This window comes from Mangifera indica, chromosome 5 (assembly GCF_011075055.1).
Source record: "Mangifera indica cultivar Alphonso chromosome 5, CATAS_Mindica_2.1, whole genome shotgun sequence".
Classification (NCBI taxonomy): Eukaryota; Viridiplantae; Streptophyta; class Magnoliopsida; order Sapindales; family Anacardiaceae; genus Mangifera; species Mangifera indica.
The window spans coordinates 9,407,397-9,479,485 of NC_058141.1; the positions used below are offsets into that span (position 1 = coordinate 9,407,397).

The 72,089-nt window shown below is 31.9% G+C and overlaps 6 protein-coding genes and 1 long non-coding RNA gene across 14 annotated transcripts; 3 read left to right on the forward strand and 4 right to left on the reverse strand.

Moving 5' to 3' along the window:
• The first annotated feature begins 3,230 nt into the window (after positions 1-3,230).
• On the forward strand, positions 3,231-5,041 carry LOC123216115 (high affinity nitrate transporter 2.5-like). The gene is made up of 2 exons (XM_044636480.1): positions 3,231-4,484; positions 4,561-5,041. The coding sequence occupies exons 1-2, from the start codon at positions 3,340-3,342 to the stop codon at positions 4,913-4,915; spliced, it is 1,500 nt and encodes a 499-aa protein (XP_044492415.1). The 5' UTR covers positions 3,231-3,339; the 3' UTR covers positions 4,916-5,041.
• A 3,259-nt stretch (positions 5,042-8,300) lies between these two features.
• On the forward strand, positions 8,301-9,995 carry LOC123217738 (high affinity nitrate transporter 2.5-like). Its single transcript, XM_044638858.1, has 2 exons — positions 8,301-9,445; positions 9,543-9,995. The coding sequence occupies exons 1-2, from the start codon at positions 8,301-8,303 to the stop codon at positions 9,877-9,879; spliced, it is 1,482 nt and encodes a 493-aa protein (XP_044494793.1). The 3' UTR covers positions 9,880-9,995.
• A 5,806-nt stretch (positions 9,996-15,801) lies between these two features.
• On the reverse strand, positions 15,802-18,044 carry LOC123215278 (polygalacturonase At1g48100-like). The gene is made up of 6 exons (XM_044635306.1): positions 17,778-18,044; positions 17,573-17,701; positions 17,238-17,405; positions 16,823-17,030; positions 16,406-16,487; positions 15,802-16,315 (listed from the first exon to the last, which is right to left on the reverse strand). The coding sequence occupies exons 1-6, from the start codon at positions 18,042-18,044 to the stop codon at positions 15,802-15,804; spliced, it is 1,368 nt and encodes a 455-aa protein (XP_044491241.1).
• A 6,681-nt stretch (positions 18,045-24,725) lies between these two features.
• LOC123217665 (cysteine-rich receptor-like protein kinase 2) lies at positions 24,726-30,619 on the forward strand. 3 transcript variants are annotated; one of them, XM_044638756.1, is made up of 8 exons: positions 24,726-24,917; positions 26,829-28,213; positions 28,332-28,445; positions 28,678-28,817; positions 28,922-29,132; positions 29,333-29,567; positions 29,653-29,803; positions 29,903-30,619. In XM_044638756.1, the coding sequence occupies exons 2-8, from the start codon at positions 27,451-27,453 to the stop codon at positions 30,242-30,244; spliced, it is 1,956 nt and encodes a 651-aa protein (XP_044494691.1). In that variant the 5' UTR covers positions 24,726-24,917; positions 26,829-27,450; the 3' UTR covers positions 30,245-30,619. The 3 variants fall into 3 exon arrangements, with proteins under 3 accessions (XP_044494691.1, XP_044494693.1, XP_044494692.1); XM_044638758.1 differs by having other exon boundaries at positions 26,862-28,213; XM_044638757.1 differs by having other exon boundaries at positions 27,393-28,213.
• Positions 30,620-35,170: 4,551 nt separating this feature from the next.
• On the reverse strand, positions 35,171-37,142 carry LOC123215985. Of its 6 annotated transcripts, none has more exons than XM_044636318.1 (4): positions 36,889-37,142; positions 36,452-36,500; positions 36,312-36,356; positions 35,171-35,356 (listed from the first exon to the last, which is right to left on the reverse strand). In XM_044636318.1, exons 1-4 carry the CDS (start codon positions 36,977-36,979, stop codon positions 35,230-35,232), a joined length of 312 nt encoding a protein of 103 aa, XP_044492253.1. In that variant the 5' UTR covers positions 36,980-37,142; the 3' UTR covers positions 35,171-35,229. The 6 variants fall into 6 exon arrangements, 3 of the variants coding, with proteins under 3 accessions (XP_044492253.1, XP_044492251.1, XP_044492252.1); XM_044636316.1 differs by having other exon boundaries at positions 36,456-36,500; positions 36,816-37,142; XR_006502178.1 differs by adding an exon at positions 35,869-35,958 and having other exon boundaries at positions 36,452-37,142.
• Positions 37,143-48,407: 11,265 nt separating this feature from the next.
• Positions 48,408-54,770, reverse strand: LOC123216337 (homeotic protein knotted-1-like). Its single transcript, XM_044636769.1, has 5 exons — positions 54,643-54,770; positions 54,407-54,501; positions 54,106-54,209; positions 48,673-48,888; positions 48,408-48,578 (listed from the first exon to the last, which is right to left on the reverse strand). The coding sequence occupies exons 1-5, from the start codon at positions 54,768-54,770 to the stop codon at positions 48,408-48,410; spliced, it is 714 nt and encodes a 237-aa protein (XP_044492704.1).
• A 7,801-nt stretch (positions 54,771-62,571) lies between these two features.
• On the reverse strand, positions 62,572-68,968 carry LOC123215605. Its single transcript, XR_006502121.1, has 4 exons — positions 68,531-68,968; positions 67,231-67,293; positions 63,203-63,263; positions 62,572-62,769 (listed from the first exon to the last, which is right to left on the reverse strand). It is a non-coding gene; the product is annotated as an uncharacterized LOC123215605 (long non-coding RNA).
• Positions 68,969-72,089: the final 3,121 nt, after the last annotated feature.

The window sequence follows — 72,089 nt, forward strand, 5'->3', positions numbered from 1 at the left end:
CTATAAAGTGATTAAACAATTTTGAATTAAAGATAAAATAATAATTAATAACATAGTATCACATGACTTTTAGGTTAGTTTGGATGGTAAAACAAAAAGTCTCGATTTAAAATATCAAAGTTCATTTGATTAGCTTAAACTAGAAGATGCAGTTAGATAGAATTACCATATTATAAAAAAATATATATATAGTATCACATTACTATTGTACTTGAATTAAGACTCATTATGAGCACTCATATAGTTACTTTCATTCAAATGATGAATCTAATGACAAAAAATTCCCTATTGGGTGGAGCATCCTTGTTAGGGATTAAGTTCAAAAAAATTGGGGTGAGATGATTTTTTATCAACGCATTGATTTTGGGTTAAGTAGAGGATTAGAAGTTGGTTCTAAAATCTTTAGCACAGCCCAGCCCAGCCCAGCCCAGCCCAAAATCTCTGCAAAATTTAAATATTAAATAAATATAATATAATATTTAATTAGGGATTAATGTTAATAATTTTGGTAGGGATTAATGTTAGTAATTGGCATCCTATAAATCCCATCAAAAGAGTTGGGAGATGGCAAGACCTGGGAAGATTATTACTGCTTTTGAGAAGACAGAAAGGTTGATGCTGCTTTAAAAACAAATTTACTGTGGCAGTTCCTTACGAAAATCAAGGCACAAATTTTGCTTATATCAGTTACTTCCAAGCCGATTGAACATGGCAATTGGAACCCCTTCCAAGCTATAACTCTAAATTGTTGCTCAAGAATTCCTTGGCCTAGCTAATTATAATTTAGGGATATTAAAATAGATGCTCCCTGTCATGGTAATAAATAAAAATGTCATCTTTTTTAGGATTTAAGTGAAAAAATCCGTATTTTCAAAAATTTAAATAAAAAAATCTCAATTTTTTTTTAGCACCAAATATATTTTTCAGCACTTTTATATAAACTTTCATCCTTATATATTTTTCACCTTATTCAAAATTTTAGTTTCACTCAATATCTAATATTATTAGTGGGTTCTTTTAAAAAGAACAAATTTGTGTTTTTGTGTTTAAATAAAAAAAATTGATTCGTGATAACAAGATATTTATACGAATCTTAACCTAAAAATTAATTTATCTATTAAATCAAACATATATATTTTATAAAATGAAATTAAATTAAATACATAAATTTATATGCGCAAAGCAAGAATGTCCAACATGATTTAGGTTAAGGTCTTTGAATTTATGCTATTGATTATATTGGTTAATTTTATAGTGCTTTGAATGAATTTGTTGAATAAGAAAGATTTGATTGTTGTTAGTTTGAATATATTATTTTCAGATAATTAATTCAATTTCTAGAAATTAAATTTGTGATAAACAATAAATTTCATGAGATACTATTCACATACCTCAAAGTGAATAATGCATCACAAAAAAATCATTGTTTCATGTAAAGTGAACAATGATTTTTAGTGATGCACTGTTTACCACGAGTGAACCATCTTATAAAATCATATAAAAAAAAGGGTATTTTGGTCTTTTTATGTAATTAGAGCATTTTTGCTTTATATGAAAAATTTTAGATATTTTTGTTTAGTTTTGAGTTTATATATATATATATATATATATATATATATATATATATATATATATCAACTAAAACAAAGGATTTTTACGTCATGTGAGAATTGATTTTTGAACGTTTGCATTTATTAATTTAACATTCATTCAACACTTCATTTTAATAATTAATTATGGTTTAATTACCTTTGCTTATTTTTCAAACTGATGACACCGACCAAATTATTCTATTATTCTTGGCCAAGTTTTCAAATTCTCCTCCAGATAAGATTCCAAACTCGGTAATTATCAATTTTCCACCCAGGTTTGACCCAAATATTTTTCTACCTCTTAATAGTATAAATAATATTTTTAACATAAAATCAAATTTCAATAACAAAAAAAAATTTTGATACAGTTTTTAAAAAATTAAATTACCATATTATCCTTTATTATTTTATCTTTTAAAATTATTATATCAACTAAAATTAACGTAAATTTAAAAAACTATTTAGATGAAAAATTTAATTAATACCATGTTCTTTCTCTTTCTTTTTACTCTTATATCTTTTTCATGGGTGTTTATCACACACTAGCTACAATTCTCACTTTTGATAACTCAAACTCCAATGTTGATTCAATTTTCATACACCTTCTTAGTGCCAATCTTGTCATCTATGACTTATTTATGTGTCATTCTCGTCGTTTCTAGCTTAATCTAATATGATCTCTTTATTTCAACTCATTTTTTATTGATTAAACCTTCAACAACGCATCCCATACATGAATCTCTCTCTTTCTAACTGACATTGTACCTAATTTTTGACAACTCATTCTATCGATCTCAACATTTCTCACTCTATTTGACATCAATTTCTTCTCTAATTACTTCATCGTACTCTACACTCAAAACCCATTGCCCATGGACATCACTCTTAAGATATCACTCCATGACATGGTTTGATCTCTTTTTAGTCTCTTTTATACCCCACTTCTTTATTGTATGACTTTATAGTTTTCGACAATCTTTCTATTGTGGTAAGACAAATAATGGTGAGTTTCTAGTTAAGTGATAATTGAGATTTAAACATTAAATTGAAATTTATAAACTTATAAAAAAACTAAATTATTATATTTAAAATGTTAAAATGTGATATGTAAAATATTTTTTTTAATTTGGATGATAATATTATTATATTATTCATTAGTTTTTCAAAACTAAGTTTGATTTTGGGCCAAACATTGGGTGGGAATACGTAATTTACTCATCTAAATTTGACTTTTCCCTTATATTGGCCCAGCTATTAGCGTATAACTATGGTTAGTGTGCAGGAAAAAGGCTCACGTTATTCACGAATATTAATTAATACTTTGGATTGAATTGACAATTTTATTTTATGGCCGGGAGGAGAGACTGTGACAATAAACAATATCTGAATACTTTGGATCCTTATACTTCTGTGGTGGTGTTGCAGGGAGATTTTATTTTGTTTTTATTTTGAAATTTAGAAAATTCAACATTCAACAGGATTAGGACATAAGTGGCTCCCACCAAGTGAAAGCAGCTCCCTCAGCGTTGGAATTGCTTCACAATTCATCCACTCTGAAAGTCAATTCCAAATGCCACTTGTTAATTGATATCTCAATCTCACCACTAGACACTAAAAATAAAAACAAAATATTCGAAGTCAACTACTGTGACCTGGGAGTTCGGAAATGTAAAGCCTTCACAAGAAGTCCGATTTTTCATTGACGCTTCAACATTATTGATTCTGAACTTGGTACTTTTCCACAAACATGGAGGTGGAAAGCGCTACAGTAGAATCTCAGGCTCCAAAATTTTCTCTTCCGGTGGATTCCGAGCACAAGGCCACTGAATTCCGGCTATTCTCAGTAGCTGCACCCCACATGCGGGCGTTTCATTTGTCATGGACATCTTTCTTTTGTTGTTTCGTCTCTTCTTTTGCAGCTGCACCACTTCTTCCTATCATCCGAGACAATCTCAACCTCACAGCCACTGACATTGGCAACGCTGGGATTGCATCCGTCTCTGGTGCGGTCTTTGCCCGTCTTGCCATGGGAACTGCTTGCGATTTATTCGGACCCCGTCTTGCCTCCGCTTCACTTATCCTCCTCACTGCTCCTGCAGTTTATTTAACGTCTATTGCCTCTTCAGCCCTCTCCTTCCTGCTTGTACGTTTCTTCACGGGCTTCTCTCTAGCCACTTTTGTGTCAACTCAATTCTGGATGAGCTCCATGTTTTCCACTCGCGTAGTCGGCACCGCAAACGGCGTTTCAGGGGGGTGGGGCAACCTCGGAGGTGGAGCAACACAACTAATTATGCCGCTAGTGTGTGCTCTTATAGTCGACATTGGAGCAGTCCAATTTACAGCCTGGCGGATTGCTTTTTTCATACCTGCCCTGTTTCAAATGCTCTCCGCATTTGCTGTTCTCACCCTTGGCCAGGATTTGCCGGACGGGAACTTCAAGAAGTTACAGAAGTCCGGAGATAAAGAGACAGACAAATTCTCAAAGGTCTTTTATCGTGGGATTACGAATTACAGAGGGTGGATCTTGGCGCTGACTTACGGGTATTGCTTCGGAGTAGAGCTGACAATAGACAACATAATTGCGGAGTATTTTTATGACAGGTTCAACTTGAAACTCCACACTGCGGGAATTGTTGCGGCTAGTTCTGGATTGGCGAATTTGTTTTCACGACCTGCAGGAGGTATAATCTCGGATGCAGTGGCGAAGCGATTTGGGATGAGGGGGAGGCTGTGGGTTTTGTGGGTGGTGCAGACATTGGGTGGAGTGTTCTGTATTATTCTCGGACGGGTGAATTCTTTAAGTGCATCCATTGTTGTGCTGATTGTCTTCTCTGTGTTTGTCCAAACTGCTTGCGGACTTACATTCGGAGTGGTTCCATTCGTCTCCCGGAGGTAAATATGATTTTAACAAAAGCTCGCCATTGTTACTGTTTGCTGCCTTCTTTTAAGGTCATGTGTTGTTTTTCAGGTCATTGGGTGTAATCTCGGGTATGACAGGAGGGGGTGGGAATGTGGGGGCAGTTATTACTCAACTAATTTTCTTCAGAGGATCCAAATATTCAAAACAAGCAGGGATAACTTTGATGGGTATTATGATAATATGCTGCACCCTTCCTATTATGCTAATCTACTTCCCCCAGTGGGGTGGCATGTTCTGTGGTCCTTCTCAAAAGATTTCCTCCGAAGAAGATTACTATTTGTCTGAATGGAATTCACAAGAGAAGGAGAAGGGTTTGCATCAGGGAAGCTTAAAATTTGCTGAAAATTGCAGAACAGAAAGAGGAAGAGGATTCAACTCAGCAACTGCAATTTCTGACAAATAAAATTATTCTACCTGCAGCCTCTACTTAACTAGATTTATAAGTGTTTGTAATAAGTTAATTATGCTGTTAAGTGCTACTTGTAAAATTCAATGGATTCCCTTCAATTCCAGCACCCAGTTAAGAGAATGTCGGTGTGGCACCAATTTTAAGGGCAGTCATAGAGAACTTCAATAGGACAAAATTCGCATTGATTATTCTCGGAATTATCAAATTGGTTCTATAATCTCGTTGAATATTCCACCTAATTATTTAATTATTGACTAAAGCTCCGCTCCATATGAATTCATAGAATCCCAATGAGCTGCACTCCCATTTTGGAGACAAATAGCAAAGTTATACTTGACAGAGCAAGAATTTCACTGGGCACCAACCAAATGTAGCAGTGAACAATAAAAAAATTGAATGTGGACATTCATAAAACACATAAGAGCTTCTAATTATTTGATTGGAATAATGCATGAACACATTTTGAGTTAGTCACCATTTGTATCATGTTTCAGGTCAGTGGGGCTGATGAGGTGGCATCAATTCATTTCTGAATCAGTAATTTAATTAAAAATCCATATGATCATAATAATCAATTAAAGGTATAGAAAAGAAATCTTTGATTGCTGGTGTAAACCTTTTTAAAAAAAAGTTACCGCAAAATTTGGGTATTGAAGATTTGTGAGCTGATTATTAGCAAAATATTCATGATAAGTTGGGTGAGAGATGATGTAATTTAGTTGAGTAATTTTTTTTTTAGTTGTATAGGTAGATGAGGGTAATGTTATTCAATTGAGTAATATTCTTTTAGCCGTATAGGTAGATGAGTGTAAGGAGTGAAAAAAGTGGGGAAGGGAGCTTGAGTGTTTTGTAGAATACCCCTTTTTTGGGATATTCTCTGTAATTTTTTTTCTTCTTGACATTCAATGAAATTCACTTTGATTGCCCTTAGAGTGGATGTAGGCTATCATACTGATAACTGAACCACTATAAATATGGGTCACCTTTTTCAATTGTATCAATGTATCCTTATTTCTTGCTCGTCTTGTTGCTCTGCTTCAGTTTACTCAAGTTTCAATTTCATCAGAGGTAGTATCTGGGATGACAGCAGGGGGGCAGGAACATTGGTGCTGATATGACACAAATAATATTCTTAAAAGAATCAAAACACTCTAAAAGAAGCAGGAGTAATTGTAATGGGTGTAATGATAATATGCTGCACTCTTCCATTAGTTGATGTTATGCTTCCCACAATGGGGTGGAATATTCTGTGGTGCATCAGAAATTAAGATTTCTGCAGAATAAGACTATTATTTGTCTGAATGGAATTCACAAGAACAGGAGAAAGGTTTACATCAATCAAGCTTGAACTTAGTCAATAATAGCACAAGTAAAAGGGAACCATGACACCTTCTGAGAATTCACCTATTGATGTCTAAGCTATCTATATCTGTTCAAAATGCTCCAATTTCAAAGTTAACAGTTTCTCTCTGCTAGTTTTAATGTAAGTCCCAGTCCCAGTGTGGCATTGTGTTTACTAATGCATAAATATTTTCTCTAAAATCATAATGATTGGTTCTCTACCTAAATTTTGATGTTATGACATTTTGGGTTTGCTCAGCAGATTATATCATTTTGAGGTTATTTGAGTATTGTTGAGTTCTTGTAAATGTTTAGTTATTTTGCATATGATAGAAAGTTTAAAAAATCATACATAAAAAATAAATTCATATCATTTTATATGTATTACAAATATACAAATATTATACTTTTTCAGTCATCTTTCATATCTAAATTCTAGAAATCATCGAATATATTTTTTAATAACTCAATTCTGTAGCTTAAAATTTATTGTCACTTAATCTTTCATGCACATAATACTTTCAATCATATTTGGGTGTAAATATGTTTTCTGTCATCTATTGTGATTGAGTTTCCTAATCATAATATTGATTTTCTTTATTGTTAAAATAATAGAAAATGATTAAATTCATTTAAATAAAGATTTATTTTGATATAAATTTGAGAAAAAGAACTATAATATTTACCAAATACTAAAATGAAACGAAAGCAAAGTAATCTGAAAATTTGGAAGTGGGCTTTTGAAATGAGTGTTGATTGAGTGACCGAGAGAGACGAAACCCCGAGATCGACATTGAGAGAGTTGAAGGTTGAATAACGTGAAAAGTTTGTGAATTTGGGAGGTATTGTAGGAATGTTAGAAAAATAAATAAATAAATTAACTAGAACCATAAAAGAAGAAAAGTTTTCTTTTTTTAATTTTTTATTTCCTGAGTCCTGTTATGTTCACCCGTAGACCTTACTCATAAGCTTTTGGCATGACTCGCCCTGCTCATAGACCCTAACACAACCTGTAGAATTGTGGCTTGTGTCATTTTTGTCCGAACATGATCCTTCTAGCTATAATTTATATACATCGGTGGTGTCACAGGGACATTTTATTTTTCATATTGCTTTATAAAGAAAATTAGACGACATTCAGCAGGATACGGACATAAATGGCTCCCACCAAGTTAAACTAATAAAAGCAGTTCCCTCTGTTTTGGAATTGTTTCCCAAAGGAAGCACTCTGAAAGTCAAGTCCAAATAGCCATTGTTAGTTATCATCTCCTCACCACTAGACACTAAAAACCAAATCTTCGGAGTCAACTATTCCTCTCATCCCCAAATCCTTTCAATATTTCCATATAAAGCTACAAAATAACTGTGAGGCTGGAGCCCTCTTGGAAACTCATAATATGATGCGTTTTCATATTTCGAAAATGTTTTCATTTTTTTAACTTTTCAAAACTTATACAAAATATTTCAGGAGCGTTTGAAAGTTTTTAAAAAATTTTGAAGATGTTTCTTTTAAAAGAAAACTCATAAAATCTATTAAATATATATCTTTTATATTTTCAAATCTGAAGTATTTCTAAATCTTACACTGAATTAATCTCCTCTCTACTATTAGATGTATTATTTATTTTCTCTTTAACATGTTATATAGATTGATGTGTATTATTTTATTCTTCTTAAATATTTACACATACCTACGTAAAAATAATTTATAATAGGTTTTATGATTCTATTTTATAATATTCTTTTTTTTTAATTATTTTTTATCATTTATTTTTATATTATACAAATTTATGTATTTTTGTTATAACAATTTGATATTTATGAAAAAAAACTTTATATTTTTCATATTTATAAGTTTTCTTACGTTCCGTTTCATATAAATACACTTCTACATTTACACGTTTTCATTTCCGTGCCACATATAAGCCCTGAAAAAGACCTGGGAGTTATGAAATCTCAAGCCTTCACAAGAAAAATTCCAATTTTTTCATTAATGCTTGAATATTATTCAGTCTGAACTCAGTACTTTTTCTCAAACATGGATATAGAAAGCACTGCAGTAGAATCTCAGGCTCCAAAATTTTCTCTTCCGGTGGATTCCGAGCACAAGGCCACTAAATTCCGGCTATTCTCAGTGGCAGCATCCCACATGCGGGCATTTCATTTGTCATGGATATCTTACTTTTGTTGTTTCGTCTCTTCTTTTGCAGCTGCACCACTCCTTCCTGTTATACGAGACAATCTCAACCTCACCGCCACTGACATTGGCAACGCCAGGATTGCATCCGTCTCCGGTGCAGTCCTTGCCCGTTTTTCCTTTGGAACTGTTTGCGATTTATTTGGACCCCGTCTTGCCTCCGCTTCACTTCTTCTCCTCACTGCACCTGCTGTTTATTTCACTTCTACTGCCTCTTCATCCATCTCCTTCCTCCTTGTACGTTTCTTCACAGGCTTCTCTCTAGCCACTTTTGTGTCAACTCAATTCTGGATGAGCTCCATGTTTTCTGCTCCTGTAGTCGGCACAGCAAATGCCGTTTCAGCCGGGTGGGGCAACTTCGGAGGAGGAGCGACACAACTAATTATGCCACTAATGTTTTCTCTCTTAGTCAACATTGGTGCAGTCCGATTTACAGCCTGGCGGATTGCTTTTTTCATACCCGCCCTGTTTCAAATGCTCTCCGCATTTGCTGTTCTCACCCTTGGCCAGGATTTGCCGGACGGGAACTTCAAGAAGTTACAGATATCCGGAGATAAAGAGAAAGACAAATTCTTAAAGGTCTTTTATCGTGGGATTACTAATTACAGAGGGTGGATCTTGGCGTTGACTTACGGTTATTGTTTCGGAGTGGAGCTCACAATAGACAACACAATTGCTGAGTATTTTTATGATAGGTTCAATCTGAACCTCCACACTGCCGGAATAATTGCGGCGAGTTCTGGATTGGCGAATTTGTTTTCACGACCTGCAGGAGGAATTATCTCGGATGCAGTGGCGAAGCGATTTGGGATGAGAGGGAGGCTGTGGGCTTTGTGGGTGGGGCAGACATTGGGAGGAGTATTTTGTATTATTCTCGGACGAGTGAATTCTTTAAGTGCATCTATTTTTGTGTTGATTGTCTTCTCTGTGTTTGTCCAAGCTTCATGTGGACTTACATTCGGAGTGGTTCCTTTCGTCTCCCGAAGGTATGAATATTTCTACGTTCTCTTAATTATATTTTACGAAAAGCTCGCCATTGTTACTGTTTGCTGCCTTCTTGTAAGGTGATGAGTTGTTTTTCAGGTCATTGGGTGTAACCTCGGGCATGATAGGAGGGGGTGGAAATGTGGGGGCAGTTCTCACTCAACTAATATTCTTCAGAGGATCCAAATATTCAACAGAAACAGGGATAACTTTGATGGGTATTATGATAATATGCTGCACTCTTCCTATTACGTTAATTTACTTCCCCCAGTGGGGTGGAATGTTGCGTGGTCCTTCTCAAAAAAATTCCTCCGAAGAAGACTACTATTTGTCTGAATGGGATTCACAAGAGAGAGAGAAGGGTTTGCATCAGCGAAGCTTGAAATTTGCTGAAAATTGCAGAACTGAAAGAGGAAGAGGAAGAGGATTCAATTAAGCCAGTGCAATTTCTGATAAAGCTCAACCTGCAGCCACTACATAGCGAGATTTATCTGTTTGTAATAAGTTAATGATGCTATTAAGTGATTCTTGTAGAATTCAATTGATTCTCTTCCATTCCAGCGCCGAGTTAAGACAATGTCAGTGTTGCATCAATTTAAAGGGCAATAAGAAAGAGAGAAGCATGAATTGAACATATTTAAGACTTGAATGGTAATTGCAACTTAGATATTCGAAATTAGTATAAAATTCGCATTGAGTATTCTCCGAATTATCAAAATAATTGTATAATCTGGTTGAATATTCCCACCTAATTATTTTAATTATTGACTAAAGCTCCCTTTCTGTATGAATTCACAGAATCACGATGAGCTGCACTGCCATTTTGGAGACAAATGGCAGATAAAGTTATGCTCAACGGAGCAAGAATTTCAATGGGCACTATAGACGAACGAAGATTACATTACTATTACTGCAAGTGCTGCTGGGGAATGTGACTCCTCTTCTTAACCACGCATTTATTGATGGATCACCAACGCAATATAGCAGTTTAAAAAAAAAAAAAAAGAAAGAGATTATGGACATTCATAAAACGCATAAAGCTTATGATTATTCGATGGAAAGTTAGTGCGGGATGACAGGACGGGGCGGGAACGCTGGTGCGGTTGTGACACAAATAATATTTCTCAAAGTGTTCTATTATGCGTATAATTTTATACACAAACAGTGATATATCATTATGTAATTAGATGATTAAAAACTAAAGATAAATCAATATCCAATTATATGATAACATATTATTATTTATATATAAAATTGTATATAAAAATTGTATACATAGTTTTATTGATTCTCAAAGATCAAAACGCTCAAAAGAAGCGGGAATAGTTCTGATGGGTGTGATGATAAGAATAAGATGCTGCACTCTTCCACTAGTAGATGTTATGCTTCCCACAATGGGGTGGAATGTTCTGTGGTGCATCTGAAATTAAGATTTTTACAGAAGAAGACTATTATTTGTCTGAATGGAATTCAAAAGAGCAGGAGAAAGGTTTACATCAATCAACCTTGAAATTAGTTAATAATAGCACAAGTGAAGGGGGAAGAGCAACTCTTCAACCATGGCAACTTATGAGAATTCACCTACTAATGTCTAAGCTATTTATAGCTGCCAAAAATGCTCAAATTTGTTGTGTATATAATAAAAGAAACTAAAACAAGATTGAAATATAGACGATTGAGATAGGAAGGATTACAGAGAAAATCTCTTAAAATTTCTCGAATCATTTCTAAGTAAAAAAGCAAAGCAAATTTACTCAAATTTGAGGTGGGGGTTTGTTGAAATGCTCCCCACCACATCAATTCCTTCATTGGTGGGAAACCATCATATTATAATACTCTCCATTATATTCCATTAAACATAATTAATTACATTAACCTTGTTAAGGAAAAATCAAGTAATTGAAAAACTAAATTAAAGAAACCTAATTATTTAATGTCTTTATACAGGAGGGTTGGGTGTGCTCAAAATGACTAATTAAAAACCTTATTAAGAAAATTCAATGAGACAAAACTTAATTAAATGAGAAAGAGTATAGTGCACATTTTTCCAATATGTTACTCATTTCATGAATTTGATTGCTTGTTGAGTTGTTGCATATTGATGATATACACATTTTCAAATGTTATGTCAGCAATATCTTGGAGAATAAGTTCACAAGATTGTTATTAGAATGTATTTGTTTAACATTAATTTTTTGACTCTACTAGATTCATGAAGGTAAAATAACTTTGGTGAAATATGTTTAGTTTTGTCTCATTTCACGTATCATTTTCTAATTTAGACAATACATATTACATTATCTTCATATAATATGAAATATGTGTGTGTAGTAGAAGGAAAATTACACACATTTTAAATATGATAGATAACAGATCGTAACCATACGTATTTTCAATTGGCTTCTTGGAAGACTAGAATCTTTGAATGATTCAAAAATTTTGCAATAAAAATTTTTCATGGTGGAATATCATGATATTGTTGTGTCATTATAAGTGAAGATATATCTTGTTTGTGAGCGACCTAATGGGAGTTAGAAAGTTAACCAATATTTGCATATCTAACAAAACTAGGATTTTTAGGGTATTTAACATAATAGAATAATCTTAAATTGTTAGTTTCACATAGATAATAAAATATTGTTTGATTTCGTTCTAGTGTCAACGGGTTAGTATGGAGCTAAATTGAGCCAATAAATTCCCTAAGTAGGAGATATCCAATCTTGTGATTTTACCAAATATTATAGGGCATCGATGACATTAAGAGAAGATACTTCAAGACCGATTATCTTTTTATTTTTCTTCTAAATGATGAAATAGACTTTTTTTAAGATCAAGAGACAAAACAACTATTGAGATGCTCAAATGATAAACGTTATCCATGTTAAAATGTTTTAACCATTTCTCAATATAGAAGGATTGGTGGATAAGTATTTCATTTAAATTATGTTTGATTTACAAGCTGAAAATATTTTGTTTTCCTCAAATTCTTCATCCCAAATTCCTTCCTAAAGTATTTAGTCATTTTTATGAGCTCTTCTCAAATGAGATGCAGTAGGAACACATACGACACAACAAAAATTCTTAAATAAGATATATTAAATTGGTGACCAAAAATCGATTATAGAGAAAAATATCGATAATAGGAGAAAGACTACAAGTGAATTAATGTTACATGTAATGTGGTATGTCCCCAAGTAGAATTTGGTAATTGAGTTATTAGCAATAAAATACATGCAATTACCTAAATATGTTTGATTATTGGTTCAACTAATCTGTTTTAAGTGTGAACATGCAAAATTGGATGTTTAACATCTATCCCTATAAATATTCAATAATTATTAAATATTTTGGATGTTAATTCACCAATACTGTTTAGTTGTATTGATTTGATCAAGTAATTTGGGAAATGTGTCTTCATTTTTTATAATTTGTGTTAACAATTAAGTGAAGATAACATTCCTAGATGATAATAATAAATAAACATAGGACTATCATACAAATACATAAATTAAGACCCAAAATAACAAAATGGTCTACTAAGTGGATGAATGGGTCTACATATGTCTCTCTGAATCTTGTGTAGGAATTATGATGATCCAACTCCAACTTTTGAAGGAGATGACTTGACCATTAATTTGACTTGTGAATAAATGATACAAAATTTCTTACTAGATAATAAAATCTTGTTTTACACATGTCTGTATGAATTTTTAATAATCTTTCATATCATTGTAGATTTTAGATAACCTAGATGGTCATGCTAAAACATAAAAATCTTTAGATAAGAGAACTTTCAATTACAAAGTACATAAATTTTAATTGTCGTTATGATTGTATAATATAATTCAGATGATAAAGTGGACAATTTTTTTATTACACACCTTAAACTGGAGACATTACATTCTGTATCATTTTTACTCATAATTTCAATGTGCTAAACATTATTTTTTATAAAACTAAATATATTTATTCTTGATCTACTTAAATATAATGTATTGTTAATATTTAATTTAGTCTTATTTTTAAACAGAATTATGGCTCTTCTAAAGCCTTCAATTAGTTTCATTGATGCTGAAATAGTTTAGTTTTAATTAGCGCTAAAGTTAAGAAAATATAATTTTCTTTAAAAATTGTTTGTGTTGTTGCATTATCCATAAACATGTCTTTATTATCATCTTTTGAAGGCAAAACTTTATTTTTTTAAGTCCAAATCCTTTCATTTTAAAAATTACATAAGTCATAACGTATACAAAATAATAAAAGAAAGCAATATGTGGTAACAAAAACATAAAATAATGTTTGTGATTCCATAAATTCAAAACAAAAAAAAATTAAAAAGGAAAAACACTAATTTTGGAAATTTTGGGTGTCCACATCACTAGTCAAGTGATGAATATTTTTACTCTTAAAATGATTTTGAGACAAAGATTTGCTAGATTGATAGGATCATAATCATCAATAAAGTTTGATTATATATTTTTCTCACTAATTTTGATGGATGTTTAATATAGATTCACTAAATATTTGGGCATACAATAGATACATGACTAATGATCTTTATAACCATATTTGTAAAATTTATTTTTATGATATTGTAGTTTACTCTATATTATTTTTTATATTAACTGTTTTGGTTCACTTTGATCCATTTTTGATGGTATAACTGAAATTTTTTATCATAACCACCTTTAGATAAAACATTTTTTTATCTGTGACTTTGTCCATGCCCATAATATCGACTATTGATAGTCACATTCACTTTAGAAAATTGTGCAATGTATGTGGAGTAAGTTTGATGGGTACAATAGTAATTCATCATTTTGTTCAATAACAAGCAAACATACTATTAATTTAAAAAATATCTACTGTCAATTTCATTCTTAATATTGCCGCTATAGGAGTCTTTTTGGATGATGGAAAATAGAAAATTTTTCCTAACATATGTTTTTTTAAGATATTTTCTCCCCATATAACCTCAATTGAAAAACAATTTTGATCAAAGAAAAATTGTAATCACTTATATATTTATAATCTTGTATGTGTAGGGGGGTTTATTCATATTGAGCAATTAAGAGTATTATTAATTTTTTCCCTGTATGACATCCCATCAATTTTATTAATGAACTTTTTTTGCTTTTCTTTTTTGTGTTATCTTTTATCTTTTAACATTTTGTTTCATTAACCTATACTCCTGTTGCAAAATAGAAGTTGTTTTAGCTTTGTTATTTAAAAAAAAAGTAAAAAATTATTTTACTGTACTTCTGGAAAATATAAAATAAAGGTAAAACTGAAAATTACAAACTTTTTATCTTTATTTTAATTGTTATAATTAATGTTTCTTAATGGGTGTATTTTTCACTAATTAAAATGACTTTTATTTTGAAACAGGAGCACTATATAATCCTATCATCATTATTTCTAAGATAAAATGCTAGATAATTATATTGACTGTTAAATAAAATTAAGGCTAAAAAAAACTATATAAATAATCTCAAGAACATAACACAGTTAAACAATAAAGAATTTGATTAAAATAACTGTCCATACTTTGAAATAGAAAATTAAAATTATTTTAATATTAGATTCAAAAAAGTTGTATATTTACATTAAATTTTTTATTGGTATCTTTATGGAATAGGAGACGAGAAAAGTGCATGATTAGATGCAAAAATGCCTAAACTAAGAGAAGCTCTTTTATGAAAAGAAGGGATTGGTGGGTTTCCTTAGTGTTTACCAAAGAAGGTGAAAAAAAAAAAAAAATAAAGGTGGTGCAAATTTATGTAACATGTATAGGTGTTGGAGATGACCCATACCACATGAATAGCAATAGCTTTATGTTTGGACGTAAAAAAATGCGCGTGCAGCATGATTCTTGTCTAAAGGGTATCTATGTTGGACGGTGCACGCAGCAGCTATCACCAATATTTTCATTAGACACCTTCCACTCAACAACCACTACTACTTCCACGGGAGGCCCAGCTCCAGGGTTACCAACATGACCATTTCTTCCAATTTTCTATTTCAACCATTTTATTGTCTGCTTTCTTGGAAAGAATGCAGCCTTTCTTCCGGTCAAGTGTGCGGATGAAGTGGGTGGATTTCTGATGTGGTTTTACTGTCACTACCTGCACTTCTTTAGCTATAATTAAACATATGAACATGGTTCTAAGTTCTAACTTTTTAAGTTGAAGTTACAGGTTTGAATACAAAACTCCCCAACTAAATTACATTTTATACTACTAGAGTAAATTACTACTACAGTACAGACCATCACCTTCACACGGTAAAAATAACATAGCAGAAGGGAAGCACATGCACAAACAAATGTATAAAAAGGAGCCATGAGATAATGATAATGCTAGCACACATGCTCATGAGATCTTTCTATTCTCTTCACAATTGAAGCGCTATCTCTTCTTAAGCAGTAGTCAATACTTGAAGGAAGCAAAGGAGCCTTTGATTTTCCATAGGAATTCCAACACAGTGCCTGCTGAAAACCTCGATATTTTGGCGACGGCTTCAACTGAATATCGATGAGATCAACATCGGTGCAAGGAATATCGTTACTACATGCTAGATGAATTGGCTGCACTGAATAAGTTCCAATTATCTGATCGTATTTAACACCAGATATCGCTACTGCTCCTGTTTGATTCTTGCAGAAATGCTTGTCACAATAATATTGATCAATTATTATGGGGACCTTAACATCAGTCACTTGAATATTGGAAAATGACACGTTCTTCACGGATCCAATACCCCCCTGCCATGTCTTTATTCTAACTCCAGCTAATGTATTCTGCACTGAGATTTTCTCCACAACAATGTCAGAAACGCAACCAACACTCTTGTCTTTTCCAAGGCTTCCCAAACTGTCGTTTCAATAACAATACTAAATTAAATCGATGATCAAGATTATAATAGTAATGCCATCCAATCCATGAACTTCTTGTTTAACTCACCTTATACCATGTCCAGGGCCACAGTTAATATGATGAATGTGTATGTTTGAGCATCCAGTTTGTATTGATACACAGTCATCTCCTATTCAAAAAGAGAACTCAATTAGTACATAACAACATGGACGAAAAGAAAAAAATTACACATATTACATAATGCTTAAATAGATATTGCTAATGTTGGTGCACTCTGGTATCATACTTTCCTCTTTCTAGGTCTATCAGTTAATAATTAAAACTAGCCGCACGGAAAACAAGAGAAAAAGTTGAACTGATACTTTTTGTTCATGCTTGTATGTAAAGTAGGTTAGCTAGTGATGGTTATTATATACCAGATAGCTTTTGCTCTGCCATGCTAACGTGCAATGCACAATCGACCCAATTAACGGCTTAAGTTTTATTGCAGAAATTAAAACGTACCACACCCGATAATAGAATGTTGAATTTCTACATCTCGTGTGTTTTGAAGGTGAATGCCGTCAGTGTTTGGGCTGTTTTCGGGAGAAGAAATCTTTATATTATCGACTTTGACCCAGCCGCAGTTGTCGAATTTCAAATGGCATTGAGGACTGTTTATGATTTTGATATCTCGAACCATGACATTATAGCTTGCATAAAATCTCAAAGCCTGAAATGGGAGCATATTCGGTATTGTGAAATGAAAAAAGAAAAAATTGAGAATTAAAAGTTAAGGAATCTTACGGTTGGTTTCAAATCTGTAATGTGTTTGAGTTTCTCCTGTAAAGAATCAAAAGCAATGAAGTTCAGAAACGGCTAATTTACTTATGAAACTATTTAATTTAATGTGGATGAAACTATGATACTTCTTGATTACCTGAGTGTAGTAGAGTGAAGAGGCGGTCCACCATTGAGGGCCTTGACCATCAATAATTCCAATACCTTGAATGGTGAAGTTTTGGACCCATTTGAAGTTCAACCACTGAAACAAACTGGAATTTGGCCATGAACCCACTTTCGGGAGTGCTAAGAGGGTTCCATCTATCTGTTAGAATTCCACATACATTCGCATTTTGCGTTAAGAGTTTAGGAACAAAAATATAAAAATAATATTGAACCTAAGAAAGAATATACTCCTTGACTTTTTAATTTCTTAATACCATGAAATTGCTGCTTGTGAGTCAGAGCTAAAAAGAAGAGAAAGGCGCTAACCTGAAGAACAAGGTTAGGCATGCAGGGACCTTGCAGAGTTATGGGCTTGATGAGGAACTTGAACTCCGATGGGATTCTTACTATAGCCCGCGGCACCTTGCACGCAGCTTTCCATGCTGCTAGAAGAGCCTGTTTCATTGAAATTCTCAAGAAAAATTTAGCTTACATTAGCAACTCGAATTCACTCACCATTAATTTCACTTACCTTTGAATCATCGCAGACTCCATTTCCCTTAGCTCCAAATGACAAAATATCGAAAATGTTTGAGTGAGTAGGACTAGAGCCATAAGGAGGAAGAGGAGCTGGTGCAGGAGCGCGTCCTGGAAATCCTGAATTGGCTGAGCCTCCCTTATCTTTCTTCTGATTTTTGGTCTTCTTGGTGTGATGCTTTCTAGCTTCGACCGACATTATAGAAAATGTGACACACAGAATAAACAGGAAGAACACAAGAGATGATTTCTTGCTCCTCATCTCAACTCAACCGTGTAAAGAAGAGCGAATTTCAGTATAAATGATATATATAAAGCTTACGCCTTCAGGTGGTGCTTTGTTTTGTAACAATGTAGCATGTAAGTGAAGCAGAAATAGACAGTTATACAGTGCAACATTACAAGAATAGCACAGCTTTTAAGTGTAATTTGCAGACGCCCCTCATTTGTAGTGGACAGAGAAATAATTAGGTAATGCCTGGGATATATCTAAAGGGTAAAGGCTGATTTCCATTTGTCGATTCTGTGACAAAGTGGCTGTTGAATATAAATAATTTTATAACTCCTTTCTGTGGCGAGTAGACCGGCTTTCAATTTGCATCATATTCTGTGCAGTCCAATATTATATATCATTGAAATCATGTAAGAAATCAGTTTGATTTGATAGAGTTTTATCAATTTATTAGCGGCAGTTAATTTCTGTTGATCACATATTTATGATGTACGGGGGTTTGATGATTTGATGATTAAGCTGCATGTCGTCTGTTGATTTGGGAAATGACACATGATGTAATTGTGAGACAATGTTGCCAAAGAAAGGTGGTATAAAAGAAAGTGGAATGAATATTTATAGAAAGAGAAATTATAATAAATGTTCAAAATTAAAATGTGTTAAATGAAATTGTTTAAAATTTTAAGGATTAAGTAAAAATATCCTTAATTTAGAAAATGATTAAACTGTCCTTATATATAAACTCTATATTTCCCATAGATTTATTGTTCAAATTCAGAGAAAAATTCAAATCTCCCACATGTATAACAAGTTTTCGTCTTTTTCGTTAATTTTTCATGTTTTTCGGCAATAGAAAATAACAATTAAGGATAGTACATAATCACACTTCTTGTTTGAATTAATTTATTGCTGGAGTATTGAGATTTGAGGGAGATTTTGAGGTTTGAATGTTTAAAGTTTTGATTTTGAATAATGTATTAAATGTTTTGATTCTTGGTTGTTTTGTTTGAATTTCTTGAGGGGTTTTGTGTTATTGGATGTGTAGATTTGTTTTGTGTTGAAATTAAAGACTGAAATGACGATTTTTGATCAAAAAATAGATTAGATCTGTCGGTGCTACAGTAATCTCCTATGGGCGCCCGTGAGGTGGGGGGGAATTTAGTGTTTTCAAGATTTTAGGGGAAGGGGGAAGAGGGGGAGATCCATGGGGGTCTGTGAAAATTTTTACACTGAACCATAGGTTAGGTGGAAATTGACTTTTTTTAAATTATAGGGTCTGTAAAAGATAGACTTTGAATGATCATAACTTTTAATTTGGGAGGAGTTATAGGGTCTGTAATATATCAACGCGAAGCTCGTTTTGAGCTCTAAAACGATAGCCAACTTTGCTGGTTGTGCCCAATTTGGAGGCCTAAATAAAACTGTTTCATTATGTATTATGCAGTTTTTTTGTTTTACCAAATTTAGGATTTTCGGTTTTCATGATTTTGAGCTTGTTTATGACTAAGCTAGACTTTTTTGATATGTAGTTTTCAAATTTGACACTTGTCTCTTTAGTTTTATACTTTTCTAAGCACATTTTATAATGTAATTATAAAATTTCAAATCGATTTTTCGGTTTTCTTGTTCCTAAGAATGTGTAGTTTTCAAAATTTAGATATGTTTTTTTAGATTTTCGAGTCATTTTTTGATTGTTGACATTTTAGGGTATTTCAATATATCTATTTATTCTTAACATGTTATTTAAATATTTTATATATTATGTAATATCAAAATACCTCCCATATTTTTTTAATATTTTATTTAACCCTAAATTATTATCAAATATCCAAATGCCCCTTTTACATGACATACAAACTAGATTTAACAAATAAAATTAAGTTTTGAGTTAAGATTCATATAAATACTTTTTTTCACGAATTAATTTTTTCGATTTGAATTTAGAAATACGAACTTCTTGCTTCCGAACAACCCCGTAGTAATTGATTAAGCAAAAATGAGAGTGAAAGTGAGTGTTTAAGTGATATGAGAAGTGTATATAATGAAAGTATGAGTGAGAGAGTTTATATAGATGTGGTAAACGGTAATTTTGGTATTTTAAAAAAAATTAGGGCATTTTTACTTAGGAATAAGAAAAATAGGCATTTTTGCTTAATAAAATGGTAAAATGGTCATTTAATTTAATTTCCCTATAGAAAAAACTAAGTAATGGATTCAATTGTAAGAAGAAAATCTACTTCCAATATTATATTATAAGTCTTAGAAGTTGGAGATCTCTTGCAAAGAGATTTGCAAAATTAGTTTATAATTTTAGTTTCTAGCTAGTATATATGATGGATAGATAAAAACAAACAGTAAGTTTCAATTAGGGAGATAGATTGAAGAAACTTCATTTCCTTATTTTCTGTAGATAAATTGGTCTTCTCATTTTTTTACTATGCAACTCTTCATTATAATTGTTAAGACATAAGAGGTTTACATCTTTGTAGACATGAATGACAGGTGTGCAATCATGATCACACAAACGTAATAAATTATTGGATCTGGTGCAACCATTCTATATTTAATGTGATGTAGATCATTCAATCATCATAGTGATAATTTTCTCTTGATATGTGTTTTAGTGACAACTAATGCACCTCATTCAATAAGAGACATAATTGAGCGATCATGTTTTCTTTACATTTGAGATATACTCAGTCTACTTGACATATACCAGTAAGAATCCACTCATTTGTGTTTTAGAATAACATGCATCTAAATAATGTGTTATATAACTAGTCACTTGGTTGGATATATGCCTATATCTGCCATTTAGTGGTTAGGCACTACATGGTTAGGCACTATCCATGTAGGAAAAAAGCAATTTATTGTTAAGTTGAGTGGAAGAATCTGGAATAGGATAGGATTTTGGATAATTTTCTTAACCCTAATTAATTATAACCTAATAATACTTTCCAATAATCATTCATATACAACAAAGGTGGTGTTGCACTACAGTTGCAAATAAAGACAATGTTACCGGCCAGCCTCTTGTGTCATTAATTCAGTCTGAAGTAACAGCCCACCACTATCAGCCTTTTATTTTGTCGCTTGAAAAGAGTATTTACAACCAAGTTCAATATATTAATGGAGAAAAAGTGCTTCCACCTCATTAGATGATTAACCATTTCTCACTTTCCGGAAAAATAAAATAGATCTAAAATGGAGGTATAATGGTCCTAGGTTTTAAGTCCCAGACAAATGAAAGTTGGCTACTGCTCCACTTACACGCTGACTCACTCATTCTTCCCTATACTATATTTCATCCGCTGGCGTTTGATGCATATAATACCCAGGATCCACAGTCATGAGCCCATTACCATTACAATAGGTTATTGACTCTTGAAAGCCATCTAGCCAGCTATTTAGCTCAGCAGGGAAACCCATTTTGCTAATCCATCAAGTTCTTGATAGAGGCAGACGAACCCATCAAGTTGTTCATTAAGATATAGGGATAAAGCTTTTAATTCATATGGGGAAATTATTTTGTAAACCTCTGCTCTACCAATTAATCTGGTTTGGTTTGATGTATGAGCAACAATGTCTATCTATGTAGGTGGGGTTGGTGTCTCCTTTGGGCACGACGTCGCCGTGGGGCCAAATATGGGACAGGTCGGTGCCAGTTTCTCACTTGTTTATCTTCTATAACCTAGCTGGTGGTGCATGCTTAAACCCAGATGGATGGAGAATATTTGTCCACCCTAACCTAAAAAGGAAACACCATGCATGCAACTTGCTAATTTTTTAATTAACCACACTTGTCAATATTATAATTAATTTTTAAGATGGTAAATTGGTACACGCTAGTAAAGCAATTTGATGCTGTGTTTGACATTTAATTGCAGAGTGAATTATTAAACTGTACTCATTTTGAATGATATGGAATATATTCTCTCAAGAATTGTGCTATATGTCTATATGTATATATTAATCAAAACCTAAACATGATTAAGGAGCTCAACGTAACTTTGCAGTGTAATTATTTTAATGTATTATGAATATGTTTCAATCAAAATTAATTAATTAAATCAGCTAAACTAGAGAGATCTATATAATTTTAACCAATACTAATTATATCCTCATCTTAACATTATGTAAACCCTAAACCCTTCACCTCTTTTCCATCAAGATTTTAAGCCAAAATTCACTTAAAAATCATAAAATCTGACAACAATTTCACTCAAATCTAAGTAAGGTTTTTTACACTATTTTTTCAAGAATTAATGTGAATTTGAGTTAGAATACGTTCGACCAAGGCCAAAGAGAATAGAGACAGTAGGGATGGCAAGGGAGAGACGAGGATGATTCAACTGGGGAAAAAGACCTATTCTATAGGGTGTGTGATTTCAATGAAGAAAGATTGAATGAAAACATTACATTAAAAAAAAAAAAAGACTGGATGAAAATATTTTATTTTATTTAATAAATGGAAAAATAAATTTAATAATTAAAAATTGTTTTTAACCATTACAAAATGGATGCAAGCCTGGTTGTTTGGGTTTTATTTTGTTTATAAATTAGGTGGTGTGGATATCCCTGCCCCGGCTACGTCCCCGCTTGCCAGTTATTCTTATATTTTCATTCTTGTTTATTTTAGAGAATTATTATCCAATGAGGGACATGGACCAAGGTTAGCGTGGAAAATTATAGCTCTAATAACAACCTTTTCTTCCTCCCTGGCCTTCTCCCTTCTCTCGTTTCACACCTTCTTTTTTCTCCCTCAGCTCATCCAACAGAACAAGACAACATCTCCTATATATATATATATATATAATCCATACATACTAGAGGCATTTGTATTGTATTAGATTATATTTTATTGGTTCTGCTTTGTTGATAATTTTGATTGAGTTTTGTTGGGTGGATTACTTTTGATTGATACTGCTTGTGATGACAATTGTTTGAATTAAAAGAATATTATGGACTAGGTTGCTTTCTCTTTCTTCCTCCACAATTGTTGCTCAATGGTTGCGCATTAAGATTTGCTTGTATTGGTTATTGATGGCTAACAATTAGGATCCAATATGATTTTCGTATCTATTTATATAAGATATGGATAAAGTAAAAGAGAAAATAGATAAAACACATGATTAATCTGATGATCGAAATGTTTATGTCTGTAGTGTGTCAATTAGGTGATATTTAAATGATGTATCCTATAAAGAATGTATAAAAGGTCTATTGGCCATAGCCGCTTCGGAATGGTTTTCTCGGAGTGATGCTTCTCGTAAGGTTATCTTGTGATCAGGAGAATGTTGTATAACAAAGTTGCAACTGGAGGTTGTTAATCTTTGCATATTGAAGCATGTGCTTTTCATAATTGTTGTATTTGATCTCAGTTTGAATCCAATAAAGTTGGCTTTTTTGGCGAAATCATAGGCCGATCAATCATTCAAGCCGAGGGAGATTTGAGAAAAGCAAAAAGAATTAATCATCAAAATCCCAGAAATCACCTCTTTTAGATTAACTCTACAGAAAAATAAGATCTTAATCATAGATGACACAAACTTAGTGAATGTTTTATTAACGTAGAGGAACACTGGGCTACCATGTTCCTAGTGTTTTGGGCTTTTACTAGCAAACTAACTATTGATTTCAATTGGATCATGCCTTCAAAACCAAAATGAAGACAAAAATCTGATCCATCCATCCATCCCCTACAGCATATCTGTTTATATTGGTTCATCAGTCAACGCTTACACAAAGTCGGACAAGAGATGCCAAAGTCGTTGCAGTTGTTACATAAATCTTGACTTTTTGGGTTCACGAGGTAGCTATGAAATTTCTCGCTTGACTTGGGAGGATTTCTTTCTGTCAATCTTATTCTACTTTGCTTCCTTGAATAATATAACATTTGTTGTGAGGTGAGACAAGAGAATACATACAAGTATTCTCTTCACTGACGTATCAAAGGCAACTACTATTGATTAATCAATTACTTCATTCTCTATAAATTGCAGTGCAATCATACTCAAATCAAAGTCATTAACAACTAAACATATATATATATTGAAATGATTATAATTTATATGGAAAGCCCATCTCAAAATACTGAACTTGATGTATCAATGGAACTTTATTAGTTGGTGTCATATAGTCAAACTCTTTTTTTTTTATTATTATTATTAAATTCATGAAAATGACACTGAAGAAATGACAAAATACACAATCAACAACCAATCACTTTATGTATATGTAGATTGAACCAAAGTGTAAGTAGAAGATTTTAACTTAGAAGAAACGAGAAGATTGAGACTCGTTAAAACATAACCAATCAAGTTTTATATTATCACGAATGTGTACTCTTATTTTATTTCGAACCCTGATAAAAAAACTAAATTGCTTCCTACTAATAAGGGGTTATGCAATAATTATCATATTTTAGGAGGAGTTAGAATTGAAATACAAGTTTCGCTTCCTCATTGTATTATGACTTAATGTATTCAATAACATGATTATATTAGTATATGCATATTTTACCTCAATATCAATTGCAATAAAAATAATTAAGGTAAAACAAGAATTTTCGTGTCTATTAATTTATAACATTCCACAGGTTTGGTCCCACTACAGAGATATAACGCGAGGGTAGAATGGTAATTCCATGTACTCAAATTTCACAACGTTACTGTAAAAATGCGTTGGGTGAGAGACCGCGTTTTTCCCATGGTTTGTTCAACTCTAGGCTAGCTATACAATGATATTCAACTAGCAAAAGTCTCTCACTCTCTTCTTTCTTTTCCACTTTTTTCAGTTTTCACACCGTCTTCGTCTTCGTGCTACCAGCTTCCGATTTCGAATCTCTGAACCGGATCTCACTCAAAATTCAGAGCTTCACCAACTCAATGCACAGACAGACAGGTAACGGCTCTTATATCACGCTTCATTTCCTTCTTAGCTTCTGCTCGATTTTCCTTTTTAATTTTATGGAAGATAGTTCAGATTATTTTTCCAGAAAATTTATGAAATTTTCCTTTCTTTTGGAGACTAGTTCAGTTTGAATGAAATCTTTAAACTTGAGATTAATCATCTTGTTTGATTGACCTATTCTTTTGAGATTGAAGAAAAATTAAATCTCCATGCGGATATAAAATGAAGATAAAAACTTTATAAAAAGCTATAGTTTGATAAAAATAATGGTTAAGCGAACGGATCGCTTATGTGGCTAATCATGAGTAGTTGAGTATACGCAAAACTTCTAGAGAGTTTTGAGGGAGGGATTTGGTTGAATTATTAATGGGCTGGCTTGCCGGTGGAGCCTTTCGCCTTTTCTGTAATTTATTAAAGTTGGCTGGCTGTGCGTGTCAGCCATTCATACTTGGTTACTCTGATTTGACCCACCAAATTTACATATACTTCTTTTTGTATAAAGAGAAGTACTTAAAATTTACCCAAGTGTTTCACTTTAATATCGTTTGTAATATTTTCTTTGTGCATTTTGTTAGTCCGATCAAATTACAATACAGAAATATCAGTATCATTCAACTTTACAAAATTCAACACTCTCCCTTTTGGTAAATAAATTAACTTATAATTTATTTTTAAAGTGATATATATATATATATTTATCAGATGTAAAAGCATTTAAATAAAGTTAGGAGTAATTTACAAAATGAAGAACATGACTTAAAAGGTTTTGTCTAGAGAATGGTGGCTTAATGAAATAATAAGATGGGTAAATTGGATAGCCTTCACAACTGGATCATCTATGTCGACGTGGTCCTAAAATCTTGACTAAAAGACTTATTTCCACCCGAGGTTTAGTTTATTTTTAAACTCTCATTTGTTAAATTTTAAAAATTTAAGTATTCATTTGTCTGTAAAATTTTTATGTTATTATCAAGGGTAAAAATATTATTTAATAATTTTATTTATAGAAAGAAAAAAAAAATTTTACCTTAGTTTAAAAAACTAATAAATTTTTTTTATCTTAGTTTAAAAAATTACCTTTTAACTACTATTCTCTTAAAGTTAAAAAAAAATGTATTCTCTTTTTCTTGTGATCATTTTTTTCAGTGGTTCACTTTAACGTGTCATTAGCCTCACTATCGGTATCCCCTCTCTCTCCCTAGGGTTTCCTGATGTAAATACCACCTAAAATACCATCAAAATAGCCTAATGGTATCACACAAATCTATGTAATTTGTTGCACATATTTGTGTGATAAATCACACAAATATGTGTGAGGTTGTCTGACAATTTTGATAGTATTTTAGGTAGTTTCTATATCAGAAAACCACTGAGGAGGGAGAGGGGGTGCTAGTGGTGGGTTGACAACGCGTCCGAGTGAATCTTATGGAATAATGGTCGCTAGAAAAAGAGAATATATTTTTTGAGATGTAAGTACAATATTTTTAACTTTGAAGGGGTAATTGTTAACCATAAAATATGAAAATCTTAGATGATAGGAGTGAAAAAATGACTTTGTAAAATTAAGTTAAAAAAGAAATTATTAATTTTTTAAATTAAGATAATTTTTTTTTACTAAAATTATTAAATTATTTTTTTATGATAATAATAATAAAATTTAATAGATAGTCAATATTTAAATTTTTTGAGTGGTAATTTAGGGATTGGTAAACTTTGTGTGGGAATAAGCCTTCCGGCCTAAAATTTTAGTTGGCCCACTGGAAGCCATGTTCAAACTGCGGTCCGGCCTGTTTATGGGGTCCCTTTACTCAATACAATAATATTTAGTGCTGTCAATTTAAACTGCTGTACCTCACCTTGGAATAACTTTTGTGGTTAACTATTATGATCATGGTGATCTAGATCTTCTCAAGTGATCTAGAAAATCTGGTGCAGAGCTATTTGGTGGCAGAATCAGCTCAGCCAATCCAGTCTACCGAGCCACAGTATCTCCTCCGCAAATATCGTCCGCACGAAAAATGAAGTGTGAAACAAAGACCTAAAAGGCTTCGGCCCCTGACTTTTTGACTAATCCGCTGCGGTTATGATTATGAACAAGTCACATGTTCAAACTTGAAAACGTGTTGTTAAAACTTTAATGACTGCTCACGAACACCCTATCGTGGTCCAACGCTGTTCCTATCCAGGGTGGTTCTAGTTCTCCCTAGCTTTAGTGTTCTAGACGAAGTCATTTTTAAATCCTTGACGCTGAAAAGCCGAAATCCATGACAAACTGATACCATTAAATATTGGTTTTTTAAGGTTTGATTTATTACCAATTGTGATTTGTTTATTCTCTATTTCACTTGAGTTTACCTCAAAGGGTGGGTTCCAGTTAGCTCTCATCTCTCTATGACATCTCCATTTGAGTTGATAACTGGTTGACTGGTAGGCACTTAATGGTTACTTGAAAAGTTCATTCTACAGAGACTTAATATGAAGCTGTGAGAAAGTTTCACGACGCCAAATTCAGCACAGAAGAAAAATGAAGAAAGAAACCGCATTGGTCCGTTCTAAATGCACTTTATTCTTCCTATGGGGATATCTGTTGTTACTAGAAAGGGCGTTGGGTGATCCAAGATCTCAAACTGTCCAAATTATGTGCGGAAACCAATCGGAGCACAATGCAACTATGTTCGTGCCTAATTTTGTTGCTACAATGGAAAACATCAGCGAACAAGTGCGAACAGCTGGTTTTGGAGTGGCAGTTTCAGGTTCAGGACCAGACACGAACTATGGGCTTGCACAATGTTATGGAGACCTCTCTTTGTTAGATTGTGTATTGTGCTATGCTGAGGCACGTACACTTCTTCCCCAATGTTTCCCCAACAATGGAGGTCAGATTTTCCTTGACGGGTGCTTCATGAGATCACAGAATTATAGCTTCTTTGAAGAGTATAAAGGTCCTGCAGATCATGCAGTTTGTGGGAATACAACAAGAAAGAGTTCAAAATTCCAAGAATCAGCTAGGCAGGCTGTGTTGCGTGCAGTTGCTTCAGCACCCAGTCATGGAAATTATGCGCGAGCTACCATAGCTGCTTCAGGTTCCAATGAGTCAGCTTATGTGTTGGCTAATTGCTGGAAGAACCTGAAAACGAGTTCATGTGAAGCATGCTTGAAAAATGCCTCTGCGTCTGTATTAGGTTGCTTGCCTTGGTCAGAGGGCCGAGCACTGAATACGGGATGTTTCTTGAGGTATTCAGATAGAGATTTCCTTAACAAGCAACTGGGAAATGGAAGCAAAAGAGGTAACTGTTTTGTAAGTTGACACACATTAGTTGTGGCAATGATGAAGTTTCTAATTTTGAAGACTAATATGCCGATAATTTTGACCTCACCAAGGTTTTTCATTGATGAATTTTACAGGGACCATTATTGCAATAGTAGTTTCAGTAGTCAGTTCCTTGGTGGTTCTGGCAGTTTTAATAGTTATTGGAGCTCATATCTGGAAGCAGAGATATATTCAAAAGAAAAGAAGAGGTAAAAACCTTGTTTTATATGCAATTTCTGCATCTCGGAATAAAATACTGAACGAACAGAAGAGCGTGCTACAGTGAACATTGTGTAGCCTCCTATAATTCCTAAAATGTAATGTTAAGTCATCATTATTATGGAAAAAATAAGTATAGGAAGTGCAACGTGATATTTTATTATGTGTTTGGCTATTTTGAAGTTTCATTATCTTCTCTATTGCTCCATTCTTTTCTCACAGGTTCAAATGATGCTGAAAAATTGGTGAAAACTCTTAATGATAAAAGTTTGAACTTTAAATACTCTATACTAGAGAAAGCTACACAATCTTTTGACGATGCCAACAAGCTTGGCCAAGGAGGATTTGGTACAGTTTATAAGGTAATTGTTCCCCATGCTTATCTTTAATTTTCATATGTTCCAATTTATAAGATTATAAAAGTATTCTACCTATATTTTCTTTTGTTTTTTTTTTTTCACTGCAGGGTGTTCTGCCTGACGGAAGAGAAATCGCTGTGAAGAGGCTTTTCTATAACAACAAGCACAGAGTAGCAAATTTCTACAATGAAGTTAACATTATAAGTAGTGTAGAACACAAAAATCTGGTCAGATTGCTGGGATGCAGTGCTTCTGGACCAGAAAGCCTTCTTGTCTATGAGTTCCTGCCTAACAAGAGCCTAGATCGCTTCATCTTGGGTAATTGATAGATTGATAAGCGTGAATTTTTACATTGCAAAGATGGCTTATTTAATACTTACTATTTTGAGAGCTATTTTTCTCAAGTGTATTACATAAACTCTTACCCTAGATCTTGAACCTGACTGAAGTTTATCATATATGATATGGTATCTGTAGACTACTTCCTGTTATATCTTTTCTTTCTAATGACATGACAGATTCAACAAGAGGTACATTACTGAACTGGGAGAAGAGATATGAAATTATTGTTGGGACAGCAGAGGGTTTAGTCTACCTTCACGAAGAATCCAAAACTCGAATAATTCACAGAGATATAAAAGCAAGCAATATTTTACTGGATTCAAAACTACGTGCTAAAATTGCTGATTTTGGGTTGGCCAGGTCTTTCCAGGAAGATAAGAGCCACATAAGCACAGCCATAGCAGGAACTTTGTAAGTATAAAATCATTAATTAGATAATTCGGTTTCAACTGATACATCCATGTCTGGAGCGGTAATTCCTTCAATAATTTTGCAGAGGATACATGGCTCCAGAGTACCTAGCCCATGGCCAGTTGACAGAAAAGGTAGATGTATACAGTTTTGGTGTACTTTTGTTGGAAACAGTTACTGGGAGGCCAAACAACAGGAGCAAAACCTCAGAATATTCTGAAAGTTTACTGACAATTGTAAGTAAAGTTTCTTCAGTCGATTTTTTTCTCTGTTAACAGTATATCAATTACTAAGCTAACAATTTCACATTCCTTTTATTTGTAATGGCAAAACAGACTTGGAAGCATTTCCAAGCAGGGACTGTTGAGGAGCTTTACGACAGAAATCTCACGTTGAATGACTCTGATAATAGTGGCGCTAAGGATGAACTGTTAAGAGTGGTGCAGATAGGACTTCTCTGTACTCAAGAGAGCCCATTGTTGCGGCCAACAATGTCAAAGGTGCTACAGATGCTACAAAAGAAGGAAGAACACCTCCCTTCACCCACTAGTCCTCCATTTACAGATGAAAAAACCATGGAACTCAATGACACATTTGAGGACCCAAACTACCCGTTGAATTCTGGTGCTTTGGCATCACTTGCCGGTGTCACTCATAGTTCCTTCTATCCTAGATGAACCAAACAAAGAAAAGTTGGAATTTTCACTATATAGAGAGGCATCCAAGATTTTTATTGTAAGTGAGAAGCCCCCAGAAATCTCAGACTATCAGCAGTCAGCAGACCTTTATGCAACCATCTCGGTGGCCTTGTGCTGGCGTTCAGTGAGCATATATATAATTCTAGGAAATTTGGAACTGGCAACCGACGGTTGTAGATATATTGAGGTTAGTGATGCCAAATTTGCCAATTCTATGGGAGGACAAGAGGGAGTAATACCCCTGTCAATATCTTGTGTCTATGACTGATTATTATTGTATTGTTTGTTGTAAATCTTCCCCATTTAACAATTAATACACGTTCGATAGCAAGGCTTTAGTGCCAAACAGTACAAGTTACCTGTGCATATGTTCCATTAATGACCGTATTAGGATATACTTATCTTTGACAAGTTTGGGAGAAAAGATGCAATAGCAGATCAAAGTTAGCAAACTATCATATAAACCTAACAATAAAACTATGTGTGTCGATTTTGAATATACAAATAGATACATATAATTGAATAATTTTGAATTGAAGATAAAATATCACTCAATCATATGATGACACATATGAGTGTGTACCTATTTATGTATTCAAAGTGAGTATATATAATACTACTCATAAACTTAAACATGACATTTGAATTTAAATCCTAGAATTACGAGAGCAATGTACAGATGAAATTCTCATTCCCTTCCCTCCATGGTTGTGGTGAGAGTTCTCTGCATAAATTGTTCCTCCCAAATGACTATTTCTCATTTGAACTTTGATGAAACAACATTTTTCGCTCGTTAAATTCGAAAAGTTTATTTATCCATCAGCCATTCATTTTCAATAATGAAATACTTTACATGAAAAAGTAGAAATATCATTTAACCCAAAACCCCATAATATTTTTGGGGTGTTTTCATCAATTCAATTGCAACAACACGCACAACACAAAACCCTGGAATTACTATTTATTTGGTGGGACGATTTTTTTCTTCTTTAAATTTTATAGCTCAAATGATCTCCAAATCAACCAAAATTATATCAATGCAGAGAGAATTCAAGGATCTTTCTATCAAGCTATGACAACATTCAAAACTCATAAGATAAAACAGTCAGAATGAGTGAAAAAGTTAGTGGCAAAACCGTACTTATCTCCCAACTCTCTGCCATTCAACTTTAATACATACACATGCATTAAAATTTGGATTTTTAAGGAAAACGTAAACATTAACCAAAACATAAAAGAAATTCTACAAACTTTGAGGTCTTTCACCACCAACTCTTCTACCAAAAATGAATTGGATAAAGGAAAATAGAGAAGAAAAACCAACAAGCTTTTGATTCAATGTTTCATAAAATTCAAGTGTCTAACCATTTTACAAAGTATGGCTACGCTTATATAAGGAAGAAGTGACGACAAAATAGGTTTTCTAATACGAAATCTATTAATTTTTTTTATACAAAAATCCTTTGAATTAAGGTAAGTCATATCTCTTAGTTGCTAAAGACAAACAAACATGCAAAAATATTCTAAGAATATATTCTCTGTAATATTCTATGCAAAGAATATATTATTTGCTTCTTTTATACAAAAATGTGTATAGTTAATTGACAAACATTGATTCTTTGCATATTTTATATTTCATTTTATTTAACACATATATAAATCTTGTTTCAAATATTAATACTAAATATTTATATATATTCTCTCTTTGCAATACATAACAAGGAATAATGTTGCCTTGTTTGGTTTCTCAAAATTAAAGATAAAGAAAATTTAAATATTCTAACATATAAAATGGTAAAAATGATTAGGGTCTGAAAAATGTAGTATAAACATAAAAGTGGCCTAACTTAAGTAAAAAATTCAGTTTCCGTTTCAAATGCCAATACCATCACAACAAGACCTCACTATATAGAAGCTTTCAATTAGTTGATTTCCTTAGTGAAACTGATTCATTGTGTCTACAACCGATTTTCTTAGTAAATTCAGCTTGATACTACACTTTTTTTTTTTTCCATTGCTCAATGATTAAACAATAAATAAATATAAATATCTACCTGCTGCCTTCACTTTACAGTAAGTTCAGAGAGGACATCTTTTTTAACTCTGGATCATGATCGTTGCTTTTCATCAAATTGTGCAATTCTTAGGGTTTATTAGCTCCCTGATACATTCAAACATCCAAAACATATTCTCTCCAGATGTAAGTTTCATTGAACTTGTAAGTTTCCTATTTGTCTTTCATTGTGCAATTTTCATCTCTTGCTTTTAAGTTCAATTAGTGGATTTTTGAATGGTATGTTATAAAATTGCGATTGACTTTGAGTATTTGCATAAGAAATTGTGATTGAAGTTCGAGTTTCACACTTTTTATATTATTATTGTATAAATTGTGTAAGCAACTTTCATTGAACAAAAAACAACTAGTATTATACCTTGTACCAAGAGATGAATGTGACAAAGCAAAAAAACAAAAAACAATGAAGAGAGAAATCAAGCAGCAAAGGAAAAAAAAGATTAGGCGGCAAAGAAGAAGAGAGATAGATGGCAAAGAAGAAAAAAACACAAACAGAAAGATTATGCACGTGTTCATTTGCACATTTGTACATTCTTTTTGCACAAGTGTTCATTTGCACTATGTGAAGAACTTGTAAAAATTCCAGAACATGTAACGCTTTGCATCAATGGTTGTTTGCACAGGTGACATTTCGCCTTTGTACGATCATACATTTTATGTTGACTTTGCTTCGAATTGACTTGAACTAAATGCACGAAATGGCCTCAAGTAGTACTACCTCTAACTTGTTAACCCTTGATAGAGTCGTGAACGGTCGTACATGATTTTCATGACTATTGTTCATTAAATGTTGACATATTCTTGCATTAACTCCATTTAAACATGAACAGGTCAATCGTGCACAAGATGACTTGCTCATTGGTGACTCCATATTGATCATATATGATTGTGCGTTGAAAATGCATGGTCTTTCATTGCATATCTAAGATGACACAAAAATCCAAAAACCGTAACATTCAAACATTACAGATTTGTGCTTTTTCATGAATGAGTCCAAATAACACTATGCATAGTTGTTTATCAAAGGTGCAAGGTCATGCATCTACTGAAAACTTGCATTTTTTAAGTTTTGGTACAATTTTGTCATGGCATAAGTCATGCCTTGGACAATTAGTGTGTTTTAAACTTATTTTTGTATTTATTGAAACACTTTAGGGTTCAAGAAAAGAAGGGGGGAAGAAGAAAATACAATGGTTTTGGGAAGAAATTAAAGGGTTATAGGGCCATATAACCTTTTTTTTGTCCTTCCACATAACGCAAATGGCTTTTCAAATTTAAATGGTAGAAAATTTTAATTTCATTAAAGTACGAGTGGAAAATAGTCATTGAACCTAATTATTCCACTACTTTAAGCATTGAAAGAAGGAAGTAAAAGATTTATCTTTTGCTTATGAAAATAGTGACAATATGTGATCTACCCATCGACATGAAAGTAAAACAGTTGTTCACATGTGAAAAACAACTTGCAACAAGTCATCAATACTATGGCTATTTAAATTTAAGTGCCAAGACAATTTAGCCATTTAAAAATGTTAAATTGACAAGCCATCCACCTTTGATAAAGTGAAAAACAAATCGTCCATCTTTAAATGTAAATGTATTCTTGAGTCGACTGTGTTGATGAGCTTTCTCCCCATCAATTGATGTATGTAATATAAAGTTTTATGCAAGATACTCTAGAAAGCAACAGTGAGAATCGGTTAATCAATCTTTTTATTTACTATAGTAAAAAATAGACAATGTAGTGATGATTGGACATATATATAATGTTTTTTAACATGATTCAACTCACTATTTGAAAGTCTACGTTCACAATTATGTTATTAATAAATATGAAAAAGTGTTTTGGATGTCCTAAAAAAGACTTGATTTTGGATAAGAGGTCTTAAGAATAATGGTTGAATTTTTATAAGAGTTTTTTTATATATTTTAAGAAGATGTGTATCTAATTGTAAGTGTCGGATATTAAACTACAACAAAAAGAGTTTTTAGTGTCATTTTTTTATATCTTTTAATTGTATTTATAAATATTATTAATATTTTTACCGGCGTTAAAACAAATGCCATTGAATCTAGTGTCACTATAGGTTTTAGCGGTAGTTATTTGCAAAGCCAAAATAAATACAAAATAAATACCAATTAAAATTTGATAATATTGTAACATTTATTTATGACATTTACAATTGCTATTTAATTAATTTTATTTTTTTTTGAAAGTTAGTTAATTACAATTTAGTGGCATTTGCAATTACCACTAAATAGTAAATACCATAATTTATATCAACATTTGCAATTGACACTAAAAGGTGATTATTTATAATTGTCGTTAAAAGTTCTTATAATAATTTATGCTAGCTTTTGCGCTTGTCATTAAAACTTAAAAAATATCCTCTTCCTACCAATTATTACGGTATTTAATGATAATTGTAATTACCACAAAAATTTTTAAATTAACCAATAAATTATTGTGATATTGTTAGAACTAACGTATATGTTACACATAGGAAAAGATATGGCCAGCGTGGTGAAAAACAACTGGCCCAGGTGGCAGTCAACCTTGACCAGGAAGCTCCAAAGGAGGAAAAAATTTGTGGCAGAGAGTTGGTGAGAATGGAAGGAAAGGATGAAAAGGGGGGGAGTAGGGAAGAGGCAGGGCAGCAGGAAAATTCGGAAAAGAAGTAAGGGAGAGTAAAAGCCTCTCGAATGCCGTGTGGAATGCTCTGTTGTTGTTGGTGGAACTTGTTCCCCAATATTTCGTAACTTGAATTTAGTTCTGGAATCAAAAGAGAATGTATTTTTGTAATTAAACTTAATGTATAGAGAACTGGGAATTAATGAATACACTGTTTCATTAATTATGGTTTGATACAAGCACTGTTTCATTGCTTATTCATTTACAATATTGAACCCTGGTTGTTGTTGAAATTGTTGAGAGCTGGGTATCTGTGTGTTGGTGAGGCTGGTGCTGGAGAAGGAAACTGCAGGTCTGCTGTGAAGTGATTTTCTGGAAATTCAGCCTGGGAAAACAGAAGGTGAAGCCAGGTGCGCATCAGATATTTATAATAGGCACAAAAGACTTTTTCTATTGTCAATAATCATCTTATATATTACTTTTAATTATTAATAAAATGTAAAACCCAACACACACACACACAAAACTAACAATGAAGCTCTTGATTCAAACTTCAACTTTTTATTACAAATAACAAAAATTACACAATGTAAAAAATATACAAGATTTTTAGTTCCTCAAAAATAAACTCTAATAATTGATTAAATATAGCTCCAAATGATCAATCAATTCACACTATGTAACATTAAAAAAGAGAGAGAGAGAGAGAGAGAAAACCATAAGTGGATGATAAAAAAAATTAAAACAAATCAATTCATATTACTTAACTCAAAATGAAGCAATCCTTATGAAAATGCCATAAATTAAGTAAGACAATATTCAATAGAGTCAAATATATCTTTTACAATGATATCACATACACTTCATAAAAAAAAAAAATTATATTGAAGTTAGTACCTTATTTTTCAATTCAATAATTTTATTGAATTATTCATCCATCTGACTACTTTCAACTGCAACAATTGCCTTTTTCTATTGTGCATTGGTCTGTATAAAGTTAAATAATCTTGTTTACAAATCAAACATAAAAACACTATCAAATTGGAAAACAAGAATGACTAGATTCCAAATTCTTAAGCCATAATGGAGAAGTGACAAGATGCATTTCTAAACTCTGCTTTTTGATTCAATCATCCAATCCAAGTAGCACTCGAGTTCCTAAGTCCTCCTAAACTCAAGTTTCGCATTATGAAAATGGGAAATATCAAAGTAGGTACAGTTCCAATGTTCTAAATGCTCTATTTTCTGTTTTACGCACACATTCCATATATGAGCACAAAGTAGATGCAAAAACCATATTGAATAATCACTAAAATAAATAAATAAAATGAACAAAAAACCTGGCTAGCCTCTGGTAAAACTTAGTCGTCCTCTTGAAAACAAAACTGCATATTACACAAAATAATCAAATAATGCAGAAATCACCTGAAATTGAACTAAACCAAATTATTATAAAATAAATAAATAAAAGTGAACCCACCAACCTATACTGATCATTGTACCCACATGAAAAGGATATCTGGGTAGTCCTGCATTGCAACAACACAGTAGTTCATTAAATTCAAAGCTCTCTCATCATTTGGTTTCTCAAACTCATGAATTTGGGAAAACCTGCCATCACATTAAGCAATAAAAACGAACGATACAAACCAAACTGTAAACAATTTATACAAACGATTACATAATTCCACCACAATCTTTCAGAAATAAACCTTCAACATTTATCATATGACAATTTAAACCGTTAATTAAAAATAGCCCTAAGTCTCTAACAATAGCCTTAAGTGAAACTCATCTGAGAAACTACTCTCAAGAAAACAAATGAAATAGTTTGGGATACATACAGTTTGAATATATCAATGAGAAATTTTATCAAACACATAATGTTATGGACAAGGAAGTTAAAATCAATACAACCCATGATATGAAAAACCAGTCTATGGTCCCGAGCTCGAGCGATGGTTGAATCTGTAATCTTGGGTTCTCTTGGTGCCCCAGACTTGTCCATTGGCTTGATTCGGCGTGGTTTGAGCCAAAGCAAGTAAACAGGGAATGTCAGAGCATGCTCTTCAAGCCCATAGGAAGGGAATGAAGGAGGGATTTGGTTTTGACTAGGGATGGGAGCGGCAACATTTTTTCATTCCAGAAGGCTGTTGATGTGATGAGAAAAATACTCTATTTTACCATTATTAAAAAATTAAAAAAATATTTTATTTGTTTTTTGGGTACAAGACTTAAGCATAAATTGAACAACCGTAACCAAGGTTGGATTCGAATTGAATCAAGCTCGAACTCGTTTGAGCTCGAGTTCGAGCTCGAACTCGTGGAAGCTAGACTCGAACTCGATTCAACTTGTTTTGAGCTTGAGTTTTTAACTATTTCGTTATTAAAACAACGTTATTTTAATATATATCGGTCAAAACAATATCGTTTTGTATCAAAATTTTTAATTGACAAATTTGACAAGTAGTTCAAGCTCTAACGAGCTTGTATAGAGCTAGCTCGTTTGAGTCGAGTTCAAACAGACTCGATTCGAATCTAACCCTAACCATAACAAGAAGATCATTTTTAATTTTCCCTCATTAATTTATATTCTTTTACAAATTAATTATATTGATAAAACAATTTATTTTTCTAATAGTTTTCATTATCCTAGTATTAGTGGTGGATTTGAACAGAACTAACTCAAATTTAAATTCATATTTAGCTCGAGTTTAAAGATTTGTTGATGATTATTTATTTGATTTTTTTTTTTAATAATTATTACTCTTCTTTTTTTTAAATTCAGAAATTTTATAAAAAGAAAACCTAGTATAAAAATACGCAGGACATACTACAAACGAATGTCGCAAAAAACTAAGAAAACAAAAAATGAGCATGCAGACTTTATAGAAAACTAAGTAGATAATTGTCAAGTAGTTTGAAACTGAGATGAGATTTCATATCTTTGGTCCAAGTCAATGATCCTGGCACAAACCACATCACAAGATCTGAAATAATGTCATAACGATGTCTAGGATGTTGTCGGAATAGTCGGTTATTCCTCTCATACCATATATAGTATACAATAACACTTTAGTGCCATTATTCTCCTTTTATGACTTGTTGTCTTTTTCAGTGCCACTATTTTGAATTTGAGTAAGCATAACTCAAGCTTAAGGTTTTGAATTCAAATCGAATTTGAATTAATTTTTGTTCAGACTCAATTTAATTCGAATCCAACTCTATCAAATATATCCCTCCAATCTATTAATTAAAAAATAATAAAAGATAACATCTAATATTGAATGTACTGAAAGTATTTTCCCATCACCACCAAGTAGTATCTAAAATTTTGATGCTAGACAAGAAAAAATATGTCCAAGGCTAAAAAATTAGTTAAAGGAAAAATATCGATGATAAACCTGAAAACTTATTGTAATTAAACATATTTATAAAAGAAATTATTAAAATGTTATTAAAATAATTTTTATAGCAGCAGTTATTATAAAATGCCACAACAAATTCTTACTCTCCATAATTTTTAGTGTCTTTAAATAAAAATATAATAAAAACATTGTAGTAAATATTTTTATATCGTCAATTGTGATAAATGTCATAATAAGTTTTTTTTTATCTCATTGTGGCAATCATTATAAATACCGCAATAAATTATATATTTTTTACTTTGTTTAATTTTTAGTGACATTTAATTAAATACTATTAAAAAAATGTCACTAAATATTTTTATAACAATAATTATAATAAATATCGTAATAAATTATTAATTTTTTGACTTCTTATAATTTTTTTAATGGCTCTTGATGAAATGCCATTGAATATCCTTTTTGTTGTAGTATACAAAGTTGTATATATGATTTTGTGCCTATTCATCTCTAATTGTTTTTCTTTTTTCTCATTTTTTCTTATTAATATTTTACGGTCATAAAATGAAGGAAAAAAGTTACAATCTTATTAATTATATTTTAAATTCAAATTCAAAAAGTAACATTAAAGATAAGATACCAATGGAGTCTTGATAAGTTAACAAGTCATTATTTCCATTGTGGATAAGAGACACAGAAAAATTACCAAGTGGTAGATCATGCTCTTTGGGCATGAGACGTATATCTATAGGTTGAGGTGCAAGTTGCATATTTTATAGTTAGTCATTTCTTTGAGAGTTATTTCATGGGTTAGAATTTATCATATAACAATTATCCTAGTATTGAGAGTATAAGCAAGACTTTGGAAACTTTTTCACTTTCTACTCAGTTAGGTTCCACATGGAGATTTAAGATCCCTCAAGATATCTTGTGATAAGGATTCTTTAGCTAGCACAATCAATGTTCCATCTATTTTGTGTCCTATGCATTTATGAGTCTTTGATGGTCTAAGAACCTTGAGAATATACCTCTGTCGGTTGATTGTAGAATTTTCTACTTTGATTCACAAAACGATAAGTTACTGGACTCCAAGATTTTTTTATTACTTGCGAACATACTTTGTCTGTTTACTTTTACAAGTAAAGATTGACCTTGCACAACAACCATCTATCCATGATGGAAGATGTAAGTTTAGAGTCCAATTCCTCTTTAGAGGGAGATGACTTACCCGCATCTTACTAGTTTTTCAAGATAATTGATGAGGGATAGGTATTCTCTCTTATTAAAAAGTGAAGATAATAGTACATGCAACCTATGGTTGTATAAGACCATCTTTCATCATAATGACTTTCTTAATATGGATGTGATAAGGATCATCATGCAAGCTTACTCAATTGTAGGGAGGTCATGCATTTTTTTTTTTTTTTTTGTTCTTCCTTTGCTTTCTCAAGCTCACAAGATTGAATCAAAGGTCAAAGTTGATAATGACCTTGTCTTATGGGTAGAATAGATGAGACGAGGACATTTAAGAAAGACTTTGAACATATCTTTAAGGCTTATTGCATATGTGAAGATCAAGGTTTCTGTTGATCATAGTATTAAGTAAGTAGTTATATTCATATGGTTGTTTGATCAATTATCTTATGAATATTCTAATTAATTGCTTCTTTGTATTTGTAGCTTCTGAATATGCATCTTCTTCCTTTCAAAAAGGTGTCTTGTCTATACAAAAAAGGGGCATAGAAGTACTAAGTTATCCAAATAGTGATGTTGGCAGTAGAGAAGGAGTTAGCTTGCATAGAGAAAAACATAAGGGTAGGGTTCTAGTTTTGTAGTTAGAACTCATTATCACAAAGAGAAGCTCACAAAAAAAGATATTATGATTGTTGTTACTTGCAATTTGAATTCATCAAGTAGGGTGAGCTTCTAAAATTAGAGAGAAATGATTACTCATGTTTTGGTGGATCATGATAATAATCTAAGAATCACGCTTTAGGGAAGTCCCTATAAAAATAAGGAACCAAGAACAAGTTGGTCATGGTTGATACAATAAGTAAGACTGATGAGAAGATCAGAGCCAAGTTCTCAATCTATTACTTGTGGCTTTGCTTTGCAAGAGAGAACTATGCAAAGAAAACTTATGTTAAAGAGCCATCTCCATACATTAGAAGATGTTGAGGTGGTCTATTGGGAAGAAGCAAGACAAAAGATTGAAGAGATACTTCTTATGTTGAGTCTTAAGTAGACTTGTAAGGACACTCGTTATTGGTTATAATGAAAAGATCTTGTTTTTTGTCTTAAATTATAAAGAAGGATGCAGGGTTAAGTGTGAACACTTAAAGTCTCTATTCATTTCTTTTTAATTGTAATTATAAAGTGATACAATCAATGAACTTATGAATTTAAGCACTTTTGTTACACTGTTTAATGTCATCACATGTACCAAAGGATCTTGACATACATCTTTATGGTATTTTATTTAACGATACTTACCAAATGGCTTATATATGAAAAGTAGCTCTGTAATAAAATGAAACCTTTTGTTCACTTGAAATTAATGTAAACTTCAGGATTGGTTTATGAAATCCTTCTCACTTTTTTATCTACATGTATTTTAAAATTTCACATATGAATTTCTTGAATATGGCTAAGCTAACATATATGGAAAATTCAAATATGAGTTTCTGGAAAGCAAGTAGGTCTAATGTTATATATATATGTATATGTATATATATATGTATATATATATATATATATATACACATATATATACGTATGTATGTATGTATGTATGTATGTATAACCTCACTCGTTTTCTCTAATTCCTTATTATTGAATTATTTATGTTATTGATTCATTCTATTTTTCTTTGATTTAGTTCACATTCTAATTAATCTATCGTATTACAAAAAAAGATTTTAATTACAAAATCTCTTTTAAATAAAGAGTAAGGGATAAGAACATCCAAACATATCTTGGTAATGTTACTAGATGCAAAGAAGAAAAAAAAATCTTTCTCTACACTCTATGGTCCTAGAATCACTTTAGGTCCATTGTTTTTTTTTTTTTTTGAAAAAGTAAAGATTATAATCATAAAGCCATTGATCAAGCACTATTCTTTTTCTTCTTTTTTTCTCCTTAAATATTGAAAAAAATCACATTCATTTTTAAAAACAGTAATACTATATATACAAATAAATTATATAACTTTATCTGTATTAGAGTAGCTGTTTGTGATTGGGTGATGTGATTGTTTACATTTTTTTTACTTCAAAATCACCCAATTAAATACTATCACATTAGATTGTTTGAATAAGTTTGTACATCTAGCTTTAATCTTTTGAGAATTTGATCTTGTTTATGATTTTCTTGCAATTTTGAGTTTATATCTATTTAGGAAAAATATCAAAAAATTAAAAGTTAGAAATATTTTTTACTTTTATTAGCAATTAAAGATTCGTATTTCTATACTTATATTGAAGTTGAGAAGCTAATTAGATTACGAAAAATCATTATAGTTAGTGTCACAAATTATTGAAATGTAAGAATTTTTTTTTCTTGGTAAGCAAAGAACTATATTAACAAAAACATTAAGCTCACCAAACCAAGAGCAGAAAAACAGCCTAAGCTCACCCTTACAAATGAAAGGTAACCAGGGAAGCTACAAAAACACTAAGCTTGAAGAGATATATGACTAGTTGTAAGATAGATATAAATTTAAAGTTTTTGTATCCCAACCTTTCTATTAACAACAAGTGTAGTCTTTCTTTAATTTTTATTAGGTTTTGGTTTAGTTTTATATTTGTAATATTATTTCGTATTAGTTTATCTTTATCTCATACGTAAATTTAAATTTTGCTTCAAAGTACAAAAAAGATTTAAAGGCTTGTGTAGTTGAGAAGAATAGTTGAAGAAGAACCCAAGTGATGTGTAAAAACATCAAATTCAGAGACAAAAAACTGATGGCATCAAGTAACGTCACCAGTGATGCAACTCAAATTTTTTCTGGAGAAAATTACCCCATATGATTAGTCAAAATAAAGGCCTACTTAAGAGATTTTGATCTTTGGGATGTGATTGAGACAGGGAAGAAACCAACCCTTTTGCCAAATAATCCAACAATTAACCAAATCAGATACCATTCAGAAAAAGTTGCCAAGAGGTATAAAACATTTTCTTGCATACATTCAATTATCACTAATGTGATTTTTGTAAGAATAATGGCTTGTGAGACAACAAAAGAAGCTTAGGATAAATTGAGATTACAGTTTCATGGTAGTGATAGGTCAAAACAAATACAAATATTTAGCTTGAAGAGAGAGTTTTTATTGTTGAGAATGAAAGAGAATGAAGATGTGAATAAGTGTATTGACAGACTTATGAAAGTTGTCAACCAGTTAGCATTGTTTAGTGAAGAGATACCCAAGAGCGAGATAGTTGAGCAAGTTCTTGTGAACTTACTTGAGAAGTTTGAGACCAAAATTTTATCTCTTGAAGACTCTAAGGACATGACTAAAATGACTATTTTAGAGCTCTCAAACTCACTACAAGTTGCTGAGTAGAGGAAAACTTTAAGAGATAGAACAACATCAACAGAGGGAACAATATCACAGAAAAGAAAGAAGTTTATGACAAAAAGCAAAAAGGGAAGAGAGGAAGATTTCCATTTTTTCCTTATTATAAAAAGGCTAACCATGCAGAAAACATTATTGGTTCAGACTTGGAATATAATTTAGAGCCTGCAAAGAATTTTTCCTTATTGAAAAAGTTTGCAAAAACAAAAGAAAGTCTACCTAACAACAAGCTCAAGTGATGGAAAGATGATAACAAGAGGAACAACATCAAGAAGAGCAATCGTTTACTGCTAGTTGTTATAAAGCAAAGGCACAATCACAAGCTTGGCTGTTAGACAATGGCTACACAAACCATATGACAACTGATGAGAGCTTTTTCTATCAAGTTGAAGAGAAACCATGTCTTCAAAGTAAAAGTGGGAAATAGAGAGTTTGTTTAAGTGAAAAACATAGGCACTGTTGCAATAAACACTCTATTAGGTATTAAAAACATTCATGATGTTCTTTTTGTATTTGATATTGCACAAAATTTGTTAAGTATAAGACAATGCTAGAAAAGAATTACTTTTTATAGTTTAAAAATAGAGTGTGTGTGTGTGTGTAGTGTATGATCTAAATGGAATGAACGTGATGATTGTGGAGATTAAGCAGAAAAGCTTTCCACTTAACTTGAATGCAACAAACACACAAGCTCTCTCTAGCTCAATTGATGAAACCATGTTGTGGAACAAAAGGTTGAGACATTATCATAATGTCAGACTTAATCACTTACATAAAAGAAATATAGTTAATGATTTACATGATATGCATGAAATTGATATAATGTGTGAGGCCTGCCAACTTCGCAAGCAAACAAGATTGCCATTTCCAAAGAATGAAACCTAGAGAGCTAAGGAAAAGTTTCATCTTATTCATATTAATGTGTGTAGTCCTATGAATACATGTTCCTTGAATGATAGCAAGTATCTTGTGTTATTCATAGATGATTACAACAGAATGTGCTCGGTGTATTTTCTTAAATTGAAATTTGAAAATTTTAAAGTATTCTTTAATTTTAAAAGGTTGGTTGAAAATGAAAGTGGTCACAAAGTTAAGATAGTAAGAAGTGATAATGATGCTAAATATACTTATAAAAACTTTGAAAAAATTTGTAGAGTTGTTGACATTAAACACCAATTTATAGTTCCCTATACTCTTTAACAAAATGGAGTGAGTGAAAGAAAAAATAGGATTGTAATGGAGATGTCCAAGTGTCCTTTGTTTGAAAAAGGTTTGCCTATAAGTTTTTAGGCAGAGGTAATAAACACTTCAGTTTACTTGCTTAATAAGTTGTCAACCAAATCCTTAAAAGACATGACACCACATAATGCTTAGTATCACTTGAGAGTGTTTGGAAGTCTATGTTGGACACATGTTCCAGATGTAAAAAGAGATAAGTTGAGCAAAAAGGAAGAACTGGGCATACTTGTAGGCTATAGCTGCAAGTCCAAAACCTATAAAATGTACAACCTGAAAACTCAAAAGGTGGCAGTCCATATAGACATAAAGGTTGATGAAAACTCAATGGAATTGGAAAGAAAATGTAATCCTAAGAAGCCAAAAGTAGAGGTTGCAAAGCAAAATAGAGAGGTAGCTAAAAAAAAAGTGTATGATAACATTGATAAAGAAAATGCAATGATCAAAGTAAGGAGTTTTGTAGATGTTTACAATAGGTGTAAAATGACTACAATTGAGCCTAAAAGTTATGAAAAAGTTGCAAAACCAACAAATTGGAAAGTAACAATGTAAGAAGAGATAAATATGATCTTGAAGAACCAAACTTGACAACTAGTGGATAGATCTCTCAATAAGCATGTCATTGGTGTAAAATGGGTTTTTAGAACCAAGTTAAACTCTGATGGTTTCATTAATAAGCTAAAGGCAATGTTGGTTGTGAAGGGATATGCTAAAAAATAAGATGTAAACTATACTGAAACCTTTGCATCAATTGTAAGGTTTGACACAATCAGGTTGCTCATTGCTTTGGCAACTCAAAAAGGTTGGATTATCTATCAACTTGATGTAAAATCTATTTTTTTTAAAAGAAACCTACATGAAAAAGTCTTTGTAGAGCAACCACCTAGTTTTGTAAACGCTGAACAAAAGGAAAAGTGTTGTCTCTTGAAAAAGGTTTTGTATGGCCTAAAATAGGTTAAAACAACCTAGTATAATAAAATAAATGTTTACCTATAATAGATTAGCTTCAATAACAGTTTAAGTTGAGCCATACTATATCTAAAACAAGGCAATGATGGAGTCTTAATCATCTCCTTGTATATTGATAATTTGTTAGTGACTGGAAGTAATCTTAACTTGGTAACACGGTTTAAACAAGAAATGCAAAAGGTCTTTGAGATGACATACTTTGGTAAATTGAGCTATTTCCTTGGCATTGAAATGTTTCAATTGTCAAGAGAAATATCCAAATGAAGTTTTGAGGAAATTTGGTATGGAAAATTCAAAAGGTGTTGAAAATCCCTTAACTCAAAATAAGAAATTAAGCAAGAGTGATGAAGCTAAGAAGATTAAGTCTGGTGCTTTCAAAAGTTTAATAGGTTTACTATATTTGATAGCAATTAAGCCTGATATCGTGTATGCAACAAGTTTGCTATCCAGGTTTATGTAAGAGCCAAGTAAGCTTCATTTCAAAGCTGCAAAAGGCTGCTGAGGTATGTGAAAGAAACTTGTAACTTTTGCATTCTGCACAGTAGAAAAATGGAAGTGAAACTTACTAGTTATGTTGATAGTGATTGAAGTGGTTCAATTGATGATCTTAAAAGCATTTGTTGGTATATTTTCACTCTTGGATCAGGGATAATATACTAGAATTCAAGAAACCAAGAGCTAGTAGCTCAATCAATAGCAGAAGTTGAGTATGTAGCAACTACTTCAACAGTGAACCAGATAATTTTGTTTAGAAAAATTTTAAAAGATTTACAAGAAGAACAAGAAGCTATCGTCACCTTTTATGATAACAAATTAGTTGTGACAATGGTAAGAAATCCAGTTTTCCATAGGAAAACATAACACATTAAAATTACATACTATGCAAAATAGGAAGCAAATAATTGATGTTTTGACTAAAGCCTTAAGTGTTAAGAGATTTCTTGACTTGAGAAGAAAAATGAAATAACCAAGAAGCATGTCAAAGAGAAGTGATGTGTTGCAGTGAATTAGCAGTAGTTGGAAGCTGAATTAGAATTTTAACATTAATATGACATAATGACAATGTTTTCTTGGTAACTATGATGTAATGTTTTTGTAATTAACTTGTGTTTTTTTAAAGTTGATAATTTTAGGTGGGTTAGGTAAAGGTTTGACACAAGTTAATGTGTGTTAGTTTAACTCAATGACTATACTTAAATCCAACTGAATAGCAGTTGATTTTACTAACATTTTGTAAGTTATGTACTATTTATTTAGAAAAAGTAATGAAAAGACGAAGAACTTTTCCAGCAAATGCATTTTTAGTAGCAACAATAGCATTCTCTTTGCATTTTTTTGCTGCTTTTTCATCAAAACTCATTATATAAACTCTAAAAAAAATTGCAATTATGACCAACATTCCTCATTAATTCCAAAAATAATAAACCATTCAAGATGTTCTAACGTGAAATTGTTACAGAAAAAAAAAAATTTTACTTGGAAGCTAGAATTAGAAGCAATGGAGCAATAACTTATCAAATGCATAATGAGAGAGAAAAATGAAGAATGGATTGCAACTTAGGTCTGAAAATTCTTGGAAGCGATAAGGTTAGAAGAATGGGATATGGTGAATAGGTCAGGGATTTGGAGTTTTTGGGCTTCTTTGCACTTAAAAAGGAGGAGAAAGAAACTTAGTATTAAGGGTGGGCCTTCATTAGAATTTCAAATATAAAATTGGAGTTACGGGTGGGTTTGGGCCTACCCTGAAATGGCCTAGTTTCTCCCCCTGCGTGTTCTTGGTTTTGATGAACATATATTGTCTTTTGTGTTCAATTGAAAAGGAGGATGTAAGGTTAAGTGTGAACACTTAACATCTTTTCACTTCTTTTTAGTTGCATGTAGGATTCATAACTTGTAGCTATAATGTGACAATTAATAAATTTACCATTTAAAACACTTTTTTTGCATTTTGTTTAATGTTGTCACGTGTACTAGAAGATCTTTACATTCACATGCACTTTTATATTACTCTATTCAACCATACTAATCGAATGGTTTATACGTGAAAAGTAACTCTACGATAAAATCACACATTTTGTTCACCTAAAATTAATGCAAACTTCAGGATTAGTTTATGAAATATTTCTCACTTTTTAATATGTAAACATATTTAAAAAAAAATTAAAATATGAGTTTCTAGAATTTATATGGCCAAACTAACATACACAGAAAAATCTATAAATATAGTAATTCAACTTTAGAAAATTTTCTGTTACATGGTGATAAGACTTAGCTTTTGTGAATGGGAAGAGGGAAAGAACCTCATCCTATAAACGTATTTAAAGGTCCGATTGTATTAATTAGAACCTCATCCTTTTTCTTTGATTCCTTCTGCTTGAATTAATTATGTTATTTATCTGCCTTTTCTATTATAAGATGAGATTTAATTCACATTCTAATCTACTTCATTACAGAAAAAATTATAATTGCAGAATCTCTTTTGAATTAAGACTAGCGGATGAGAACATCCAAACATATCTTGGTAATTTTAGTGGATACGAAGAAGGAAAAAAAAATCCCTCTCTACAATCCTGGTCCTGGAATCATTTAATGTCCATTATTTTTTTTTTCTCTTTTTTGAAGAAAAGAAAAGATTTTAATATTTATAAAGCCATTGATCGAGCACTATATATCTCATTGTTTTTTTCTCCTTAGATATTGAAAAAACAATCACATTAATTTTTTGAGAATTTGATCTTGTCTACGGTTTTCTTGCAAATTTGAGTTTATATCTCTTTAAGAAAAATATCAAAAAATAAATAAATAAAAGTTAGAAATTTAGTTACTATAATTAGAAATTGAAGGTTCATATGGCTATACATATAGGATCTGAGAAGCAAATTAGAATATGGAGAAAGTCGTGATAGCTAGTGTCACAAAAACTATTGAAATATAGGTTGTGTATGACTAGTGCCAAGATAGATATAAATTTAAAGTTTTTGTATCCCAACCTTTTTATTAACTGTAAGAATAGTATAGAAAGATTTAATATTATTTTGTATTAGTTGATCTTTCTTTCATACAAAGATTTAAGTGTTGCTTGGAAGCACAAAAAAGATTTCATAACATTTGACTAGATGAATATTGATGAATTAGAAATATACATGAAGCAAAATAAAATCATTTTTTTCCTTGTCTAGACGGTCTCAATGTAAGAAGAGTGGAGTTCACATATAATTAGAATATACAGAAAGCTCGCTTACAAAGAGCAGAAGATACAATTGATGAAGCATGTACATGCATGCAATTTAATTCATCTGAATTCAGTCCTCGCTAAATACTGTTGTCCCAGATAGGTTTCCGTTACTGCAAACTGCATGTTCTCCACTGGTTTCCAGTGTCTCTTTCTTTGATTTATGAACCAATTGTTTATTTGCTTCTGATCTAGCCCCGTTGATTCAGCCAACGCTATCTTATCACCCTCCTGCATGATCATAATTCACAAGAAAAAAAAATGAGTTTTAGAGCCTAAAAGTGTTGTTATAATAATTTTTAACAATAGCGAATTGGTTTATTGCCGTTGGGTATGGCCATTTGTAGTGCACATTCCACCACTGAGTGAGTGTTTGGCGAGCTTCTTTTGGGAGTTTCCCCTTCTTCTTCTTCTTTGAGAATTCCAACTTCAAAGAGCCAATGTGACCTCCAAACTTAAGTAAAAGCTTATTTTTAAGATCTCTATCTTCATCCCGAATTTGAGAGTCTGTAATCCTCATCTGATGATGCACCACCTTCCTCTGCTCACAGCATTACCCATGTACAAAGTCAACTCAACAATTATATTTCAGTAATTCACTACCTTTTTTATCTTCAATACGCTTAACTGAGCTACAATTTCCCTTCAGATAATTCAGGGGCAATAGCAATCACAATGGTACGCTTGAACCTAGGGTATGTATTAATCCCTCTATAGTCACTTGTGATTCCCAGTTAACTAAACAAAAATCAAGTGTGGTTTATCAAATATGGCCTCCAATCAAACATTATTAAGAACCCTCACAACATGGTCACATATTGATGTGATTATTTCTTGTTTGTTAGCATGTAATGGTAATCTGCAAGTGTTTCGAAGTGTGAACATGGATATGATTAAATTGGGCCTCAGAAATCTAGAAGAAATGGGTTTCAGAACTACAAACATGAAACATTGCAAAAAGAGATATAAGATTACACATTTAAATGCAAAATGATACCATCAACATAAAACTCAAGATTGTTTGACGATTATACAGCTCAGATTTTAATCTCTAATAATACATTCAGCCTTATTTTTCTGTTATAATAGAACCGAAATGAGCTAGCCAGAAGAAGTCAAAGAAATTAGAAACCTAGATTATATATACAGAGCTCAGAGTAAAGAAGGAAAACAAAACGTAGAGAGTTAAATTCATTTTCGAAAGTCATAAATATTTTAACCTAAGAATATAGTTCGAAAATTCAGTCTGGGTATAACCAGGAACAAGTATTGAGCTAAAGGGGTAAAGGTAGAAGGGACCACAAGTAAAAGAATAGCATATGAATTGGAGAGACAAGGATGAACGGCTAGGGTAGATTGCACAGTGCTCACCGTCAGCAAAAGCAGACATGGGAATTGGATCAATGCGTAGAAATGTCCGTTTATAGAAAAAAGAGAGAGAGAGAGTCGAAAGGATGGCACGAACATTAAATCATATTTGCAGAGTAAATTAAAGTTAATATTTAACGCCCACCATTTGGGCCCCCACTTCCCACTCCCCCCACCAAGCAAATCTTACACTAACTTACCTTGTCTCTTTTCCCATTTTAGCCCATTACTATTATGCATTGGCCTAGCTTTTATGTAACCGAAAGTTGAAAGGTTTTCACTTACCAAAAAAAAAAATTGAAAGGTTTTCACTCGTTCAATTTCAAAAAGGCCACATGACTATTGCAAACGTACTTTTATCTAGTTAACTATTAAAAATAACTGGAGCCAATGCATAATAGTAAATTTTATTATCAGGATAAAATCATCATTTAATAAAAACTATAAATTTATCATATTCTCTTAGGTTTAAAAATTAATAATTTCTTCTTAACCTAAAATTTAAAAAATGATTATTTTCCCTTTAGGATTTGTATTTTTTCTATTGTTGTTTCTTTAGCGATTGAAGTCAATCAACCTCCTCTCTTTTATTTCCCGAACAAGGACGAATCATCGGTCAATTAGAGATTAATTGACAATTCATTAGTATAGCATCGTAAATCTGTGCAATGCACAAATCTGTTAGATCTCCAATTGGTTAACAATTCATTCTCGCCTAGAAGATGAGAGTGAGAAGACTGGGAAATAGTTTTTTTGAAACTAGAGAAATTATTAATTTTTAAACTAAGAAAAGGAAGGTAATAAATTTATAATTTTTTAAATATTTTTATGTTTAATAATAATAATAATAAATTTTAATAAATTAATAAATATTTAAATTTTTTAAGAATTACCAAATGAAAGATTGGATTTACATTCACCCTTTGGTTGGAAATAGTCGTTTGGCCTTTCAAAAATGTGAAAACCAAACATGAACGATAGGTGAGTGTGAGAATTCATTAAATACAGAGAGGTAAAGAAAAATACGGAGCATGAATGTGAATAGTCTAAAATATGAGTTGTAAACTAGGCTGCAGCTTTTGACCATGAGAGAAAACTGAAAGAAGCAACGGATTTGGACCCATGAGGGTCAGACACGTGTGATGGCCTTCAAGGTATTGGGCACAAAGCCCCACAACTGGGAACATATGTCTAATGGAAATGACAGGTACTGAGCAGTAACAGATGAACCTAGTGCCCCCTGAAGAATCAAGGCGCAGGACTGAAGGATAGTCTATGAAACTGAATCATCATTTTCCTTTATTATATTTGTATATTTCTTCAAAAAGCTGGTGGCTTCGCAGCTAGAACACCGGGAGTGCGTGTGAAGTCCGACCACCCGCCTTACCCGGGGTTGTCCCATAAATTTCTCTCTCTCATCCAGTCATCCATAATCTAGGCTTTTCATATGAAATTTGTTCAAAACAAAAACCCATTTGTCACATGGCCACGAACTCAAACAGAGTTATAGCCATTGGATAATTGCCATGATACTATTACGAAAACTGGAACGTCTCTATTTCAACATGGGGTGAGAGTTGGATTGTCCTATTAGCAAAAGTAAATGTAGGAAAATTAAAATTTTTACACTTATTTTAACTTGTGTATATATATATATTATTCATCTCAAAGTTTAAACAAATATATCACAATAATAATATATTTTTTCAAAATACTCATCTTGACGCTACCTATATAGAGATTTTTTTTTCTGTAACTTTAAAAAATATTTTGTGTTAGTAAAAACTATTTGAAATAGTGAGATGATACTATAATATATAATATGATAATAATTAAAAATTAAAATAGTGATATAGTCATTGATGTCACTTTCAGTGTGGTGGAAGTGAGATGAACCCTCTTACTATGGATTTAATTTTAAAAATGGCATAGATCACGTAAGTGAATTTAAAAATTTTAGAGTTGAAAAATTTTAAATTAAATTTCAATTCTTTTTTACTTGATCTTATCTCCTTAAATTTTGATTGGCATTAATGTTCATATTGAAGCCACCCGTGAAGAGCATACAGTGAAGGTCTTGGCGTGAGACATAAAACATAGAATATTGCATAGAATCTTACATATATTGTATAGAATATGAATATAATGCAATGTATTCAACAAGCAAAAAATATTATAATAAATATATATGAATAATGCACTGATAAGCAAAGAATATTATAATGAATATATATGAATAAGGATGAATAATGCACTGACAAGCAGAGAATATAATGAATATATAGAAGACTTTGCTTGTTTGCTTCCATTTTTCTTTCACGTGAAAGTCTTCCTTGCTACCATATATATGCATGCTTTTGCAAAATTTCTACAAAAATATTTGCTTGCTTGTTTCCATATAGCATATATAACATAGATTGTCGGATTGTTTTTTCGTGAACGAAGAGAATTCAGTGAACAGCTTTTTTGATCATCAGTAGTGTTGATGCAATGACTAGATGACAGGTAATGTTTTGTTATAAAAATAGACGCATAATTGTATCGTATCAAATTTAATTAGGTCTGAATTCAATGTAAATTGAGACTAGTTAATTTTGATTTGGTCCAAATTCAAATTAATTTTGATTTAATTGAATTAATTTGAAATTCAAATCAAATTAATTTCAAATTAAATTGAAATGTGTGAGGATGGATAGGGGAGGTTGGCGGAAACACCAATACTTGGCGGTTCTGCCAAGCCTTCTACCACCAACCATCAAATTTAGCTTAATTGACATCCATCAAATTTAGTATGTTGTGCCATCCATCAAATTTAGTGAGTAGATTTTATTTTATATACTAGTGATTGAAATCTTAAACGTGGCTTAATTGATATTTAAAACTCAAGAATGGTAATCTCACATCAAATATTATGAACACTCAAATTTAACTCTTTTTATAAAACATTTCATTTTAAATATTTTGAAATGAAGTTGAAGTCATCCATATTAATTTAGTGATAATTCAGTTTTTTTAATTTCAATGTTACTTTAATTGATGCTAACCATATTAATGATAATCCAGTTTAGCCTGCCAATCTTTTTTCTGTCAAGTTTGATTCCAATTTCGCCTGTCAACAATCCTTTCTTTTAAAAAATGTTACTCATGAAAAAATTCATTTTAATAATGCTAACTCTAGTTTTTTTTATTCTAATGTTACATTAACTGATGCTAACCATGTTAATTTAATAATGATAATTTAGTTTGTTTGATTAATGTTTGATTAAAATGATTGTCTTTCATTAATCTTTCATTAGTGTAATTTAACGAATTAATATATATTTTCAGACATTGGCAATCAACTACCAAGAGGGGCGTACAGATTTCATGATGCATACAGATTTCGAATGCACATGTTGCTTCAGAAAAATATGGACACTGTGACTATAATTAAGAATAAACTAATATTTACTCAGAGAGCTATTTTTCGAACAACTTGTTTCTAACAATTATTAGATTTGGCAAAACCACGGTTTAGTGTCATACTTATTCAAGCGATGTTATTTCGTATGATTAATCACGAGAACCCAGACAGAGAAGTGTGGTTCAGAAAAAATGGTGTTCAATTTTGATACAACTTTGTAGAGTTTGTGTTAGTCATTGATCTGATTTTCGAGGAGCACATGGATGTGTCCAACTACGTTGATTGCATGTGGATACCTCAACTGAGAGAGGAATACTTCCTGGACATTCACATGTCGTTATCCCATGGAGATATCGAGCAAGTAGTTGACGATTAAATTTAGGGAGACAATGACGATGACACAGTGAAGTTCATGGTCTCGTATTATGCATTTACAGAATTATTAAGGCTGAACAACAGAACCAAAATGCCTGATTGTTTTTCGCATTTAGCAGACAATTTGGATGCATTTAGTTGGTACCCATAAGGGACAACGACATGGAATAAAACAATTGAATCGATGCGAAAGGGTATCCATAACAAATATCAGTTTTGTGTTGAACACTATCTGTCGTACATAAGTCTGCTCTCACTTCTTAGTTATAATATTTTGGGATACCCGATTGCTTTTTAGCTAAGTATCGTATAATAAAAAAAGTTTACATTCATACCGACGATTGTAAATACTAACCATAAATATTATACATTGTGTAGTATTGGATTTATTAGATGATTCAAAATTTATCACCTTATATCTGTTTGGAAGCAAATGATCAAATCCCCCGTATCCTTAAATAGAAGACAATTGTATTACCAATATGGGATGACATATCGATACTTTGGGATGCCTCTTTGGTAAATTGCTCATTGATAGATTTATATTTTATTATTTCATCTTGTATTTCATTAATTTTTATAAATTTTTTTCATATTCCAAAAGGGGATTACAACTGCATTACGTTCAACTGAGACAGAACGCAACTCTGAATGGTACATCTGAGCTCTGAAGTTTATGTGAGAATAGACACCACTAGCATTATCAAATGATAAGTCTACAGATTCAAACGATGATGACAAGATCTAGTAGAATCTTTCTGTTGCCTTTCAAGCAGCCTCTAAAGGGTTTTCATAGTTCTTCATCACTTTCATACGAATATCTTCATCATGAGGACCTCGACCTGTTGTTCTTGAGATTTCTCGTATTAGACAGGCATCCCCTCTACAGGTATCATCCTCTTACATTGCATACCCCTGAGAGTCACATAAGGCCTCTGATAATGTACATGTATCCCCTTTACAGTGTCATCCCCTTCACGGGATATCGTATAATGGTGTATCATATGACTGTTTTCAACAAATTTTAATGGAACATGAAAGAGGCATTAGCTCTCAGATACAATAGTAATTAGACCAACATGTTACAATGATGCACGTGGAGTGAGAGTGACATGCATCGACTATTCGTGGAGAGATGCATGGGCAAACATCGATGTTTCAAAGGGGGATGCAAGAGTAGTGACAGTAACAAGTATCGATGTTTCGTAGAGAGCTGCAGGAGCAGTGGCGGCAATAGGCATTGGTGTTTTATGGGGAGATACAGGAACTATAGTCATCGTTAAATAATCAAATTACAAGGATTGAGGATTTCTATGTTTAGGCATCAGGATCAGTACAAGTTATTATCTACTATACTTAAATTTTATTTCAATTAGTTGTGTTATAAAATAATGATAACCATAATTTTTTTTGCAGTTGGATGACTCATCGGATGATAATGTTTAACAATAAGAGCAGTATCAGTCGATAACTATTCAAAAGCCGACGACTACAAAAAAATGTCAACATTCGAATGTGTGCTACAAAAAATAAAACGGTTGGTAAGTTCATTCCCAGATTCAATGAAAGCAAAAAAGAACAAACAGCACATACCTGAGGACTGTCATTTGGACTTGCGATTGGTTGATGCCTACTTAGAGTTCTTATTATGGTACTATAATGTGTTAGATAATAACACCCGATGTGTCTTCCTTGGGAGACCAACTGGAATGACAGTCTATATGAGCAAACCACCCAAATTCTAACACTGGAGCAATAGTTGGAAAACACGGTATGCACAATTCCTTTGTATTAGTTGCAGTTGGTTATCACTTTCAACTTATAGTCTAACTTATGTGTACACAACACATTAAAGCTTTCATGAGAATACACCATAAATCTTTTTCAAATGGTAATTGGATGATTGTTTCGACCCAGTTCATTGCATTTCTCCCACAGTGCTACGATAAGTTCAAATGGTTAGGTGCAAATTGGAGTGACCCTCATTTTTCCTAGATCAAATCAATAGCGTCTCATGTGTACAATCCACTGAATTCTTTCAGCCATGGAGTAATGTTGACAAGGTAGTTTATAACTGTAAGTCGTTTACAATATATTTGATGATTGGTAACTGTACTTATTTCTCTTCATTAGTTGACAGGTATTTATTCCCCTCAACATCGATAACCAACATTAGGTATATGGTGTATTGGATATCAACGATTGGAAGTTGTATGTATACGACTTTGCTCAATATACCACTAGCTTAGAGAGAGTGAAAAAGTTAATGATGTCATATAGGACATTGACACACCTAATGAAGGCGAGTAATTTTATACATCAAAGGGAATTCAATCACCAGCTACTCCACCAATGTTACAATACAGGTGTGTTCATGACGTGCCAAAACAAGATGTAAGAAGCAAAAACTATGACATTTTTTTACTTATGTTTATGGAATACCTTACTCAAGATCGGCCATTTAATTTCACATCGAAACATTTTAAGAGACTAATAATGCGTGTGGCCACAACCATATTCCAAATGAGGGCCCTTAGTAAATATTTAGGGTTTACGAGTTTGTTTATATGTTACCAGACTTTATTTAATTGATTGTATTTATTAAATTCAATTGAATTGTGAAAATGTAGGTTTCCAGGAATTCGATTAAGGCGTGGGTGGGCAGGCATGCGTATGAATTGGATGTCATTTTATTATTGTTTTACTGATGTATTTGCAGCATAAATCATAACTTCCTTTTGATGATTTCTTAATGCTTATTTATGAAATAAAACTAATTAATAAAATATGTTAATACGAAATACATAGTATGATATAATAAAAATCAAATATATACATAAAATAAACAATAACAAATAAATATCATAGTAATTCCATTATGCTGTTTTGATCCATTGTCATCGCGTACATGTAAGAGCTTAAACACAAAAAATTAAAATATTAAAATTTGTATAAGACCCAATAGATAAATTACAAAAAATTAAATATACAATATATATATAATTAAAATTATAATATCAAACGCAATCAAAAAATTAACTATGATAGCCTATTCGGTCATATTGGTTGCACCGTGACTACGACGACCTTGTCCTCATGCTCTACTTGATGTGCGAGACGAGCCTAACCACGGGCACTGGATCTGGACTCAAACAATTCAAGTGAATATAGCCAGGCTGATGACATCGGCTGTAGTTTTGTTGTTGAACTTCCTTTCCTTATGAAGGTTTTCTTGCATGATTGGAAGGATGACCGAATCATCATTGTTCTATCACTCAAGGATAAATCGTAGGCATATTTGATAGTGCCTAAGTTAATTGATCCCCTAGTGGATTAATATATTTTCCATACACCCTATATAAATATTCAGTAGAGTAATATGTACTGACCCAACCTACACAGTTCGATAGCTTATTCTCGCAATGAATCATTCAAAATTATTGTTCGTGTCAATACACATCCCTCTCTTATTCCTGCCAACATATCTTGTCACATTATCATCACCTTCAATCCATTGGTCTTCATAGCAAATCTTAAATGCAGTTTTTTCTATCTTGACTAAAAATAAATCTAAAAACATAAAAACTCTAAATTGCACTACTTTACAATTTTTTTAAATTAAGCCCCAAATACAATACCAGTGTAACCAAGCTTCATACATACATATTTATAACATATTAAACTATCATATCATCAAGTGATGTATAAATATTGATCAAGACAAGATAATAAAAAATGGAAGAAAACAACAGTGGTAATTTTGTAATTTTTTATGCAACTCTCTGTCAAGACAAGGAAAACAATACACACAATAGCATCAAATTGAAAAAAACAAACATAAAAAATAAAGGAATTGAGTGCAATGGAAAAAAACAGAAAAAATAAAAAAATTCAGTAGGGCCAAGGGGGATGACGTTAACGCCAACTTGTTCTTCTTCTGGAATTTTTTCAAGCCTAAATTTTCGTATTTTATAACCATCAATACAACATTAAACAACGTTATAACAACTTTAAATAATATAAACAACATGAAATAACAACATTAAACAATCTAACAATATGAAATCACAACAAAATTAAATTTTACATAAAGTCATTAACATGAATCTACCGTACTTATTTCATTTTAAAGTTTTTATAAAGAAAACACATAACACATGGGCCTGAATCAAGACTGGCTTGAATATGGATGATTTTGCTATGAAATCTTTACAGCAAATGTTAATTCTCTTAATAAATTTAACAAATTTTGTCTCTTTCTCCCCGGTGTTCAAGTTGAATCCTTTATAATGGTTTTCTCACGAGTTTGATTGTTCAATCATGTGTCTTCTCTGTTGAAGAATTTTTTTTCATGTTGCAGAGATTCCTTCCTCACTTGAAGGCTAAGGAAGAAGAGAGAAAAAGTTACAGAGACAAAAAAGAGAGAATTTCTGCATAGGGTGCGTCAAGAGGGGTATTTTAGAAAAGTAGATTACTGTTGTGGTATATTTGTTTAAACTTTGAGATGAGTGGCATATATGTATACACAGATTAAAATAAGGGTAAAAATTTAAATTTCCCATAAACATATCGCAGCAAGGCCACTACTTGACTAAGTATTAATTCTCAGCTTAACTGCCTTAAAAATTAATCAAAACCACGTGTTATCAAGGTTTTTGCATCTTCCACATACATAACAAGCATTCGTTCAATACAATTGAAAAACATAACAAAGTTTAGGGCAACTTGTAATATAAAGCAATGTCGTCATAATCACCATGCCATCAAGCCATGTTTACAAATTCACAAGACATTCATTTGTGAGAAATTATCCTGTTAACTGCCTACAAATATATTTCCCTACTTAAAATGATAAAGAAGGGAAAAAAAATTAACTATTAAACATGAAGCTCACTTAAAGAGAAACAGGAAGTTTTCACATGTTACAGTACCATGAGTCCATAATGACCAAGACAAAAGTTCCCTCTTGCACATTTACTTTCTTAAGTTTTAATTCTAAGTTTGGAAGGGTAGTTGATGAAGGAAATTGAACCTAAGAAATGGTAAGACTTTCAGGATAAAAAAAATTATTTAACTACAAGTCTTGGAATCACTACTGAAGGGATGGCTAGTCCATCTATAATAATCTGAAACTAAAATTATCAGGAGAAAGTACCTAAAAGAAACATTTGCTAATTTAGAGAAAGTACCATTATAATCATTCAAGTAAACTATATATATTATATGAAACAAAATGTTAAAACAAGCTAAAACATCAAAGGCTAATCCCAATAGTTTTATAAGAATAGTAGCCTGAAAAATGGACACCTTAATTAACACAATCCAACCAAGTGAATTTATGCCAATATATTTTACAACTGGATCTCCGGAATGGTAGCATGCCTAAAGAATCTTTTTTATTCTTTTCTTCTTTAATTTATATAAAGAATTCCTAATTTTATAAAAGATGAGTAATGAGAATCCACTGAAGCATAATAGAAAACAAAAGGGAAGATGAGAGTAACTAAATGTGGTAATCACATCTTTGAAAAGGTAATTTGTGCTTTGAAATTTTAAAAATAATAGTTGCCAATATTATTAGCCAAAGTTGTGCGTGGCTTTTTATATGCAAATAAAAATAAATTTAATTATGAAATCATAATCGATTTCCATGCAAATATAAAAGGTTGTTGTTGCAATTAGAAAGAACAATAGCTTCTCTCTTACATCAAGTTTTAAAAAGAAAAAATCCATCCCATGCTAAATAAAAGAACTAATATATTAAGCAAAAGCACAATCGGCAAATTTGATTGGTACTAGTACTAAAAGTTTCGAGCTATTATATTATTGGATGGACGACTACGTATACTTGGAAAAGATTGCGAGAATCCAATCAGAATTCAAAAATACAACAGAAGAATGTGACACAACATTAAGCTCCAATGATGATTAAATCTTTTTAAAACGACAAAATGATGAGTACTCACGTGATAAGTAGATCTTTAAGTTTAACATGAGGATGCCAAGTGTAAAAATGAATTACACTTGGCATGAGTTTTATTTATTCTAAAATAAGCCAAACCAACTTCCAAGAAGATATATTTGATTGCAAGAGGCAACATTACTTTAGCAGTAGAGAAAAAGGACAATTCCCCCCGATGCCCATTTTGCATCTACCAATTAACATATGAATGCATTTGTTATGTTAGAACTTGAAACTCAGTGAAGTAATTCAAACATCATTATAGGCCATTGTCATCCACCAGAAATTAGAACCTGATTTATCTTACAACAAATAGATTGAAAGGACACAATACATCAATCACTCAAAAATGTTTGGAAATAAAAAGAATTAATTGTATTTAATTCAATGAAATTGAAGAAAATTCGCCCACCAATATTAGTTACTTCAGAAGCCAATGATTATAGACAAAATACTTGTGGAAGTAATTGTTTAAAAAGTTTAGGTCAAAGGACTTATTCTAACCGAAAGTTTTCTCTTTTCTCAAGTTTTTATCATTATTTTTTAAAAACTTAAATATCTGTCTATTATTTTTTGTTGTTTTGTAAATATACTAGTGATCTTTCAGAGATGATTTAAGTTATGTGAAAAAATGGTTTAGATTTTAGATAAAAGGATCAAGTAGCTTAGGAATTGACAAATTCCCTTGGCAAATGTGCTTCAAAGGAACCACAAAGTTGAAGAATGTACCTGAGAGACGGAGCAGGATATGAGAGAAAAGTATCCTAAGTTGTTTCTAACAAATTTTGAGGAAAGATTTCTAATAAGGGAGAGGAATTGTAACCCCATAGGTAACATTTCAAGGGCATTATAGTCATTTCTATGATTATTGTTGATATTTTAGTGAGTTGGCATGAATTTAATGATAAAGTATGAAATTGCAAAGAGAAGATACCCTGTATGGGATGGTTATAACAGGGTATCAATTGTCACATTAGCTAGAATAGACATGCATTATGATAATTTGAATTCAAGTGACATATGGTCGTGTGCGATGAAGGCACACACCCATGTGTGGTGTTACGAGCTACTAGTTTATATTTGGTAAGTTAGCTGTGTTTTAGGGAATTTTATCCCTAACCAAATGTACAAACCTTTTGTAAAAAGAGATAGAAAAGAGGTTTGAGAATTTCCTTTATTCTTGGTGGCAGTTCTGACATATTTTTTTGACAAAGAAGATGGTGGTTATTATAGGAAAAATAAGGGAAGAGAGAGTTAAACCAAGTTTTTAGGCAACAGATTTTAGAGGAAGTAGGGCTCTCATACTTCTATAATTATGATTTTGCTAAAGATGGACTATGGTTCTTTCCCATGCCAATCAAGTTTATATGATGAATCGAATAGTTGACTGTTGAATTGAGTATTTTTATGTTCACAAGTTCTTATATACTTTATGATTGAATCGAGAGATGTGACAAGTATATGTGTAGTTTTGGGTAGAGGATATGACATCCATAGTGATGGTTATTTTTGATGATTTTTCTTTGGTGTAATGTTGTAGTTTATTGACTGATTATACTTGCAATTATAATGTGTGAAATTAGGCAAATCACATGTTTGATCGGTGTATTCTGTTTATGGCATTATTGTTAGTTTAAAGATGCTTAATACCTGATGTATATGTCATGGAAAACCGTTGATATGGTGGAAACCTATAAAGATCAAGTTAGGGTGTGAAATTAAGCCTGCGTATCTATTTTTTAGGTTTGACACTGAAAAACTATTTTGAATGGCTAAAATTAATCTAAATGGGGTGAATAGGTTCTTTAAAAAAAATGAATTCTTTTAAACAAACCAAATTTATTCACAAGAGTAATCAAATAATTAATTTCAACAAAATAAATAAGCATGAAAAATTTAATGCATACAAGCAATTAATACAAATAATCAACAAACAATAAACAATTAATAAGAGCTTAAATAAATAGTAGAGTTTAGAAAAGCTCAATTTAGAGTGGTTAAAAGCTTTCTCTTGCAAGCCTCTTATATCTATTTTTCCAAGCAAACTGCTTTGGAGTTCTACTATCACTTGAAAAACTTATTTACACTTAATTTGTCTGAGATTACATCCAATACACTAGTTGATATGGGATTTCACCCACAAGTGATTGAAATATAGAGGTTTGAGTTTTAAATACCTTATAAAGGCTAGAAGTATGAGTTTTGCACAAATATACTCTCAAATATATGAGTTCAAACTTAGTGAGAGATTTGAAGAAAGGAACAGAGAATAAGCAAAGAGAGAGAATAACAAGATTTTCTCTATTTCATTTTTCTTTCTTATGTGTGTGTAACCTTCCACTCTTTAAATAGAGCTCAATTTATAGAAATTGAGTGACGAGGTTGAGCAACGTTTCTCTTGAGCTTGAGTTGCTTTGACAAAAATAGTCATTTATGTGCTAAAAACGATGTTTTGCTCTTAAAAATCCATAGGCATGGTTGGCATGTTTAAAGAGTATGATTGGCATCTGAATTTTATGGCTAAGTCAATCTTGGTCAGAGTTCCCAATGGATAGCTTTAAATGTACTAAACATGTGTGACACTTTCTTAGCACAGAAGGCTTACTTCATTTCATTGTTTTTGTAAAAATTCCAAAAGCTTGAACGACTTTCATGCCAACTTGTACACGATTGATATACTGACTTGATTTTACAAAGGGCACGGTTGGCATAATTGAAGTATTACTGGACATTACACTCTAACTACTTAAAATGTATGGTTGGCAAAGCATTTTGCACAGTTAAACAAGGATTAAAGCGCGTGACTGGAATAAATTTTACACAACTGGAATTTTCTTCTGGAGTCATGACTGGAATGAATTTTGCATTGCTAACATATTTGCTTGGAATGATTTAGCACCACTGGAAGACACACTAGAACTTAACACCTTTTTGGGTTCCAAAATCATGTTTTGATACCATAAATGTAACACCATTTTCTAGAGACATACCCTTACACAGAATATGGCCTAAAGAAACATGCATTGCTTGATTTCTTAATTAAAGACAATGAAATTTAAGAGCATGTAATTAATTCACTTATAATTAAAAGAATGCAAAAATATGTCAACTAGATAAATACTTTAAATGCAATAAAACCTTTCTTTATTACAAAATAAATATTTGAAAGTAACTAAGAATTTCTACAGTGCATAAATGGAAACAAAAACACATACATAAGAGAATTTTTAAAAATGATGATTCTGCCCCTCGCTCTAATGCAACAGCTCAACTAGATTATTGGCTCCCTCACATACCTCGCTACTCGTCTCAACCTAAAAAACCAAAAAAATGAATGTGTGAGTGAAAACACTTTGGAAGTTGGTGACATCTCGATACTATGCACAAAGCATAAAACTAAAATTCTAATGTTACATTGTTAAATATACTTATGGCTAAAGCGGATGTTTTTTGGCTTTCTACCTTGCCTATCCATCTATTCTCGACATCCTTGTGTCTTATATATATCGATCATCTTACACAAACCAGTAAGGCCTAAACTAATCTCAACATCTCTAATGCCCTAATGAAAACAAATGACACCTTGCGTGAAAAAATTTGTCAATTGGATAAATGCTTTAAATGCAATAAACCCTTCATTATTAAAAAATAAATGTCTAAAAGTAACTAAGAATCTCTACAGTGCATCAATGGAAACGAAAACACATGTAGTAGATAATTTTTAAAAATGATGATTTTGCTTCTCACCCTCATGCAACAACTTTTCTAGACCGCTGACTCCTCCACATACCTCGCTACTCGTCTCAACCTACAAAACCACAAAAATGAATGTGTGAGTGAAACTATGCACAAAGCATAAAACTAAAATCCAGGTGTTCTATCATTAAATATACTTGTGGCTAAAGCAGATGTTTTCTGGCTTTTTACCTTACCTATTTGTCTATTCTTGACATCCTTATGTCTTGTATACATCGATCATCTCACACAAACTAATAAGGCCTAAACTAATCTTAGCATCTCTAATGCCCTAATTAAAACAAATAACACCTTGCATGTCTACTCAATATATAGCCTTGTGCACGTGTCATACTATTTGTGAATCTTTATATGGTCACAACTCGACACTCTCGTGCTCTGACATAAGCCATCCATAAAGGTTATTAAGGCCTAAGCTGATATTGATATATCTGATACCCTCGAGAAAACATAAGACACCTTGCATGCCATTATCGATCCTGCCTTATGCACATGTTATACAGTCTATTCGGCTAGCTATCTAGGACACCCTAGTCATATAGGAATAATTTAGTAGTAGTCTCTTCCTTTATCACATAAGCTAATTAGAACTACTGTTTAAACCATCTTGGGATGACCTTTATTGTAGGTATATATGTGATGCATCCCACTGACCATGTGAAGAAATATCTAAGAAGCCATAATCTTTATCATGCATATTTGAATAAACTGAGTGGTTATGTGCCTTCGAGTCGAGTGCATGATGCATCTTATAGATATCTATCCCTATTGCTTTCACAAATCTTACATTTACGCATACAACTAGTGGTTATCTTGATGTGAATCACTTGCCTTAACTTTTTTTATTTTTGACCCAGATCTGACTCGATCAAGGTCATGTGTTGTCTTTCACATAGTTAGACACTTCTTTTATCTTTAACTATTTTAATTTATCTGCTAAGGTGTTTTATTATGTTTCTTTCTTCTTCCTCATCTTTACATTTAACTTACGGGTAAAATAGTCTTTTTATTTTATTACAAATATCTTACACAGACATCCCTTGTCTCTTCTTACATAGGTGTACTCTTAATTTACCTTCTTATGCTTCTTCTTAGACAAAATAAACAGGTATACTTGGTAAAAAATGAATGTTTCTCTGATTTGATTCTATTTAGTCATTCTTCATTCTCATATTTGTCCACTTTTAGAAAGTCACATATGGGTGTGTGTTCCATACCACATGACTATATATGCCCTTTTTTAGAATGAGCATGCAAAAATTATGAAATTACTTATTTTGAACTAAAGACACATATACCAAGGCTCTAAACATGAGTTTAAACATCCTAGAGTTATATATTCTAACATATCATATAACCATGCTTAAGATATTAATTCAAGTTCAATATCATTCTTATATGTAGTTTTAACTTATCAAAATAGTTCACTACCCTAATATTTCATTTCCTATTAGTACCATTCAATCAATAAAACTACTCCTAAAAATTTCAGAGACATCACTTACTATCATGATGAATATACGAACCAACTTTTGAATATGTATTAATCATGTTACTGTCATAATAATAAAGTTTACAAGCTAAAGTCATTTAGCAAAACACATTCTAATCGTCCTTAATAGCCTAATATAAGCAATAGATTGTAACCATAGATCATAACAATTGTCTTAAAGAGAAATAAGCTGACAAGTCGCCATACTGACTTGGCTTCCATAGCTTGCAAGTTCTTGGTGTTGCTATATGGATTCTGATGATTGTAGGCTCCTCTCTAATGATTATGATCCTTCTTTTTCTCTTTTCCCTTTTTACTCCTTGGGTTAGGCGGCTACTAGGGTAAAATTCTCTCAAAATGATCAAACCTTACATTTAAATACAAATCCTGCCTAGTCACGATACACATGCGTATGCCTTTTTTTAATTAACAAGTTTCACACACTCATGTGAAGTGACTTTCTTACCCTTTTCAGGTACGAACGAATGTCACTCTTGTAATGCATAATTGTTCACATTATAAATCCATTTAATGACACTCCAAATATAATTCTAAATATAAAAAAAGACTAAAATGCCTTCAGGTTTACTTATGGGTGTTACATGTTACCTCCTTATAAGTGTTACATGTTACCTCCTTATGGATTCCTTTCCAGTGATTCCATCTTTACTAAGGATTGGGCAGTAAAATAGTCAGGATCTTTGAATTAGATGCAGTGGTTTAGATTTTTTGCTTCTAAGTTTAACTCAAATTCTTATGCAATGAATGATATGAGTATCCCAAATTGAATGGCATGATCATCATTCTTAATGTAGTACAATTTGTGTATTAGTTATCTAGTAGTATCAACTTGTATTCTATGGCGAGTAGCAAACATCAACTTTAAATCTTGAACAAAGACTAATCCATTTAAATCTGTTCTAGCATTCAAAGTGTAGGTGATAATCCTATGAAGTACTCTGTACACTGATTATCCAATTTCCTTTATTTTGAAAGATGTGAATGATATGTTTCCCTTCCTCTTAATACAATCCAAGCATCAGATTGATTAAAGTTTGATGGGGTATTTAACATCCCTTCATAGTCATATTCTAACCATGTATTAAGCATTTTTTGAGTGATTGTACGATCCTCATAGTCTAAAACTCATAGTAAAGTCCATAATGTTATCTCTGGAATTTGTTTGCAACTTTAAAGAGTTATAGAACTTATATACCAGATTCTTGTAAGCATGAAATCTCATGAAAAATAAATTCTTCCACTTAATTGTGTTTACTATTTCCATAAACTCATTTGCAATTCTAATTTCATCTAGGATAGACAAATAAACACTTTTACCTATATAAATATTTCTATGCTTAATTGCATGCAAACACTTCTTTGGTTCATCATTCCAATAACAATATCATAGGGAACAACTTTAAAAAGAGTAGAATGAAAGGTACTTGCACCCTTTGTTCTCTTAGTTCTTAGACCCATTGATGAAGTTGGAGCACAAAGACTAAAAAAGTTTGAGAACTTATGAGATGGAAGACTTATCAACAAGATTAAGGATCCATGGAGAAAAATCTTTGTTAAGGTGATAAATGATGCAAAAAATGGTGAAGAGATGTTGAATAATGATATGAATATAAATTAATATGTTATCCTTCGTGCGAGTTTTTAGCAAGAAAAAGGAAGAGATTTTGGGGAGAATAGTTGTCGACAAGAAGAGAAGTTAGTGATTTTGGAAAAAGAAAAAAATAGGAAAGTTATGGTGCAAGAAGATGTCGATTAGGAAAGCACTTTTCCCTTTTAATAAAGGGCACTGGCATAGGCGGCATGTGAAGCACTTTTTGTGCATGCCAATCGTGTCACACAAAGAAAACATATGATAATGAATTTTTAAAACTAAAATAAATTATATATATAATGAATTTTTTTAACTAAAATAAAGGATATATATAATAATTTTTTTTAATTTGAAAATCATGTCGGGTGTGAATGCATAGATTATCAACTAGAAGATAATGATTTCTTTTTTACGAACAGGGTGAAATAGGTGGCTCCAATTGAGCATGCCAGTTGTGCCAAAAAGGAAAATTCAAAAATTTAACATAGGAGCCGATTGTGTATCAATCGATCCTGACTTATATTCGGACACATTTTTAGAAATTTGGTTGAGCCTATTGATGGTAACTTGGACCATAAATGGCAGGTTCATGCAAGCCTTTTAGAAGAAATTTTTGCAAAAAAAGAAATTCAATTTTGCAATGACCATAATATCTCAAAACATGAATTTTGGATATTGTGACCGAATCAAAGACATTTGATATAATTCAATATTTAATCAACTTTGAATACAAGTTTGAATTGATTCGATTCAAATTCACGTTAAGCGTTTATGTCATGTAAATGTCAATGCATTTTCAAATAATCACAACATTCACATTTTATTCAAGTAGCATACATATCAAAAACTCAATCAATGTTGCATTAAAAATCATTGCAAACATGAATCATAGAGATGAAAACATTATGCACTTACTTGGTTTGCATTGATCATCTTAAGCTCCCTTCTTATGAAGCAAAACCTATCTTTATCAAATGGCTTGGTAAAAATATCAACAAATTGATTAGTTGTATCAATAAATTCAATTTTGATATCACCCTTGCTAACATGATCATGCAAAAATGATGTTTAATGTCTATATATTTTGTTATAGAACGCAAAATAGGATTTTTAGAAAGTTGGAAGGCACTTGTAATATCATAAACTATTGGAATATTTTTCATTTCAAAACCATAGTTCATTAATTGTTAACTTATCCATAAAAGTTATGCATAATAACTAGCTGCGAAAATGTATTCAGCTTTTGTAGTATAAGTTGCCAATAAGTTTTGTTTCTTTGAAAACCATGGGACCAATATGTTTCCTAAAAATTGACTAGTGCCACTAATGTTTTTCGTATCAATCTTATATCCCCCGAAATCAATTTTCAAAAAATTCCCTTAATTCGAATAATAACCCATTAAGATACCATAAACCAATGCTTAAGGTGCCCTTAAGGTATCTAAAAATTCTTTTCACGACACTTAAGTGTGTTTCCTTGGGATTAGCTTGAAACCTAGCACATATGCATACATTAAACATGATATTGGGCCTTGATGTCATTAAATAAAATAACGCACCTATCATGCCTCTATATGATTTAATATCAACATTTTTACTTATTTTATCCACATCTAACATGATTGAGGTGTTTATCAGAGTGAGTTGTTATTTTGCATCACTCATATTGAATCTTTTGAGGAGGACATTCATATACTTTGATTAGTTGAGCAAAATTCCCTCCTTAAGTTGTTTGATTTAAAGATCAAGGAAGTAGTTGAGCTCTCCTATCATATTCATTTTGAATTCTCCATGCATCATCTTAGAAAACTCTCTATATAGGGATTCATTAGTGACACCAAAGATGATATCATCCACATAAATTTGAATTATTAAAACATCATGCTTATGTCTTTTTATAAATGAGGTGGTGTCTAGCTTTTCTTTTGTAAAATCATTTTAACTAAGAAAAGTGTTCAATCTTTCATACCAAGCTCTAGGAGCTTGTTTTAATCCATAAAGAGTTTTTACGAGTTTGAAAGCATGGTTTGGAAATTCATTATTTTCAAAACCAAAAGGTTGTTCAACATATACTTCCTCTTGCATAAAACCATTTAAAAAGACATTTTTAACGTCCATTTGAAATGATTTAAAGTCTAAATGGAATGCATAAACAAGTAATATTCTAATAGTTTTTAATCTAGTACGAGAGTATAAGTTTCATCAAAATCAATACCTTTCTCTTGAAAGTAGCCTTGAACAACTAGTCCAACCTTGCTTCTTACAACAATACTGACTTCATCTGTCTTGTTTCGGTATACCCATTTTGTGTCAATGGCAGGATGATCCGTTAGCCTTAGAACTAGTTCCCAAACTTTGTTTCTCTCAAATTAATCTAATTATTCTTGCATTTTAAATACCCAACTCTCATCGTCAACACCTTTCTCTACTTTTTTAGGCTCTATTTGTGACAAAAATGCCACAAACTGACAAGTGTTTGTCAATGAAGCTATTGTCCTCACTCCTTGGGTAGGATCTCTGATGATCTTTTCTTCCTTCACTTCATCCTTCACCTTTGGATGTGTAGAATCTTTTTATAGTTCTTAAGGTTGCATAAATTCGTCTTCTTATTCTTCAACCTCAACTTGATGATCTTCTTTTGGTTGACATTAGTTTTCATTTATAGGTCTTCCATGAGCACAATGACTTTATCTTCATTTCTATTTTCTACACACTTAGAAAATTCATCAAATACCATATGTATAGATCCTTAAACTAAGAAAGTCCTTTGGAGGTGGTAAAGTAACCTAAGAAAATTGTTTTATTCGATTTGGTATCAAATTTTCTCAAGTTATCTTTACCATTATTGAACATAAAACATCTACATCCGAAGGGATGAAAGTATGCAATATTGGGTTTTTTCCTTTTAAATAACTCATTTGGAGTTTTCTTGAAGATTGACCTAATCATGACTCTATTTATAATGTAGCATGATGTGTCAATGGTTTCACCCAAAAAATACTTTGGTAAATTGTACTCACACAATATGGTCCTAGTCATTTTTATAAGTGTTTTATTTTTTCTCTTAATAACTCCATTCTCTTGAGGTGTCATCAATGCCAAAAAATTATGTTCAATCTCATGCTTATTGTAAAATATTTCAAAATATAAATTTTCAAATTCTTTTTCATGATCACTTATAATGCTTGTAATTTTATATTCTACTTGGTTTTGCAATTTCTTAACAAATGAAACAAATGCATGGAATGCATCACTTTTATGAGCAAGAAGCATGATCTAAGTAAATCTTAAAAAGTCATTAACAATCATAAAACAATAATGTTTTCCACCTAGACTTGTAGCTTTAGATGGTTCACACAAATTCATATGTAAAAGTTAAAGGGGTCTTGAGGTTGGAACATAATTTTTAGATTTAAATCAAATTCTTGTTTGTTTGCCTTTTATGCAAGCATCACACATATGACCCTCTTTTAAAATCAACTTTGGCAAACTTTTTACTAAATTTCTTTTAGAAAGTTTTTATAAAACATTAATGGTTATATGTTCTAATCTCATATGTCATAGCTACATATTTTCCTCATTGGTTAACATGAGACATAGTTCTCTAGATGTAATGTCATACAAGTCTATAATGTGCACATTTTAATGCCTATGGCCAATGAATGCAACTACATTTGTGCTAGCATCAACAATCTAACAACATAAGGAGTAAAAACTAATTTTAAAGCCCTTATCACATAATTAACTTATACTAAGTAAATTTTGTTTAAGATTTTCAACAAACAATACATCATTAATGGAGAAAGATGAGTTGCCTCTATTTTTGGCCTTTAATGAGGAGAATAGGCTTTTATCTCTTAACATGTGTCTTGAGCATCCACTATCCAAGTACCACTTGCCAAAGGACCTTAAAGAAGATTGATAATATGCCTACAACACAAATTAATTTATTTACTCTTTGGTTCATAAATAGTTTTGGATCTAACAATGTTAGTTTTTACTATCCCTTTAGAAGCCTAAACTTTTTTAATTTAAAAAGGCTTACCATTCCTAATTGGACATAATCTAATAGTATGCCCTACAAAGGAACAAAATTTGAATTTCATGCACATACATGTGGTTTCTTTAAAGGCCTAAATGAGTTTGCATAATACCCATAAATTTGTCTAAGGGTATTATCATCTTTTGGTTTTTCATATGATTGTTTGTGATTAATGAACTCAACATATGTGGATTTGGGCTTCCACACTTGTGTATGTCATGACAAGGGTAAAATAGTCTTTTCCCATAAGAATAGTGAAGTTGGTTAAGTAAGGAAGACATGCATGTCGATAGTACACGTCTATATGTCATGTCTGTGTATGGTTAGCAAGTTTGAATTTTAGATAAGTATGTGTTTCACGAGGATTTTGAAATGTGTAATTAATTCCAAACATGTCATTATTGGGTAATGACATGCATGCCTATTTGTGAATAGTGCATACCTATGTATCATGATTTTAATTGAAAATAAAAAGAACGCATTCACGTTTGGTTGGGGTTACCCTATTATTTTCTTTAGAGAATAGAGAACTTACAAGAGATTTTTAAGTGCTTTGAGGTTATGGATGCAAGAGGAGGTTGAAAAAGATTATCTAAAGTCACATGAAGGTCAATTGCTCCACCAGAGGAAAGGTAAGTAGGCAAACTCTAATGCAAGTCTTATGTATTTTTTGTTGCTCTACAAATGTTAATCATGCATTAAGGAAATATATTCATAAATTAATTAAATTATTTTAGGTCTTTTTTTTGTGTGTGTGTTTATTACTCATATGATTGTACACATTTATGTTTGGCTTTGTCTTGATAATAGAGAGAGTATATTCTGCTAAGTGATTTATGCCCATGTGGTTAGGTGTGAATGGATTAATTATAGATGTCAATTTTATCAAGAACTCCTATAAGATGCATCTGCGATGGCATGTAATGAACTAAATACATTTATAGTTAATATTTTGTATGCTTTAGTGTAAAGCTACTGGAATTCGGTATTGATGAAATGATTAAGTATGTTTGCTATACAAGTTTGTTGTGTTAGGACTGTCGTTTTGAGTATATGGTGATAGAGTCATTTAGCATGAGCTTAGTAATGATATATGGATGAATTTGATGTTGTTTATGGTGTTAAAGGATTAAAAGATGCAAAGATGTTCATAACAAAATTCTGGAAGATGCAGAGTATATTCTGCTAAGTGATTTATGCCTATATGGTTAGGTGTGAATGGATTAATTATAGATATCAATTTTATCAAAAACTCCTGTAAGATGCATCTGTGATGGCATGTAATGAACTAAATATGTTTATAGTTAATATTATGTAAGCTTTAGAGAAAAGGTATTGGGATTAGGTATTGATAAAGTGATTAAATATGTTTGCTATGCAAGTTTGTTGCGTTGGGACTGATGTTTTGAGTATATAGTGGTAGAGTCATTTGGCATGAGCTTAGTAATGATATATAGATGAATTCGATGTTATTCGTGGTGTTAAATGGATTGGAAGATGCAAAGATGTTTATAACAAAATTCTAGAAAATTTGTGACACACACCAGTAATGTCATGGGAGTATGGAATTGGGAATTGACACATGCTTATGTGGCATGAAACAGATGGTCATGTGTCTTGCCCTAAAGGTACACTCTTGTGTGTATAGTTTGCATGCCTATATAGATAGAACAATACATCGTCATGTGTGATAAATACACACCTGTGCATTTTTGGAGAAATTTGGAAACAG

What these genes read in the sequence shown, in the direction of transcription:
- LOC123216115 (XM_044636480.1), top strand. Translation starts at nt 3,340, where the DNA reads ATGGAGGTGGAAAGCGCTACAGTAGAATCTCAGGCTCCAAAATTTTCT. An exon ending in GTTCCATTCGTCTCCCGGAG is followed by an intron (nt 4,485 to 4,560) that starts GTAAATATGATT and finishes GTTGTTTTTCAG; the next exon opens with GTCATTGGGTGTAATCTCGG.
- LOC123217738 (XM_044638858.1), top strand. Translation starts at nt 8,301, where the DNA reads ATGGATATAGAAAGCACTGCAGTAGAATCTCAGGCTCCAAAATTTTCT. An exon ending in GTTCCTTTCGTCTCCCGAAG is followed by an intron (nt 9,446 to 9,542) that starts GTATGAATATTT and finishes GTTGTTTTTCAG; the next exon opens with GTCATTGGGTGTAACCTCGG.
- LOC123215278 (XM_044635306.1), bottom strand. Translation starts at nt 18,044, where the DNA reads ATGAGGAGCAAGAAATCATCTCTTGTGTTCTTCCTGTTTATTCTGTGT. An exon ending in GAGTCTGCGATGATTCAAAG is followed by an intron (nt 17,702 to 17,777) that starts GTAAGTGAAATT and finishes TCAATGAAACAG; the next exon opens with GCTCTTCTAGCAGCATGGAA. An exon ending in ACATTCTATTATCGGGTGTG is followed by an intron (nt 16,488 to 16,822) that starts GTACGTTTTAAT and finishes CTTTTTGAATAG; the next exon opens with GAGATGACTGTGTATCAATA.
- LOC123217665 (XM_044638756.1), top strand. Translation starts at nt 27,451, where the DNA reads ATGAAGAAAGAAACCGCATTGGTCCGTTCTAAATGCACTTTATTCTTC. An exon ending in GGGAAATGGAAGCAAAAGAG is followed by an intron (nt 28,214 to 28,331) that starts GTAACTGTTTTG and finishes TGAATTTTACAG; the next exon opens with GGACCATTATTGCAATAGTA. An exon ending in CCTAGATCGCTTCATCTTGG is followed by an intron (nt 29,133 to 29,332) that starts GTAATTGATAGA and finishes ATGACATGACAG; the next exon opens with ATTCAACAAGAGGTACATTA.
- LOC123215985 (XM_044636316.1), bottom strand. Translation starts at nt 36,979, where the DNA reads ATGGACAAGTCTGGGGCACCAAGAGAACCCAAGATTACAGATTCAACC. An exon ending in CTCATTGATATATTCAAACT is followed by an intron (nt 36,501 to 36,815) that starts GTATGTATCCCA and finishes GTTGCAATGCAG; the next exon opens with GACTACCCAGATATCCTTTT. An exon ending in TTTTACCAGAGGCTAGCCAG is followed by an intron (nt 35,357 to 36,311) that starts GTTTTTTGTTCA and finishes CTGTTTTCCCAG; the next exon opens with GCTGAATTTCCAGAAAATCA.
- LOC123216337 (XM_044636769.1), bottom strand. Translation starts at nt 54,770, where the DNA reads ATGACTATAGTTCCTGTATCTCCCCATAAAACACCAATGCCTATTGCC. An exon ending in TCCCCCTTTGAAACATCGAT is followed by an intron (nt 54,502 to 54,642) that starts GTTTGCCCATGC and finishes TGTTGAAAACAG; the next exon opens with TCATATGATACACCATTATA. An exon ending in CAGTTGAACGTAATGCAGTT is followed by an intron (nt 48,889 to 54,105) that starts GTAATCCCCTTT and finishes TGCTGTGAGCAG; the next exon opens with AGGAAGGTGGTGCATCATCA.